The sequence below is a fragment of the Oryza brachyantha genome, chromosome 1, assembly GCF_000231095.2.
Source record: "Oryza brachyantha chromosome 1, ObraRS2, whole genome shotgun sequence".
Taxonomy (NCBI): domain Eukaryota; kingdom Viridiplantae; phylum Streptophyta; class Magnoliopsida; order Poales; family Poaceae; genus Oryza; species Oryza brachyantha.
In genome coordinates this window covers 4,487,630-4,556,739 of record NC_023163.2, presented here as the reverse complement: position 1 = coordinate 4,556,739, position 69,110 = coordinate 4,487,630, and the positions used below count along the sequence as shown (strand labels likewise).

Below are 69,110 nucleotides of genomic sequence, written 5' to 3'. Positions count from 1 at the left end.
TCTAAGCACTAACAAGCTGGCCCATTCTTATTTCTGGCATGGGCAAGTTGCACGGAACTTGGACTCTCAGAGAACACATGCAAACTAACACGGGAAACTCTTTTAAGCACACATGTGGATGTCTATCTGTATACTTGCATATTATCTAAATAGTCATCAAAAAATATAATTTTTTATAAGATAAAGTAATATAAGTTATATCACTCTACAAATATGTAGGTTTAAATTCAACTTCTATAAGTTGTAGCAAAAAAGATAAAAATAAACTGAAACTAGTATACACATATTCATAATTATTTTTGTTACCACATGCATAAATCTAATTCGAACTTGCATGTTTATGAAGTGATATAACTCATATTAATTTATCTTATTAATTTTTTTATATTTTTTTATGACTATTTAGATGACATACAGGCAACGAGTGGACCTCCACCCGTGTGCTAAAAAACTGTCTAAACTAACATCCCCTCTAAATTAACAAAGTGTTTGATTCCGTAGCTTCTCTGTATATTATGGGAGAGACTCCACAGAGCTTGAGGCTGCAGCGCCCTACGCATTATGGTAATCAGCACAAGCTCGGCCGGCGCAATGGAGTCGCTGCACGGGCTCGTAGACCTCCGCACGGCGGCGCAGTTGCTGGCTGCAGCGGCGGCGTTGTACATCCTCATTGAGCACCTGTCCTACCACCGCAAGAAGGGCGCCTTGCCTGGGCCGCCGCTCGTCGTGCCGTTCCTCGGCAGCGCCGCGCACATGGTGCGCGACCCAGCCAGGTTCTGGGAAGTGCAGGCGGCGCGCGCTAGCAAGTCCGGCGCCGGGCTCGCCGCTGACTTTCTGATCGGCCGTTTCATGGTCTTCATCCGCGACTCGGAGCTGTCCCACCGCGTGTTCGCGAACGTCCGGTCCGACGCCTTCGTCCTCATCGGCCACCCGTTCGGCAAGAAGCTCTTCGGCGACCACAACTTCATCTACCTGTCCGGCGACGACCACAAGGACCTGCGCCGCCGGATGGCACCCAACTTCACGCCGCGCGCGTTCGCCACCTACGCCGCCATCCAGCAGCGCGTGATACTCTCCCACCTCCGGCGGTGGCTCGACCGGAGCGCCGCCAACGGCGGCAAGGCCATGCCGATACGGGTGCCCTGCCGCCAAATGAACCTCGACACCTCGCAGACCGTATTTGCGGGGCCGTACCTCACCAAGGAGGCGAGGGAGAGGTTTGAGGAGGACTACAATCTCTTTAACGTCGGTCTCACGGCCCTCCCCGTTGACCTGCCGGGGTTCGCGTTCCGGCGTGCGAGACAAAGCGTGCCGAGGCTGGTGCGCGTGCTCGACAGGTGCGCGCGGGACAGCAAGGCGCGGATGCGCGCCGGCGGCGAGCCGGAGTGCCTCGTGGACTACTGGATGCAGGAGACGGTGCGGGAGATCGACGAGGCCAAGGAGGCAGGCCTGCTGCCGCCGGCGCACACCGACGACGGGGAGCTGGGGAGCTTCCTGTTCGACATGCTCTTCGCGGCGCAGGACGCCTCCACCTCCTCCCTCTGCTGGGCCGTGTCGGCGCTGGACTCCCACCCGGACGTGCTCGCCCGCGTGCGCGCCGAGGTGGCCTCCCTCTGGTCCCCCGAATCTGGCGAGCCCATCACCGCCGAGAAGATCGCCGAAATGAAGTACACCAAGGCCGTAGCTCTCGAGGTGGTCCGGCACCGGCCGCCGGCGACGCTGGTGCCGCACATCGCCACGAAGGAGTTCCAGCTGACGGAGTGGTACACGATCCCCAAGGGCGCCATCGTGCTCCCGTCGGTGTACGAGTCGTCGTTCCAGGGGTTCCCTGACCCCGACGCGTTCGACCCGGAGCGGTTCTTCTCGGAGGCGCGCAGGGAGGACGTGGTGTACAAGCGCAACTTCCTCGCCTTCGGCGCCGGCCCGCACCAGTGCGTCGGGCAACGCTACGCCCTCAACCACCTCGTCCTGTTCATGGCGCTCTTCGTCTCCGTCGTCGACTTCCGGCGGGACAGGACGGAGGGCTGCGACGAGCCCCTCTACGTGCCGACCATCGTGCCGAGGGACGGCTGCGCCGTTTACCTCAAGCAGCGGTGTGCCAGGTTTCCATCGTTCTGACGGTTCTGATCGAGCTGGTATCCGCCATGCTCGCTCTCGGTGTTCCGCCGTGTTTCCTTTCCTGCAGCCTGCTCTGCATGGGGCGTTCCACGTCCCTGCATGGGCATGCCCTCTATCTTGTTCATTATTTGGATTGTCCTTTCGCAATCATCGCCCATACCATACCATTTCTATCGTATCCTTTGTTTAGTATATCAAGATCGCACGCGGTGCGTATGTGTTTGCTATGTGTCTTGCTTGTACGCGTAACATTCTAACGTGCCGTTTGTGTGATTGTAATCTACATCTACTCCACATTATATTGTTTTTATCTCGAATTGGGATCTATCTATTATCTTATAAACATGGCTATAAATGAAGCTACTACGTGCATTGGTCAACATATTTAGAAATTATAATATATTATCTTCCAGTGTATAGATTAACGATAGAAGATGAAAGATTATCTAATTTTATGAAAGTTATTTAGTGGTATAAACGATGGAATTAACTACTATAAAGTTAAAATCTACTTTAGAAATGTTATATCATGAACTTCTCCATAATTTTTTTTAAAAAAAATGTTTAGCTATTGAAGAAATATGTGCGCAAAAACGATGAAAAAAACCTGATAATTGTCGTGACCCAAAGTTACAAACTAGAAGAATATGAATTAATAGGCGACGAATGAAGATTCCCCTCACATATCTAAAGTGAAACCATACGTAGAAATACTCAAATACTCTAATAGTGTATTACCTGATTAATCTTCCCTTTACGTGGAGGGCTACGAGGCTTATATAACCCTGGAATCCCTCCACGAGGCTTATATAACCCTGGAATCCCATAGTAAAGTTACAAGGATACTCATGTACCGTTATATGATTTACATGGTTATTTTGGTAATCTACATGGTATGTTGGGACCATCTCGTGAGAGCAAGTCTAATAATTTAGCCTGATGATGGATGAAGCCCACGCCATGTCATATACAACCTACTATATAGCTAACTCATATAACAAGCTAGCTATTTGCTAGGCTGCAGCACAAATTCGAACCATTTAATGTTCACATGCACGGGATCGGGAAGAAGAGATACAGGAGACAGAAACGCAGGCTTCACGCTCAGTGCGGGCTGAAAGAAGGTGTTTTCTGCTCGTACGATGTGCTACAGCTGAACAAAGAGAATAGCTCTTGCTCCATAATCTCTCTCCTTACATTGTTGTGTTCAGATGATGTGGACTCCCTCTCCACCGACTTACGGTTGATTATAATACTTGCTATGAGTTGTCACCAACATTTGAGTGTTGATCCCTAGGCATCTTGAGAATATAACCACGGAGTCGTTACCAGCAAGTTTCGTCTCATTCCTTCTTAAGTTGTACTTCAAGTGCTCCTATTCCTTTTGCATAAGGGTGTTTACGTAGAATATACCTCATAGTGCATATACACCACAACCTGCTTATGAAGCATATACACCATAACATATGCGTGGAGGGTTAAGATGACCTTGTATCAACAATAATAATCAGTTAAAAGAAAACAGCCATAGATTTGTTTGATTTTTTTTTGGCAATCATATTATCACTGACGATCCGAACCTAAAACTATTGCTTGAAATATCACGATGATTTAACGTGATATACCACAGTACCACACAGAGCACTCTGCGAGCCAAAATGTATGACCAAGGCATTAATTCGTCGCGAAATTTCGGAGAACGTCCTTGGCGCGTGGATTAACCCACACCACGATGGTTGCTATTATTCTCAAAACAAACGCCCAGTAGCTGGACTGGTACAATCCTATATTTATTTCCCGATATATTTTTTAAGTAAATTGCATCAACGGTACATCAACTTGTAAGATGGGTGCAAATTAATATAACAACTTGAAAAATGAATATTTTAATACAATAATTTTTATGATGCGTGCATACAAAGGCAAAAACAGCCCATACAACTAAGAAATTAAGCAATGTGTACCTAAATAAATATATTTCTACATGTAACTTGATTGATCGGTAAGCTATAAGTAGCACTCTTATTAAAATTTACAGCATTATTATGTTAAATTTGGGAAAAAGGTAAATTTCAAGCTCTTAGTAACCTTGATAAGTAAATAATACAAGAACATTATGATCTCAGGAGATTAATAGTTTTGCACCATTTGTCCTTGGTCCCTATCATCATCACCAATTCTTGCACAACCGATTTAAGAAATCAGTAATCATGTTGCGTTGGTGAACACCAATTCCAAACCGCAAGAAACTCTCATCTTGATGGTAATACAGTTCTAGATTAATCATCTTGTGTCATTTCATTACTACAACGACAAACACATACACATTTAGTCATGGTTTACACACACCATACAAGTTGTTGTGTTGAAATGAGCATTTTACAATTTGTTGCACTAGATTACACTCACCTCACAAGTTTGTGTACTGTGGGTGTGGTTTACTCTATTTTTTAACAGATGGGTATCTTATTAATTTCCTCCGGTTTTTGATATGACTAAAACCAAACTTTTATAACTATGGATATAAATTATTTTAAAAATAGTTATTTTAAATACACAGAGAATATATGTATAGATTAATTTTGAAAGAAAATATAACACAAAATGGTTGTCAAAGTTATTTTCTAGAAAGTGTGTTGCTATCTAAAATGACAAATATTATGAAATCAACGCGAGTATTTGAATGTGGGTGGTTGGATCTGTACATATTTTATTATTGTTGACAACTTTTTTTCTCCTTTTGTTTTATCATGTGGAAATTTGTAGGTCATCCTAGCATTAATGTAGATGCTTCAAGCAGCACCTACATATTTAAAATGATATCTCAGTTATAAATACAAGTATTTTAAGCATTGAAGATGTTTACTTATAATGTATAGGGATCCATATATATATTTTTAGCCAATCAGTTATTTAGGAAGAGAATCTAAACAATTCAAAATTTATAATTTGGCCATTAATATGACCAAATTGTTTTACTTTAACATTAGTATTTACTAAATGAACTAGAATTGATTTTATTTTGGACTCTAGAGGAGTAGATGAAAAGCACACACAACACCGATCCTTTCATGCAGGGAGGAATGAAGTGACTGAGAGCTGGTACGATAGGGCCACTTGCTCCAAAAATTGCCAACTCATCCTTTTTCCTACGTGGAGGAGCAATGATTAAGGAAATGATTAAGAAAAGAGAGAAGAGCGAACGATAAATTTATCACCCGGCTATAACGCATCTTTTCTACCGATAGCGCCCGCTTGCAGTCAAGATGAGCAGTAAAAAACATGGCTTGCGGGCCCCACGGGGAAGCAAATCGATCCCGTGCGCCTGTGCTCCGGAAGCCTGTCGCCTCCAGCCAGATCGCATTCCCCTCTCTCACGTTGCACCCCTCCCTCTCTCACGTCGCACCTTTCCCCTTTCTCTCCCTCTCGCTCTCAATCTCTCTGTTGAAGAGTTAGACACTTTGACTTTGTTAAGCTCAACTGAGTTGAGTGAAGCTGTTGCTGACATACTTATGCTTTTTTTTCTCCACTATAGGTTGCTGGCAACTAATCAAGATGGCTTGTATGGAGATTAACGATTATCTCATTTCATAATCAGACCAAGAACTCTATCTAGTTATACTTATCCTTTTGTTCAATGGCATGTTGCCAGGAGATTTATGAATTATTGTACTGCTTTGGTTTATTATATGTCTTCTTAGCGTCTAATTAGACCAAGAACTTTATCTAGTTTCAGTTATCCTTTTGTTCAATGGCATGCTGTCAAGAGATTATGAATCACTGTTTTGGTTTATTGACTCTCTATTTATCTAGCTCTGATGTGATAATGTATGTGTGGTGCAACAAAATGGCCATAGATATATATGCTAGTGTTGATCCCAACAACTACTATATATTAGCATGCATGCATTAAATAGTACTCCTGCTCAAAACTCTGACATCTTTACAGTCAGCTTGTTGTATCTTGTTAGCTACAAGCTATCTCTTGCTAAGCTAGAGAGAAATTGGAGTAGGCTGGCGGGCGTCCTATTGACCTTGCTCTGATACGCATCCACTCACTTCAAAGTTCAAACTAGGAACAGAACTACTATGAACATAACTACGAGAGTGACAGGATAAGAATATGCCACGTGCCTATATGAGTTAGGGGTCATCTTTATGGTTTTTAAAAGAAAAGATGAAACGACATATTTACAAATAAAAAATAATTTACGAATAAAACTTTTATATATGTGTTCATAGCGATCTAAAAGTTAAAGCTAGAAAATAATTTTGGTGAAAAACCTAAAAATTAACCCAAATTTAATATTGAAAATTCAAATTTTTGGTTATAAGCACAACCCTAAGCTAAAAAATATGGTAGCGTTAGTTAACTTAATCACATTATTAAGAAAATAATTATCACTACGCAGACATGCAACAGATGCTAATTTGAAAGAAGTGATTGCATTTGTATAGTCTGCTTATAAAAATTAACATGCTTTGACTACTCAGGTTCGAAGAGGCCGTTATTTTTACTTTTTCACGGATCGAGCGAGCAGCTAGGAACTTTAAACCAGCAACGAAAACAAAAGCTCAACGCAGTGCTACATATGGAAGTCCTAGTGACTTGTGGTACGAACTATGCAAACCACTCATACGAGTGGTCTTGACATACCAGGTAGCATAGAATTTTTTTTAATCAGCTAGTCTTGCAGTGCAAATCACCTATTTGGCTTTTTGCTTGCACCCCTTACATATTAGTCCCATAATATTTTATATTAACCTAATCATTTAAATATTTTGTATTTTAGAACCTATGACTGAAAAACCTACTTAATTACATGCCCTTACATGCATGTCCATATGTTAGCCTCTCACCACCTTTTTCCTTTCCTCCTCTCACCCCATGCCCCAAAGACGATGTCGAAATATATCCAACGATGTGTCTACTTTCTCTTCTAGTGGATAGACATGACCTCTCATCTCCTCCTCCCCCTACCCTTGTCGGCACGCCTCCTACTCTTCTCTCCCAGGTGACGTGTTTCCTCCCCTCCTCCCTCAGCCGGTGTACCTCCTCTTCCTTCCTCCGCCACCCACAAAGTGGAGCTGACCATGGGTTCCCAGCAAGCTCAAGGTCAACTCTAGTCGGCAAGCAAGGAGCCAGCAAGCTCAATAACGAAGGAGAGCTAACTTGGCATTGGTCGTTAATCTCGCAACTGGAAGGATTGAGGCATCTCTCTAGAGATTGGCAACGTTGACAACAGCCTCATCCTCATAGCCTCTTCCCCATATCATAGTTGGCGTCTTCCTCACCTCCCCCCCTCACTTCCTAGCTCGCATGGATCTCACTATGGCAAGACCACTCGTGCCCTTTGCAGGACACATGCGCCTCTGCAAGAGCATGATCCACGTCAATCTGGCACAACTGCTCCAACATGGTGGCCGATACCATATTTTCTCCTAAGGAAATGACCGGTCAGGAATTTCCGAGCTGATGATGTAGAGCCACGTAAGGCCACCCACAGTGCGTCTGCACTAGTGAAGGGGCTCTAGCACGCCACTTAGATGAAACTACTCATAAAAAAAGTGCAAGTAGTTTCAGGGGTGGCTTAAACTTTGCATGTCAGCCCCAAGTATTTTATATTTCATCCCTTGTGTATTAGTAATTGACACTAAGGACCTTTAAAATCCATAAGATAATATAAAATTCCATCCTAAATCCCCCGGCACTTTCCCCTTTCTCTTCAACTTTCCCCTCACCTCAAGGTTGTGGACCGTTGACATAGAGGAGCTCTCATAGGCAAGGTCGGCGAGCTCCCATAGGCGTGTGCTCATTGGCATGGTGAGGACGAGTGGCACAAGGAGCTCGATGGCGCCTCTCCCCAAGCTCCACTCGATTGAGGCAACAAGGAAGCCGAGGCAAGCTCATTAGGGATGGGCTCGTCGACACGAGGATCAGGGGGATGAGTGGCGTAGAGGAGCTACCGGCTTCCTGAGCTCGGCAAGGAGACGACAACGCATGGAGCTTCCTAAGCTCGGTGAGGAGGCAACAATGCATGCAGACAAGACCGTTAGATCTAACCTTGAGCTCTAGGCGGCGACGCGGCCGACGAACTTCCCATGACGGACGTAGATCGGGGTGAGATAATGCAGCGCGACTCCATGGTCACCGCCTCTCTCCTCCGTCCCTCCCTCCTTGTGGTGCTGGTGCTCAACATCAGCAATTCCTCTAGATCTAGCTCCCCTGCCACTCTCTCCTCCTAGCTTTTGGTATTTTGTGCGTACTTTGCAGAGGTATGTGCACCCTGGTGGAGTGACTGGTCCCATATCTTCTCTCCACATGAGTAGTTTGCCTAAGTAGCTGGTTAAGACAACTCTCCACGTAGGTGCAATGTGAATATCGTACCAAATCATCATTCTATGAATGAACTTAAAGGACGCTAACACAGGCAACAAATGGATATATCTACAAATATAAAACTAATTGATTGGCCTATGTGGCGTAATAATTTACTGTAGGGAAATTGTGGAATACATTCTCACGTTCTCGCTGCCATGTTTAGCTCGTGTTGCTTCTAAGAGAGTTTTGGTATGGTAAAAAAATGATCCGAGCGGTTGTAGGAATGAGATGACTTGTTGTCTTAGGGTGGGTGCAACTCCAAATTTACCGTCAATTTAAATTTTGTTATTAAAAGAATTATCACTCCATCAAAATTATCTTTGTAATGCCGTACAATAGAAAAAATTGCAAATGTCCGCTTTTGTTTTCTTTGGGAGCGATTTATAGGGAAAGTACGTGAGTACGTGGCTACATGTCGTGAGGGTGTTCAACGACATGGTCACATGGGCATCTTAAAAAAGGCAAAGTATATAGGATGGGCTTATTAAAATGTGTTCTAGATGTGTGATTTACTGACTAGCTTGGTTTTCGCCATTAGTTCCAATGCCCTAACCCAAATATTACATGACTACAAATACAGGACTACAGTACAAAATGATTTGTGGTTCACTAAAGCTCCAGCAGAATGTACAAATAAACTCGTGTTTTCTTAAGTTGCAATGAAGGCTCTCGGTCAATGAGAGGTGAAAATTAAAGGTGGAAAGGGAGGAGAGAGGATGTTGAAGACAATAGGATGTTCAAAAAAGGCATTGCAACTATTTTGTCAAAACTATTAATTTATTGCATTTTTGGCAATGCATTTTAGAAAACTGTAACCATAGCCCCGTGCGAACAAGTGGGCCTGACTTGTGAACAAACAGCTGAATACGAATCCGATCTAACTGTGACACATACACTGAATCATCGATACACCGTTTAGATATTCACCTTTGAAGAAAGCTTTGCGCCTGTTCCCTCTTTCCACGAGATAATTGTAGCCCTTTGGCCAATCATATCTTAAAGAACTAATTCCAAGCGAAGCATACCAGTCCATTCAGACTTGCATATATACCAGGGAGAGAACAGATGAAGAATCATAAGCTATTTTCCTCGATTTTTAATACATTTTGTAACCACAATAATTTCGTTCACAAAAATATACTATGCAAGGAGGAAAACACCACAGCTCCACAGCTCATGGCCTCGTATCATGCTATAATTCCCAATTCCCACATTTGTTAGGAATTCTACAAGGTCCATCTCTATATTTTCTATGTTTGTTGTATGAACCATACACTTGGCAATTATGAAGCAACTAACATTATGAAAGAATGTTCTAGGTTTGTTAAAAGAGAGAGAATAATACAGGTACAACAAAAAGAACTAAAGAATAGTAAGTTGCTAACCTAAGCTTCCAGTTACGCTGAAACAAGACCAAGATATCCTGCAAATGCTGTCAATAAGCATGATATAACGTATGCGCCAGCCACAATATAAGGTTCCTTTATACCCCAAGATTTAAGAAAGTAATACGAAGGGAGAACTCGGAGAGGATATCTATTTCTCCCAAAGAAGTGCTTCATAGCCATCTGAAAAGGGACCTGAGAGAGAAAAGGTATAAATTGTTGTACATCAAAAACGTAATTCTGTTATCAAATGCACTCTACTTCAAAGAATTGTTATACTTGAGTCTGAATAGACCAAGAAATTTAGACTGAATAGCACCATATTATGATCATGTTCCTTGCAAGATAGGATGGTGAAATAACTGAACTGTTCAGCGAATAGATATAAACAATGCTTAATAAAATTAATAAGTTACCTAAAGTTATTTTTCAGTATAGATGGATAAACAAATTTCATATTATGGCCAGATGATGGGAGCAAATTCAGTTAATTCTACTTCCAAATGAATATGATTGCTCATGAACAGTAAAAGAGCCTTCTAGGGGGTCCCAGACACAAAGTTTTGGGCTCCAGAGTCCAGAAATATGATGATAAAAAAAACTAGTGGCTTACAACAAAGATCACTAGATCATCAAATATTTTTAATATAAAAAAAAGGTGTGTAGCCGCTAGAACCAAAGTAAGATCACCTTGCTATTTGACAGAAAGAGAACAATCAAATAATTAACTCCAATACATTCAATCATTCTTCACTGGAAAGATATAAATACCACAACTTGATTCATACAGCTCAAAGCAGAAGCAATCGCTATATAACAGTTATAGAACTGCTAACCAAGTGTAACAACCAGGGGATATAAAAAAAATTGAGGCAAAAAGGAAGGAATGCAACTTTTATGCAAGCAATAATATACCTGCAATATTACCATAAGCAGCTCAAGAAGGAAAATACTGCATGCAATGAACATCGGAATGAACATTCCACTGCAGGCTGCAATGGTAGCAATTGCTCCTCCGAGTGCAAAAGAACCAACACAGCCCATAACAATTGAGGCTCTATATCTGTTATGGAAGAGAAAACCAGCGCAAGCGCCTGACATTGATGCTCCAAAAACACTCATTTCTGTAGTCAAAAGATGAATAGCTTAACCCATAACCTCAGTACAATCATTACAGATATTAAACTTACAACCAATAATGCATTAGTAGCAGTAGAAAATCAATTAGACAGTGAACAGTAGCGCCCATCTGGAAGATCGCTTTGAAGTACATTAGGGACAAGGTAAATTTCGCTATGCCAGCTTCTGATCCCTTATTAGTGACTGCACAACTTTTTCTTGTTCTCCCTATGAATGACATGCATGTCTGCAAGGAGACTGCACCTGGCTTTTTCAGCCAATTGAACACATAAACTTGGAAAGATGCAGATGAAACTGAATGGGTGAAGCGTAAGCAACAGTAAAAGCCAATATGTTATAAGGGATAATTCATGGTTTAGGATAAGTAAATATGAGACAATGGGTTAACATGCAAAAATGGCAAAGTACCTGAACAAATTGGGAGAGAAGCAACAGACAATCCAGAAAGTGCTAAAGCTGCGACACCGCCAGCCAAGCCATCAAGGCGATCAACCAATGTAACTCCAGTACCCATGGAAAGAGAACATATTGCAGCCAGAACGAGATAAATTTTTCCTATGAATGCAAGGCCCAGAGGAGGAGGAAGAGGAACAAGGAATTTCCTTCATGAACAAATTGAAATCAGTAAAGAAAACAAGGAGAAAAGATCAAAGGCATCCTAAAGTATTAATCAACATAAAAAAAAACTATAGAACTGTGAAAACAGTAGTATCGTGCATCTTTTTGTTAGAGTAGCTGGTTATGGAATTTAAGGCCACATGACTAGCTTGGTGCACTAAAATAAAAATAGAAACCAGAATTGATTAGCAAAGCACCCTTGACTTTAAAATTAGCATGTGGCAATGATTATACTGACTAGCTGCCAACATGAGTTGAAAATAGAAATGAAATCAGTAAATTTGGAGGTACTATAAGGCATGAAGTATCTATTCTGTTATTCGAGTACAGGGCAGCAGAGACAATGCTGTGTAGCCTTATTAGCTGCATCGTGATAATACTTTTATATAGGTCATAAAAGAAAGATTATTCCTCATCCAAGAATCAGAATCCTACCATATTTTCCACATAGCCTAACTGATCAAGAAGTAATTCAAACTGCAGTTAGTTTTCAGTATATATAAGATGAAAAATGCTTACATGTTATATGGTGTTGAAATATTTGTAGAACTTAACCAGAGAGAGAAGTAAATCCCAGCAACAATCTGAAAAAGAACACAAGATCGACTATAAGTTGCATTCAACAAAATAAGGGAAGGGCACCCTATCACCTGTCCTGAAAAAGCAACATTCACCTGAACAAAGAATCTCATCCATTCTGGTACTTTACGATTGCGATCCATGAAAAGATTTGAAATATCATCAAGCAATCCAACCATTGCAAATACGAGGGTTATAATAGCTGCTCCATTTACTCCAGTTGAGTTGGAACCAACATGTCTTCTTGCAACCAAAATGCCGATAGGAACAAAGAATAATCCTCCCATTGCTGGTGTTGGCTTTCTATAGGATGGAGACATAAGCTTCTCTCTCCTCCGGAAATGATGAATCTTCATGTTATCAGCAACTGGTGCAAAAATAAATCCAGCTAATGCTGATAGAACTGATGATATTAAAAAAGGACGTGTCAAGTAAAACGAGTCCAGAGGTAGTCTAACAATCCGCCAAGAACACCAGTCGACAAATAAAAGTAATATTGCTAAGAAAGCAATCAGTCCAACATTATTCATCAGCCCTTGTTGAGTTCTGGGAATTGATGTAAAGAGTTTCAGTTAGAACCTAGCTAAAACAGTCATAAAAGCATGCGTTTCTTACTAGCTTTTAGGAGCCATTTACCAGGACGAACATGAATAGGAAATCCTGGAAGATCATACTGCATGCTATTAATGTAATGCTACTTCCTAGAATTACCTAATAAATGCTTTGCAATCCATATTCTTTTGCAAAATAACCATAACAACCAGGCATATCCCTTAAAGGTATACGAATTATGTCCATGGAATCATCTGAGTTAACTAGGCTAGATGCCTAGATGTATCACACATGCCAAGCAAAAGTTGCAAGGTTATGACTCTTTCTAACTTTAAAATAGAACAAAAAAAGACCTACACACTGAACCTCTGATTTTGAAGTAATTTCAGAAAAGTTTATTATCTTGCCTGCTCTTCCTATGCCCTTTCTCAATCATGGCAAACCTATGGGCAGCAACTGTTATTGCACCCTCTGCACCCTCGAAGCGGCTCTTGCTCATCGCTGGTAACTCAAGATCACTGGTTGGATTTAACATGAACTCCTCATCACTCCATTCACTCTCACTTGAATATACAGCAACCCCTAAATGGCCTTCCCCATCATCATGAGCCAGCGAGAAATCACCCAGGTCCTACATAAAGATCAAAGCTACTGGGAGTAATTAAGCTACTTCATAGAAAGCACTGTTATATAAAGAAAAATATAAATGATAGTACCTCATCAATCGCGCGCCTACTTGCGGGTCTTGTGGTAATATTTCTGAATAAGGAATCCTGAAAGGGTGATGAGAATGCGATTGCCTTAGCTTAATCACTTCCCACACACATTGGTTCAGAAGTAAATCATTCTTGTTCGAATTAGCTATAGACAAACATCAGTCACCACCCAAAAATCCAAGGTGATACTGTTGATGATCTTTTTTCTCCAACAGACAATATACTAGTCAAATCTCAATCAAATAAGCATTGCAAGTTTGGTCCATTGAAAGGTGATACTGGGTGAGAAAATGATCCTTATCTTACTAAGCCACGAGTCATCATACAGGCAGCCTACCAACTCCCCAACACATGGATTATCACACCAAAAAAAGGAAGACAGGCGGTAATCATATGAGAGTATCAGAAAGGCGGTAATCACGATGAGAAATCCTAGCAGCAGCAAGAGAAAGGAAGGAAACGCGGCCGCGAGATCTGAGAACTCACCGGGAGAGCGGACGGTCGGGCCGGTCGGCAGGAGGAAGACGGAAGCACCCGCCGCTGCGGCGGCGGCCGGAGAGATGGCCGTGAGCGCAAGCGCGGGCGATGGGGCGCGGGACACGCGGCGGCGGCGGCGGCCGAGGAGGATGAGGAGGAGGGGGCGGACGGAGGCGAAGCCATCGGCGAGGCGCGTGGTGGCTCGTCGGAGGGGAGGGGGACGGGGACGGGGACAGCACGCGGTCCGAGGTCGCGGCGGCTTTTTCTAGACGGCGACGGCGATTCGGCGATGCGTGGGTGGGTGGGTTGGTTGGTGGGGTGCTACGGCTTGTGGACCGTCGAGAGAGGTGGGTCCACGGGTTCCGACCAGCGGTGCGAATGTATCGTGACAGGTACTCCGCTACTGCTACACTCGTATGTATACAGCCAGGTGGTCGACGGTTTGTTCCTTCCCACGTGTCCAGGTGCACTTTTCTCTTGTGGGCTTCAAATGGGCCAAAAGGCCAGCTTATTGGGCTCCAAGGTCAGGGCACTCTGACCTGCTCGAACATTGTTTTCGTCAAAAATTTCAGCTGAATTTATGATGCCTTCGTTCCGATAAATTAGGTCATATATAAAGGTATTTATTATTCAACACTCTTCCTTGTCACACAAACAAATATTATGATGTGGAGAAAAGAGAAAAATTATTATTATTCATGATAACGGCTATTCGACTTTTACTATTTATCGAAGGAAATTTTGTTGCAGTGAGTAGATAAAATGAAAAGGATGGTAATAATAAAACCAATTTGATATTGATCAGAGAAAAGTCAAACTTAGTCTCTACATTTTGAACATGTCTTTATAGTAGATTTTAGTTTGGTAAAGTAGGAAACAAATATATAGGGATTTGAAAAACCAGAGAACACGTGCATTAGGTTTGAAAAATGTGAAGGGTATTATAATCTTTATAGTTTCGTATAGGCACATGTGAGGTAGGCTACTTAGATTTCCATATTCCATAAGCTGACACGCCATGACTGGACTGAATATGTACTAGGACGGTCACTGCTACGTGGTTACAAAAATCAAGATCGTGTGTGAAGTGATTATGAATAATCAATTTGGACAGGATAATTCAGCTTCCCATTTCGGAACCAGACGTCAGACATATTAGATCGTGTGTGAAGTGATTATAAATAATCATAGCTGTTCATCAGCATGGGCATGGATGAGACACAATCTCGCATCGGTGCCCTGAGTACAGAATCATCTGCAAGCTACACGACTGCTTATCCATTCCTGAAACTAAAGTAGACCTCAAAAATCATTTTCCAGGTGCTTGCCTCTAGAACTTGGGATCACAAGTTTAGCCGAGCTGAAGGCGACACACGAAACGAAGACGACCAAGTAGCTGCATGTGAAGAAGTTAAAAGGGTATTGGACACGAGGGTCTGCCAGCAAGATGTAAGCTCCCAAGAAATCCGTGATAGACTGTGAACTGAAGCCAAGAGATCTGAACATCTGTTCACACCCTCCTGACTAGCAAAGCTGTTTCTTTTTCAGTAATTTTCACATCCAGTTCTTCCGTAGATATAAAGTGTATGGAGAATTCATGATCGCAGGCTTCGCTCTCTGGGACCTTGCAAAGTCAGAACAACAAGGCATGTAAAAAATGATCCCAAGTTAGCCGAGAGTTCTTCATTTACAGGCCAACATTGAAAAAAAACAAATCTCTTTTAATGTCTAGGGCATGTTTAGATGGCTCTCGAGGATCATAAATAATGATACTAGTGGTAAGCTCTCACTATTCTCAAAAATGGGCAGAGAGACAATTGAACAGACTTATCCACTTATCAAAGATGTACAACTAAATGGCAAAATGCAGTCCATGAAAGTAGGTGCTGAGAGTTCCAGCTCGCAAAAACTGCTCATGCTGTAATATCGACCGCTGTCTTACAATACAAATTTAGGAATAAATCACAAGAGCTCAGTTTTCTTTTCTGTTAATACCGAACCTTTGATTGGTATAGTTCACAAAATTAATCCAGCGGTGCTTAGGTAGCATGCAGCATGCATGGTGTGTCAACATTTTTATCTCCTCAAGGATATTGAAGAAATAAAGGCGTTATTTTCAGGGGTGTTGATTGGTAAGATGACCGAGTGCCTGGGAGGAATAAAGCATGAGCAGTAGTTCGAGTTAAAAGAAAAATGATCCTTGTCCAACTGGGATGAATCTTCATATGTTATCAGGAGGGAGTAAAATTCAAACATAATTGATAGCATCTCATAAATCATCATACAGCAAAGAATATGTATTGTGTTATCGGGAGAAAAACTGACATTTAGACGGTTGTATATAAATAAATGGCTTTCTAGTTTCTACCAATTCGAGCACGAAGTTTACCTCATGGAAGAAGAGCTCATGACATCATGTAGAGTTGTAGACAGCACAACATGACGGATTATCTGTCGTACGAGAAAATTTGCATGTTTTAGTTCCTGGAAACAGCATGCACGAACATGAATTTAACTTAACATACTCCCTTTGTTCTATACCGTAACACTTTTCAATCTTGTCTAGATTAATTCATGGACTAATATATATGTTTTGTATATAGAAAATTTTAAGGTCCTTAAAAATATTTAGAAGTATCAAAATTTTACTCTAGAAAATATGGTGCATCAAATTAGTAAAAGAGTTTATATATGCCTAGATTCGTTAACATAAATATAAATCATAGCCTGGGCTAGAAAATCTTACGACGTGGAACCAAGAAAGCAGTGATATTTCATCCTATATAAAGTGATGTTTCAAATTTACTGAACTCCCGATAGCCACAAGTATAACTCTGCAAAGGCCATCATATCTAAAAACTGATATTGGCGTGCATCGTCTCCAAATATCTGACCACTTTGTACTCCAAAACATTTACAAGTCATCCATAGCTAACCTACCAAAATCACGAGCAATAAGCCAATACCACTTGTTCTTTTTTCCTTTACTTGTAAACTCCTGCTCTTAATGAAAATCTGGGTAGTCTGTCTTCGGCTACCCCAGCCCTTCTTTTTCCTTTTATTTAATGAAATACTTGGTTTATTTTTAAAGAGAAACAACACACCCAAATAAAATAGGATTATTTAGATCTATGCCATCGTAACTTTCACGGATTAGAAAAATATCATTATAATTCGCTTATTTGAATTGATGCGAAATTGGATCATGCCACTCCGTCGTCAGGTCCGTCACTCCTCCAACGTTTTCCATCCATCCATTCCGTCCTCCCCGTCAAAGCCGCCGGCACCACCACGGAGGCGGGGGCGGCGGCAGCTCCCACGGCGGCGTCAGCCACCGCTCTGGCCGGGACTCCTCGCAGTCCTTGCCCCACACCGCCTCCATCCTGCCCGAGGAGTAGAGCAACACGATCACCCGCCGCGTCGGCCCCACGGCCACGCCGCTCGGCAGCGTGTCCGGCCGCACCGCCGCCTTGTGCTCGAACGGCACCGGCGGGTAGAGGCGGAGTCGCTCCGACAGCGCCGCGGCAACGCCGAATATTCCATTCCCGCTTCCTCCCTTCCTCGCTCCCCCCAACGACCCATCCCCGCCGTGTTACTACTATAAATTATGGTCCAGCTTCGTCGCGCCTCGTCTCTGTTGTCGCGACAGCTCAACCGATCTATCCATCGATCGATCTCCATTCCATCCTACACGCACAGCTACAATCAATTCAAGCTAGCTAGCTAGCTACCACATCGGCCGAGTTTTTCATGGCACAGATCAAGGCCGCGCGCGTCGCCGACGTCCCCATGGCCCTCGACGTCGTCGTCGCTGCCTTCGCCCCAGCCATCCTCGGTACGTGTGTGCCGCAGCGGCGGCGGAGTGTTTTAAAATTAATTGATTACGTGACTTCAAAATTATTGATTTGTTTGTTTCTTTCTGCAGCGGAGGTGGACACGGCGGCAGGTGTTCCGTGCGGGGCGGCGGCGGCGGGAGGTGGCGTGGAGCGATTCGTGGTGAACGCGCTGGCGTCGCCCGACCGGCGGCTGCAGGAGGTGAAGGAGAACTCGCTCAGGTCCTTCAACGAGGCCGCCCGCTTCACCGTTGACTACGTCGAGTTCGACGTCCAGGTCCGGTCCAGTGCCCTTCCATTTTCGGCGTTGAAGATCCCGTCGCTGAGCACGTCGAACATGGCGGCGAACTCCTCCCCCTTCGGGTAGTTACTGAAGGTGGCCGCTCGGCGTCGCGCTCGGGTTCGGATGCGTGTGCGCCCTCGCCTCCGTGGTGGTGCCGGCGCCTTCGACGGGGAGGACGGGATTGGATGGATGGAAAACGTGTGGAGTGACGGACTGATGACGGAGTGGCTTGGAAGTAGTTTTAGCCTATTTGTAATGGCATATTTATAAATAGTGGAATTATAATGGTATTTTTTTAAACCTACAAATTTGTAATGGCATGGATGCAATTAACCCAATAAAAATCACTTTGTTTTAAGTCCACATCAAAGATTGTACTTCATTGTTTCCTCCACCTCTTCTTTCTTGAAGCCACACTAAACCCTTATTTATGCTGCATTCACAGGTATCACTTGACAACAGACAATGTGACATCAAACTTGACGATTGGAAAAACCTTTTTCAGTGGCTTAATATTTTGCTCTACCCCAGGGGATACAATATTTTTTTTTAATTTTTGTTTCTCCATCACCTCCTTTGTAATGCCACTCCTAAGGTTTATTTAATATAATTCAGGTGGGGCTTCTCGCTCCCTGGTGATGACTTAAAGAAAAACTAAGACACTCGGAGATGTACCACCAGCCTCTTCAGCCTCTAGGAACTACGATCTCCAGTTAGGCATCTCCAACTTCTAAGTAGACACTCCAATGGAAACTATTAGCAATATCTTTCACAATGACCCTCTCCCACCTCTAGGAGCAAGAGCAAACCAATCTATCAAGCTGAGGAAATTCATCATCTCACCATATGATAGCCGTTACAGGTAAGATCATGTTTACTCATATATGAATATGAATACAAATTGTATAATTAATTTCTTGTTCTTTTATACCTGCATAGGACCTGGGAGACGTTCTTGCTCGTGCTTGTTGTTTATTCAGCATGGATCTGCCCCTTTGAACTAGCATATCTAAGGAATCTCTCCTGGAAGATTTTTCTGGTCGACAATATTGTTGACAGCTTCTTTGCAATGGATATTATTCTCACATTTTTCCTAGCGTATCTGGATCGGAAGTCTTACATTCTAGTGGATGATCCAAAAAGGATAGCTGCTAGGTCAGTACTTTCAAGAATGTAATTTTGAATGGTACAGCACACGTTCAAAGATAACTGTTCAAGGAAACTGACAATAGCATCTATACAGATATCTCTCTTCCTGGTTCCTATTTGACGTCTGTTCAACAATTCCATATCAATTGCTTGGGAGAATATTTAAAAAGCATGAAAATGGTCTTGCTTATAGGCTACTTAGCATGCTTCGACTATGGCGTCTCCGGCGCCTCAGTGAATTATTTGCCAGGTAAAGTTTTTTTTTTCCGTTTTGACTTGAAACTTGCAAATAGTGATATGCAAATTGATATGGTAAAAACATTCCCTCTAGGCTCGAAAAAGATATCCGATTGAATTACTACTGGATAAGGTGCACAAAACTAATTTCTGTAAGTTTGCATGCTCTCACGTCCCTCTTCATATTGGGGGAAAAATGAAGTATACTACCCTGATGAAGAAAACTTAGTGTTGTATGTTTTTTTTGTAAAAAACTTCAGGTTACACTTTTTGCAGTACATTGTTCAGGATGCTTCAATTACTTAATAGCTGATAGATACCCGGATCCAGCAAGAACATGGATTGGAGCAGCAATACCAAACTACAGATCAGAAAGTCTGTGGATTCGATATGTTACGGCAATTTATTGGTCCATAACAACACTCACAACAACTGGTTATGGGGATTTGCATGCAGAGAATCCAAGAGAGATGTTATTTAGCATATGTTACATGCTATTTAACCTGGGATTGACAGCATACCTCATAGGTAACATGACAAATCTGGTCGTCCAAGGAAGTTGCCGGACCAGGAATTTTGTACGTACTCTTCCAAATAAATTCAAGACATCCTATAGTAGTTTTGATGATGTTATTATTCCTGCTTTGTGTGTCTTTCCAAAAGGACTGGAACGGAAAAAAAAAATAGAGAAATAAATAGAACCTTCTAATGGGCAATGGCTTTTTACACTGTTCACTGGCATGTCTGGAATTCGAAGGCCATGAGCGTAGGAGATACACATGAAAATTCTAGCAAATTGAATGTGCACCTGTGTGTGCATACACCCATAGACATTTGTTAAAAGTAATATGAGCAATGGTATACAGTTCTCTTTTTTTCCTTTACATAAACTGTATTAACAGTAAAGTTGCATGCGGAATCATGAATGGGAGTTTGGATAAGATTAGTTGTTGGAAAAACGATATTGTAAGAATACTCTACCATTCACAAGCAGGGCATACCTACTATTTTGGGAATGTCAGGTGTAGTTAAACCTCTTAATCATTCTCATCTTCCATGCTGCAGAGGGACACAATCCATGCCGCCTCTCAATTTGCTGCAAGAAATCAGTTACCTGAACACATTAAGGATGAGATGCTATCTCATATCTGCCTAAGATACAAAACAGAAGGGCTGAAACAGAAGGAAACATTGGATAGTCTCCCCAAGGGAATCCGTTCGAGCATAGCGGTCAACTTATTCTTACCTGTTATAAAAAAAGTCTATCTTTTCCATGGTGTTTCATTTACTTGCATGCTCCAACTGGTATGAACAGAGAGAAATTATTTTGCTATGCTAGAGCAACTATAAAAAAAAGTTTACAATACATCAACAGCTCGGAGCTAATATATTGTCCCTACATAATAGGTAACTGAAATGGAAGCAGAGTACTACCCACCAAGAGAAGCTGTCATACTCCAAAATGAAGCACCAAGAGATATTTACATATTAGTTTCAGGAGCGGTGGTTAGTGCAACTGTAATTTGTAATGCTATGATGATTTTGCAGTTTATACAACCATGGATACTAATGCAAGTGTTGATATTTTGTTTGGCAGGAAGAACGGATGGAAATTGATGGAACAGAAAAGGTGACTTAATAAAAGTTCATATGTTCTAAAGAACAAAGGTTAAAGGGTAATGCAGAATTTGACATGTATTGTATAACTACGAATTCTAGGTCCAGGAAGTACTGTGCGGTGGTGAAATCTTTGGAGAAATTGGAGGTCTCTGCAGCATTCCCCAGCCATGTACCTTCCATACAATTAAAGTTTCACAACTATTAAGGCTGAATACAACAGTGCTAAAAACCATATTCAAGGGAAACAGTGATGACAGACGAGTTATACTGAACAATCTTTGCCAGGTGAGTTCATGATTTGGTATCATCATGGTGCCTTGTTTTATAATCTACCATATTATGCAGAATGATGACAATAATTCTTTCGTGTTCGGCAGAAGATGAATCAGGATCACAGGTTCTCTACCGAGGTGAAGGAAAAATCTTTGCAGATGCTACATCAACACTTTGGAGAGTACAGTAGATGTTCTTCATTCAATCAAGACAATGAGAAGAATGAATTAAAAGCTAACAATGGTCATTCTATGGCTTTAGAATGGAAAAGAGTAACAATACATATGTATTCACAGAGGAACAAAAGAGCAGAGGCACCTCGTGCGAAAGTTATAAATCTACCAGGATCTCTTGATGAACTTTTCACCACAGCTTGTAAGTATTTTTTTTACTTTAAATACATGAGGGGGGGCTATTTAGGCCCTGTTTAGTAGGGTTTAGTTCATTCCAAGAACTGACCTCTCAGTTATGTAGGCAAACGGGACCTCATCTTCTTAGTTCAAAGGAGGAAAACTCCTCACAGAAGTGAGAAAAATCCTTCTAGCTGCAGCATGTTTTGGAAAACTTAAGTTTCTCACGGTTACAGGAAGATTATTTATTTATTTCCCCACGCAAAAATCAAACAGGGTTCTATAAGTCTAGCCTACAACTACAACAGAACTTTCTTAAACGAACTTTTCTCAAAAAAGGTGAAAATTAGTGATAGTATAGATAAGAAAGACCTGTTCTAGCTATAACTGTTTTACGACAGTATGCTACTCTATTTGCCTGGTAGACCAGCAAACCGAAGATTAAGCTGTACAACGTTTACTTATAGAGATTTGCTCCAATCTAACAAAAAGTACCTCGAAATATGCTATACCCAAAGCACCAGTTCCTAACCCTACCAAACAATATATTTATTCTTTCACTAATTGAGTTGATGGTTTAATGGCCCATGAGATTGAATTAGCCCCCGAAGGCCCAAACAATTTCCACAATTCGTTCATAGTTGGCACCGTACTAATTCATTTCTAGATTGAATTATTCCTTCACATTTTAATACTTATTAATCTGGTTACCATTTCAGGGGATGTGTTACCTAATACAGACAATCCCTCGTACCAGTTCAAGTCATAATTAATCCCAGACACAAGTATGAGGGACTGTCTGTACAAGGTAATGCAACATTGATCTAGTGCAAGTGTTCTTATCCTATCCTATATTTTTGATTTGTAGGTCAGAAGTTTAACAATTATTGTCTTACAAAACTCGTCAATCCAGAATTTGCTGAAATCGATGATATTACAGTAATCCGAGATGGTGACCATCTGTTTTTTGTGGAACTTTGAATAAGGATGCTTGAAATCAGCAAACGATGCAAAGAACTGCAGATGAGGTATGTAGTACGAGTATATACATAACCTACCTTTGAGAAGGTGCTAGATTAAGATACCAGTGATCACTAATCAGCCATGAGGCAACTTGGTATAATAATCAAAAAAATTCCACCTTAGGGTCTTGGGATGGTTCGAGTTGCAGTAGTGTAGTTACATATAATTTTATTTTAGAATATTATAGATTTTTGAAGCGATGTAGTGTCTATTCCTGTTGACCAAATGTTGGATCATGGCAGAGGGCAGCCCTCTGTGGTCTGTGAAGTTTGTAATTATAGTGTAATGAAGATGCTACATTTTCTTGGAACAGATATTAGAGTCACTTAAGTCTTTCTCCCAGGATCTTTTTTTTTTTGTCAAAAATGATGATGTAAACATGACATGAGCGTGCATTTTAGAAAAGTTGCCATTAGATACCATAATTGATAGAAGTCATCTTTTTTGTCTCCCATGGGGTGGAAACCCCAGTTACTATTACACTTGAATCAAAATCAGATGCAAAACAATTTGGTTGAATTAAAAAAAAGGTGAACTTAGGTTAGTTAGCACCTACACTAAAATCATAACAATGATATCAAAACGGAACAAAAGTATATCACAATCTGACACCTGGAGTCCGAGCTATCAATGCAACTGACCTTCAACCCGTGAAAGTAGCCATTTGAAGCTGTAAAGCCTACATGAGTACAACTCCAGCCTGAGATGGAAGGAGACCAAATGCGATGTAACGAAATAAAATCGAATTCCGCTAGTTTGGGGGTAGGAACGCGGCGCACCTTGCGGAGAAAACGGCCCGTCCGGAGCACTGCCACCGCGGTGTACAGTTCGGCGTCGGCATCGCGCGGTGGACGTGGGAGAGGGAGAGGGAGAGGGAGGGAGCGCGGCGGCCAGAGCCAGGAGGAGAGGTCTCACCTTCCTAGTAGCCTCGTGGCGTTGGGAGATCTACGGGTGAGCTGCTGCGGCGAGTGCGAAACTGCGAACCGCCGCGCGAGCGGATCCGCTCGACCACTCCACTCCACGCCTGGGGAATTTAACTTTTCGCCACACTTGTTGTACCGTGATAATAAATTTCTCACTCTTCTCATAAACCTTACGAAGACGAAGGATTAAACTCTTATCGTAAAGAGTGATAAAAGTTAAAAGTGGTAAAAGTTAAAAGACTGTACGTCGCTTATCGTAAAGAGTGGTAAAAAATTAAAAGCCCACACATCGAGAGTTTTCGGACGTTTTTTTTTGATAAATTGATCATTTTCACAAACTTATTACGAAAATAGGCCAAGAAAAAAACTTTTATCAAATCTAGGCCGTTAGCTCCACGTCCAGTGTTCTGACGCTGAAGTAATTAAGGACAGCGTTAAAGGTCATTGGCGCTTACTGCCTGCCTACCAGCATGGATGACGAGCAAGCCGGTCTGCCGAAGTGGCACGGGATTTCGCGCCAGGAGCTCAATGCATTGAATTGAGTTTAGGTTGGAGCTCATTGCATTGGGCGCAAGATTTATGTGGTTAGAAGCAAATCATGGAATGGAAACATCGACAAGAGGCATACCGTTTAGTGACCTGTTTCTGGGCATTTGTTTCGTGAGAAACAGTGACATTTGGTCATTTGGACATGTTGATGAATTTTACTGCCTAAATAGATTCTTAAGTTGTATATAGTTGACTGGCCCATATGATATAACGTCCATGCATAAAAGACTCCTCGTTTAGATTTGTATTGGAGTCATTTTTCCTTACCGATATTTTAGCGGTGCCAAAACCTTAATAAGTTTTAGCACTATTAAGCCATGTTTGTTTTAGTTCGGGATTATTGTAATCTAGATTATTAAGTCAGATTAATATAAGGTAGATTATTATAAGCTAAACTATAAACTAATGAAAAACAACAAAGGTAGATAATTATTTTAAAGTATCCCAGGGCAGTGAGTATAAAGTCACACAATAAACTAAAAAAAATATTTTTGGATGTGCTTATCAGATTATAGTAATATGAGCTCAAGATTATAATAATTTGTTACAATAATTCATCTGTCTTACTTTTAATAGGTCAGATTGTAATAATCTCAAACTAAATTAAACAGGGCCTAAATTTAGTAGTGTGGAGTGTGTCAGTATGGACAAAAGTCAGCATCATACTAAACATCAACCATCCATGTTTAAATTCGGTACTATAACTATTGAAGTTGCAAAAAAAAACTTTGTAGGGAAAAAAATGCTTCGTTCTAAACTAATCCAAATTGACATTTGATTTTGAATTTTAGAGCCTAATTGTAGTGTTAATTTAAGGGGTTTTTCCAGGCCCTTTAATTTTATCCTTGATTTTAAGCCGTTAACAGTTAAAAAATATTATCCTAAAATTATTTTTGTCAGTTAATCTTATAAGCGACACCAAAGAAATAGGCTCCCACCATTTCGATTTTTAACTAATTATAAGCCAAAATTTAATTTGTAAAACTTAAAATTTTGTGTTATAGATTATTTTATAATATTTATTTTTTAATCACGGTAAGCACCTATATAAAATATTATTTTATAAATTATTTTATTTGTAAATAAAGTGTTTTGTTTTTTTAAGCGAAACAACGGTGGCTTGCCCTCCAACCACTTGGGAAGAGATCAAGTGGTTCCATTCATGAATGACAGGAAGTGCACGACACATCTGTTGTGGATGTGCGGGGGTTGATCATGGGTCTAAAAGCAGGGGCTCTTGGGCGCTGACCACAATGAATGCTCTTAAGATAGTATCGGTCTAATATTTTATGGATTTTTTTTAAGGTTTAATCATTTATTTTATTTAAAAATTTCTAAAAAAATTAAATAAAATAATAGTCATATTATTCATATTTTATCATCTAATAGTAATAAAAATAGTAATCATAGAATATTTTTAAATAAGATAGACGATCAAACGTTGAACATAAATATTGCAAAAATACACTTATGTCTGAACTGAGGGAGTATCATCTTCAATGTGGTGACGTGCGTGTTCGCTTTTTTTATTTGTTAAAAGATGAAAGTTAAAATATTTTATTCTTTATAACTATTTAATATTATAAACAGTAAAATTATCAACCATGAATAAAAACTATTTTGGAAAGATAAGATTATAACTTTATACATCAAACACATCGATAATAGTTTCTGCTGGTGCGGTAATGTAAAGGCGGGTGGTCGTTGGGTGTTGCAGGAATTTAGACTTCATTAATGAAACAATCTTCAACCACACAGTTTTGTAGCCACGAAAGAAGGTTCAATGAGCTTAGATTTATGTAAGACGATGAGAGGCGACTTTTGAAACGGCTTCCTTCATTCCTTCCTTGTGGTAAAGGATGCTAAGCTGTTCTTCTCAAGATATTATTAGGTCAATTTCGCTTGCGATTTTGCAGGATTCTGATAGAAACCAGATTAACTTCCCTGTCAGAATGAGAGAGAAAAAATGATGTGTTACAAAGGAGGAATAAGGTGGCCTTTTTCCAACAAAAAATACTTGAGTTCCACCTGGACTTAGAATTTTGCATGAATTGAGCGTGATCAGTAGTAATCTTACTGATCTGATCCTTCAGAATTCATTTTCTTTCACTTGCAAACAAATATTCATTTTCCTTGGTTGGTACAAAAGCCATGTAGTCCAAATTCTTAAAGGGATCCCGCCTATTTTAGGAGCTTCCAAGTGGACTCAGTATCTATATTTCCATAATTCATGGCCAATGAGCGCATGTGATTGAAGCATGCTCATCAGCTCATGCCGACATATTATAATTGAGGTACAACTAGTAGGGTACACTTTCTTTGAACTACTAACCAAAAGTCCCATTACTCGAGCTGAGCAACGACCAGCCAAACGCATAGTGCCTAGAACGCAGAATGCATACATGCTGCGCGTCAAGAACTGCACTAGGGCTATGCTGTTGCAAGATTTGCACATTAAATCAGGTAGTTGTACCTGGGGACCCAACTCGATCGCAACGTTGGAGACGCATGACGAATTGACCACGCCACATGCAGCAGGCAGCAAACTACTCCCTCCATCCCACGAAAATCGAGTGTTTGATCATCCGTCTTATTTAAAAAAAATTTAAGAATTTTTAAAAAATTAGTCACACATAAAGTGCTATTCATGTTTTATCATCTAATAAAAATAAAATTATTAATTGTAATTTTTTTAAATAAAACGAAGAGTCAAATATTGTATCTAATAAAACTGAAGAGTATACAATTGAGAGAGGTCAGAACAGAACTCCTATTCGCTCGCTCACCTTGAACATGTACTCCATTGAATGGTGCCGTTGTATCTTGTATACTGTATGTCACCCTTCAATCTAAAGAGTCTAGCAACGCGTTTCCGGCGCGTCCTGCTTGCCATAACAAAGTTGCGTTACCAGCTCGACTGTGATTGTGAATGGGTGAATGCCGGCTGATGAAGCTTTCGTTTTCGGAGGCAAGAACTCGAGATTTTGTTTATGTTTTCTGTCAACTGCTCGTCTTTTTCGCGACAAGACATTGACAAGTTACTGTAATTTTTTTTAAAAAAATCGAGCATGCAACTGGTTGTATCAGTGACCAAACGTAGCCTAACTAATCCGGCAAGTCCACGGTTTGACGATATAAAACAGCGATCACTGTGGCTGGGTTCACCTGATTGTGGCATTTATAATGTGAGCCGTGCCCGTGACCACCATCTAACTCAAAATATCATACGGTTGGTTTTCTACAACAGTCAGCACAGGCAAGTTTAATGCCGACTCTTTGGGTCCCATCTCAAACACAAGAACATATTTTACACAAATTTCATGACGATTTCACAAGAAAACAGTCAGCTAGAGAAATAGAACCAAAGTCTCTTTCTTTTTCCATATACTAGAAACAGTTTAGGCACAGCACGCCATGCCCCCTGCATGAACACGAAAGCCAAAGATATCCCGAACCATGTCCAACCACGCAGCGAAACTCGCGAAAGGCCGGCCCCATCAATCCGTCGTCGCACGCGGGCACGCGGCCGCGAACGAGAGGGGCAAGCCGGCAAGCGATGCTCGCTCGCGGCCGGCGCCAACAGTGCGCGCGCCCAACCCCCACCTGCGCGCCACCGGCCGAACCATCGCGTGGCATCCCGTGCGGTGGGTGTCGCGCGGCGCAACGGCTCGCTCGCGGGGGCAGGCCGGGCGCACCGCCCCTGCCCCCACCCTCCGCAGCGCTGCGCCCGCGTGGGCCGCGTCCCCATCGACTCGCGAGGGCCCGTCAGGTCTAGCTGTGACAGTAATAAAACCCCGCGCCTTAACTCCCCCACCCCAACCGTCCCCTCCTCTCCTCTCCGACACTCGAGAGTCCAATAGAGTACTACCCAAGAACACCGATCCGATCTCCTCCCTCCCCTATAAATCCCTCTCCCCTCCTCCTCCTCCTCAACATCAATCGATCCCACGCACCGCCGCATTGCGTCGTACCCAAGGCAGCCCAGGTGAGGAAGTAAAGAGAGTTCAGCTCGATGGGGTCGCAGGCGATCGAGGCCCACCGCGAGGGCGCAGAGGTGTACCGCGGGGCGGCGCTGTGCGCGGAGAAGGCGGTGGAGCTGCTCGCGGAGACCCACATGCCGCTGGGCCTGCTCCCGCTGGCGGAGATGGAGGAGGTCGGCTACAACCGCGCCACCGGCTTCGTGTGGCTGCGCCAGAAGAAGTCCATCACCCACACCTTCAAGCAGATCAGCAGGCAGGTCTCCTACGCCGCCGAGGTCACCGCCTTCGTCGAGGACCGCCGGATGAAGCGCATGACCGGCGTCAAGACCAAGGAGCTCCTCATCTGGGTCTCCCTCTCCGACATGTACATCGACAAGGACGACCCCTCCAAGATCAACTTCAAGACCCCCACCGGCCTCGGGAGGACCTACCCCGTCGAGGCCTTCGCCAAGGAGGACGACGGCAAGGCCAAGCTCCCCGCCGCCGCCGCCGCAGCGGCCAACGGCAAGGAGACCGCCGTGAACGCCAAGGCCGGCAAGTGAGGTGGCGCGGCTAGTCTTGCGGGGTTTAAGGTTAACGGCCTCCTCTTAATTGCTATACTAGTGCTCTAAATAAAATCAAGGCTGCTGTATTACTACTCTGCTCCGGTTTTTTTTAACCGAGAGCATTATACTCGTGTGTCACCAATTTTATTTTTCGTGTGTTTTATGAAACGGGGATTAATCGTGTGAGCCTTACAGTACCATCACGAGGAGTAGATGAGTCCCTGAAAGATGTTCATGAGCTTGGACTTGAAAATCTTCTCATTGCCGTAATTCTAATTCTTGTTTGCAATTCCACAGTCCTATACTGCAGAGAAGCGTAGCTATCAAATTTAAACATGTTGCTGGTGAGAAATTTATGACGAAGTAGGCAGGGGTACGGTAGAATTATATATGTCCCTTTTCAGCCGCAAGAACTTCATATATTGCGTAGGGAACATGATTGATGATTCGCTTGTGATCTTCACATAATTTGATGATTCTTCGTGGACCACGCATGCCATGTCCTTTTCCTACATGCTACCAGGTCCGAGTACGGTGCTATTTGTTATTAACAACCGAAATAATCAAGTAAATTAATAATAGAGTGGTAATAAACTGAATTGTCTGCGATACAGCGAATGTTCGGTGTTCTTATTTACAATCAATCCCAAATACACTGAAGTATCTGATACTCGGTCTGCACGTGGATGAAAGCTACTCCAAAAATTTTCGTCGGTCATTTGTTTTAAGGAATGTTTATTTTCTCCCAGCCTTTCGTTGCAGAATTGATCCTTCTGCCAAGTCGGCTGACACGGTTGCGCGCGGAATTTATCCCAGATTTTTTCCTGCAATTTGATACATGAAACTTTGTTCAGGAACAATGAATTCAGAAAGATTTTTATGTGCACCCTTTTTATTTTTAGAAGAGACGACGGGCTTATTTGGTTTGCAGTCATGCCAACATATTAATTTTTGATAATATAAATATTTTGACGACATATGTGAGTTATAAACAAATATTGATAAAAACACAAACAATAACCAAATTACTATTTAAAGTTTTAATATTTTGGTAGGGCGAAGTTTCGGCTTGAACAACATGTCTGACTATTCAGACCAGCCTATTCAACAACAGAGAGGCCTCGTTTGGATATGTCTCGATTCAGACCAGCCTATTCACCTGCATGGGTGGTAATTGAGGCCCATCCAAATGAGGCCTGAAGAATCTGTCTAACTACTACTATTCGATTGGATAGGCCCATCCAAATGAGGCCGGAAGAATCTGTCTGAACGAGGCAGGAAGAATCTGTCTTTTTAAGTGTATAGTATGGATGCTTTAAGAACATGTTTTTCTCTACTACTCCGTCCCAAAAAAAAATACATTTCTGAGTTTTTTTAGGTTTAGTGTTTAACTATCCGTCTTATTTAAAAAATTTATAAAAAAGTTGAAAAAAATAGTCACGCGTAAAATACTAGTTATGTTTTATCATGTGATAACAATAAAAATATTAATCTTAAAAAATTCAAATAAGACGAAGAGTTAAAAATTCTATAAAAAACTTAAAAATTTGTTTATTTTAGGACGGATGTTGTATACGTCATACATGAGAATTTAACGCTTTTTGCTGGAAACAGATGATGAGCGATGACGTCGGATGAGCCGATCCTATCACCAATGGAGCCTGTCCTACCAATGCTAGAGCAAAACGGATATGACACCTCAGTTCTCAGAGTTGCCGATCGAGAAGAGGTCCCAAATCTGAACCAGCGAGCTTAATTCTTTCAGACATAAAAGGGGTGATCGAGAGAAAAGGCCAATCAATATATTTATAGAGAAAAAAATAATTTATAAAAATAATTTTTATATATGTGTTTATAGTAATCTAAAAGCAAACGCTAGAAAATAAAGTACGATAAAAACTTTAAAATTAACTCAAAATTTAAGATTAAAAATTCAAACCCTAAAATTAATCTTTTAAGTTAAAAAATTAAATTTTAGCTTACCAGTATAAACAATAGTAAAAAGAATGACGGTAAAAAGAGAGCAAATACAAATACAGTATACACGCAGATATATCATACTCTCTGTTTTCTAATGTAACATGTTTGATTTTTTTACAATGTTTGATCATTTGTCTTATTCAAAAATTTATAAAAATATATTTTGCTTGTGACTTACTTTATTATCAAAAGAACTTTAAACACAACTTATCATTTTTTATATTTATACTAAATTTTTAAATAAGACGAATGGTCAAAAGTTGTAACAAAAACACTCAAACATCTTAGGTTATGAAACGGTAATATAACTTTTAAGGATTCACAATTTTTTTACCATTATATCGTTATATAGATCCTGACGTATGGATCACAGATTCACGGTGGCACTGGCACGAGACCTAGCTCAAACGTCACATATACAGATTTTTAACAATGAAAATCTCGGAAACCACCAAAACGGCGCTTCTACTCTCTACGTGTGCGCCGCCTGCTTCATTCTTCCCTTCGAGCTCCAACGTACGAACGAACAGCGGCGACGTGGATGCACCTGCGCCGAGCATAACGCAAAGCACGGCCGTATTTATCCAACCTGATCGATCCCCAACCGCACGCACCCGAGTCCACCAAAAAATCCCCCCATCCATCCCCGCACCGCCGCACGCACGCATCCCCGCACCGCGACCATGGCTCGTCGGAGCGGCCTGATACTGCTACTCGCCGCCGCCGCCGTCGCCTCCGCGGCCGTGCCGCCGTCGTGCGAGCGCATCGAGTGCCCGGCGTACGAGGTGGTGGACAGCGCCAACGGGTTCGAGATCCGGCGGTACAGCGACGCCATGTGGGCGTCCACCGCCCCCATCGAGGACATCTCCTTCGTCGCCGCCACCCGCACCGGCTTCCTCCAGTAAGCTCTCAATTCCTCCTCCCCCCTCTTCTCGACGTTCTCGCCATGAAGCTAACTACCGCTGGTAGCACTAGTGGCCAAGCTTTCGTCTTGGGCTTCACATGGGCCGGAATATTTTCCTGAGCTGATGGAAATGCCGTTGATGGGCCAGGCTGTTCAACTACATCCAGGGGAAGAACGCGCGCAACGAGACGATCGAGATGACGGCGCCGGTGCTGACGCAGGTGGCGCCGAGCGACGGGCCGTTCTGCGTCTCCTCCTTCGTGGTCAGCTTCTACGTGCCGAAGAAGAACCAGCCGGACCCGCCGGCGGCGGAGGGGCTGCACGTGCAGAGGTGGGCTGGCGCCAGGTACGCCGCCGTGCGCCGCTTCGGTGGCTTCGTGGCCGACGTCGGCGAGCAGGCCGCGCTGCTCGACGCCAGCCTGCAGGGGACCAGGTGGGCCGCCGCCGTCTCCGACGGGCGCAGGGCCGACCCGACGTCATCGTACACGGTGGCGCAGTACAACTCGCCGTTCGAGTTCAGCGGCAGAGTCAACGAGATATGGATGCTCTTCGACGCCAAGGACGCATCCGACATGTAATTGAGGTGCCGGCAGTTCGAAGCTGAAGTAGTAGACTCGATCGTATAGCAAGTGCTTCTCCATTATCTTGAAACCCTGATCAGACGAATAATGGCATCTTAAAGCCTTAAACTAATCTCATGAGTATCGAGATTAACAATGAGTTATGTTATTCAACGGTGAATAGCCCCCGCTTCAGACGAATCTTTTTTTTTTGTTCTCAAATCCTGCAGAAAATAAACTAATTTCCGTGATACTTAAAACGAAATTTTGGAAAACCTGATTATTTATGCAGGAGGTGCCATTGGGTACTTTCACAAGTGTCTTTTTGCATATGGCTAATTAGCGCACGTAAAATAGGAAATCTATTAATATATGCTTAATTGAATATTAACTATTGTAAGCTTGAAAATAGATCGATTTGATTTTTAAGCAACTTTCACATAATTTTTTTTCTTTTTGCAAAAAAACTATTGTTTAACAAATTGAAAACGTCCGCAGAAAAAAAAAGTTAGCCTTCTTGGTCATTTGCGAACGCCTCATTGATAATTTCTACAGCTATGGTACTTTCCAATTACAAACTCCATCAGGTATGGTTGACAGTCCACCCGGCAAGTATTCCCTTCATTCTAAAATCTAAAATATAAATATTTATAAATTCAAAATATGTTGTACTAAGAATGATATTTTTAATTCAAATTATGTGTACAATTGTACATGCATGGGAATCGAACGCGCAATCGGACTGGGGATTGGGCCTTTTAACTCTTCCTTTTTTTTTCCTTTATTATTCTTTTTTTATCTTTCACTGATTTGTGATGATGATATAAAAGTACGATGTATATGTCTTAGTATTTTATTAACCTATCATTCTTTTACTCACTTAATAATATACTGGTGTTACATACGGTGAACTTTTTTTTACTAACATGTACTAGGTTAAATCTAACTCAACATCTAGTTAGGAAAGCGTATGTGCGTTTTCTGATGTAGAGCACAAACTATAATGTGTATTAAAAATATCTTTACTGTAGCATCACTCGAATAATTTTTTTAGTCTTACCTAAATCATCTAAAAGCATTTATATTTCAGGTGGGATGGAGTAATTTTGAATAGAAAAGACCTCACCCGCGTTGTCAACCATTGATGACTATTTATGGTTTCAGTCCCGCTATACATACGACCCAATTATACTACCTACGTATGATTGAAACACTACAACAATTGATTAGATAAAGAAAGTCAAGTGAGTGACACCGTAGCCGTCGATCAATAAGGTCGTACGTATATCGATTTCCCTTTATGCCCTCTAATCTGAATGACAATTTATTCTCATATATCGGTCTTAGTTTATTCCATCTTGGAATCCACGCTAGCTTCCTTCGGATGAATAGATGATTAATCAAGTCTTAACTGAACCTGAACCAGTTTTACCTACAACTGAAGTCGCCGGGCGGGCCGGGTGAGCAAGCTGGCCCAGTTCCAACCTATATTTGGATCGAGCAACGGCCGCTTCGCCGCAAACTGACGCTGACATGTGGGGCGCTCACCCAGTCAGTCTACCTCCCGCGCGCTCAGCTCGGTCCACGTCGTCCTCGGCCGAAACCGCCACGCGAGCGCGACGCCGCGCGCCGGGGAGAGAGAGGAGGAGGAGGCTGACGAATCGATCAAAGCCGAGTCGAAGAAAAACACAACCGCGACGTGCGGGAGGCGGCCGGAGCTGGGGGTGGTGGAGGTGGCGAGACCGCGAGATGGGCGGGTGGGTGCGGGTGCGGGTGCGGAGCCCGTCGGTGATGCAGTCGAAGCTGCTCTGCCTCTCCCTGCTCTACCTCCTCACCACCCTCCCGCTCGCGCTCTACGTCTCCTTCTCCGGCCCGGGCTCCGCCTCGCGCTGCCTCCTCTTCCTCCCCTTCCGTTCCTCCGCCCCGTCGGCGTCGGCGGCGCTCTTCAAGTACCCGCGCGAGTACGGCGAGCACAAGCACGCGATCCCGGCCACGCGCGCGCTCTGCTCCGACCCCGCCGTCTTCTCAGGTGGATCCGCGGCTCCTAACGAATGGCTCTGCTTCTCTCTCATCCATGGCAGCATGCAAATGCAGCCAATCCGGCTTGTTCTTTTCAGTGCCTCTGATCAGTTCCTGCATGCCTGGGAATTCAGATTTCGCATGTGATTCAGAAGTATTTTTTTTGTTTTGCTGTTGGAACAGACTACAAGGCTGTACTGGAAGAGATTAACAGCCTCTGTCTCAACCTCTCGGCGTCTCCTTCTTCAACACCTGCGCTGCGGTACCAGAGTGGGAGGAGGGACTCGTTCGCGGGAAATCTGTCCACCGATCAGAGGAGATTCTTCTTCAACCACACTGACAGTGCAGCGGAGATTCCATGTGGGTTCTTCAAGGAATTTCCCCTCAGAGAAGCTGGTGATTTCTTCGGCCTAATTCACATTTTTCATGGAGGAGAAATTTCTTGTGGCACGTGAACAGAAAGACACATTGAGTTGGAAATATTTACCGAGTCATTATAATCCCTTGAGTTGCAAGCCAGATGCTTTGATGTGTTCTTTTGCTTGTATGCAACTCAAGTCTTTTGCGGCTCAATCATCAAGAATCACTATTACGTACTTTACTGTTAATCGTTGTGAATTTTGTAGATGTGCTTCTTTAAAACTGCTGTTGATTTCTCAGACAGATTGGCCATGGAGAAATGCCATGGTGTGGTGGTGGCGTCGGCGATCCTCAACGACCACGACAAGATCCGGCAGCCCAAGGGGCTCGGCTCCGAGACGCTCAGGACGGCATGCTTCTTCATGTTCATTGACGACGCCACCCACAGGATCCTCGCGCGCCACAACATCCTGACCGGCCAGCGCGGAGAGCCCGGCAGCACGGTGGGCGCGTGGCGCGTGGCGAGGCTTGGCGGCGGCGGCGAGCACCGGCTCCCCTACGAGAACCCGGCCATGAACGGCGTCGTCGTGAAGCACCTCCTGCACAGGCTGTTCCCGAACGCGAGGTTCAGCGTCTGGGTGGACGCCAAGATGCAGCTCACCGTCGACCCGCTGCTGCTGGTGCACTCGCTGCTCGTCGGGAAGGGAGCGGACATGGCGGTCTCCAAGCACCCGTTCAACCTCCACACCATGGAGGAGGCGATCGCGACGGCGCGGTGGCGCAAGTGGGACGACGTTGAGGCCATCAGGGCGCAGATGGAGACGTACTGCCGGAACGGCCTGCAGCCATGGTCCCCCAGCAAGCTTCCATATCCGTCAGGTATCGTAATGCAGACACAGAAAGAATTTGCTTTCTTGCATTCGATTTTTGGTTTACTGATTGATCAATCAAAGAAACAGCTATTGCACGAAGCTACTGACACTGACATCTCAACAATGCCAAAACGATGAGCAAATTCGATTAGCCAACATGTCAGCATTGCTGACACATGCTAGCGTGTCACGACGGCTCACGAACAGAGCAATGCATGGGATCCGAATTTTAACTGAAATTATATTCGGATTAGTTTCCTAGTAGGTTTCTCCCCGTTATTTGTTACTATGAGTCAGATTAGTTTCTTAATAGGATTCTTTCGTCTAATCCTACTAGGACTCTTAGATTTTACCCTTATATATACTCTTGTAGTCTGCAAGGGAAGAGGCGAGTTCTCATTGTTTCCCTGTTGTAACCATATCCTCATAGTGGTTATTACCGGTTGGCGCTCGTGGTATTTCCCGCAAGGGTTTTCCACATTAAATTCGTGTCTCGTTTGTGCCTTTATTTCTAACAAGTGGTATCAGAGCCACGAAGATTAATCTATGCTACGTTGCTGTCGCCGACCGGGTTTTCTCAGCGATCTACTGAGTCGTCGTTCCGTCAAATTGCATTATTCGGCGAGAGCAAATCGGAGTCGGCACCCTCACCCAGCAGGCGTGCACACGCACGGAGGAAGCAAATCTCTACGGCTCTCATGCACGCAGAGGAGAAGCAAACAGATCGTTCCATCCAATCCATCTAAGTTACTGTAGCAGCAACAGTAAATTATTTTTTTGGTTCAATTGCTAGGTTTACCCGATCTTGTGTACCCCGAAAGCTATCAGATCATCTATTGTGCATCGTTTTGAGCACTGGAGTTTCACGTATCTACTAGGGTTCAATAAATTAATACCAGCAGATTCAGGATTTATTCCCAATGGCGAGTTTGAAGTATGATCTACCTCTTTGGATTGAGACACAAGATTCTCATTGTGGCAAGTGAAGATGCGTGCAACTCTTACACAGCAAGATCTGGATGATGCGCTTGATGGATTCAACAATAAAAGGACAAGCGATTGGTCCGACGATGAGAAGAAAAGAGACCGTAAGGCTATGGCATATATCCATTTTCATCTATCCAATAATATTTTGCAGGAGGTGCTTAAGGAGAAGACAGCCGCCGCGTTGTGGTTGAAGCTGGAACAAATATGCATGACAAAGGATCTGACCAGCAAGATGCACCTGACTTCAGAAGCTATTTTTGCACAAGTTGCAAGATGATGAGTCTATGATGGATCATCTCTTCACTTTTAAGGAAATTGTTGTTGACCTTGAGTCCATGGAGATAAAGTATGATGAAGAGGATTTATGCCTTATTCTGTTGTGCTCGCTGCCTAGCTCATATGCAAATTTCAGAGATACTATCTTGTATAATCGTGATACTCTAACTTTGCAAGAAGTTTATGATGCTTTGAATGCCAAAGAAAAGATGAAGAAGATGGTACCTTCTGAAGTTTCTAATTTACAAGAAGAAAGCTTGGTTGTTCGGGGTAGACAATAAGAGAAGAACACAAACAACAAATCAAGAGATAAAAGTTCTAGTAGCTACCGTGGGAGATCAAAGTCCAGAGGCAGGTATAAGTCGTGCAAATACTGCAAGAAAGGTGGACATAATATTTCTGATTGTTGGAAGCTACAGAACAAAGAAAAGCAAAAGGGAAATTACAGACTGAAAGGTAAGCAAGAAGAGCAAGGTAAAGCCGCAGTTGCTACTGATGATAAACCAGATGCAGAATTACTGGTTGCTTATGCTGGTTGTGTACAAACCAGTGATCAGTGGCTTCTTGATACTGGATGCACCTATCATATGTGCCCTAATAGGGATTGGTTTGCTACATATGAACCTGTACAAGGTGGTAATGTTTTGATGTGTGATAATACGCCCTGCAAAGTTGCGGGCATTGGTACGATATAGATCAATATGTTTGATGGCTGTGTTAGAACATTGTCAGATGTGTGGCATATTCCTAGTTTGAAGAGAAATCTCATCTCTTTGTCTACTCTTGATCGCAAAGGATACAGATATTCCGGTGGAGACGGAATTTTGAAGGTAACAAAAGGCTCTCTTGTTGTGATGAAAGCTGACATTAAAACTGCCGATTTGTACCATTTACGAGGTACTACGATAGTAGGTAATGTTGCTGCAATTACCGATCCAATATCGAATTCCGGTGTTACTGATCTTTGGCATAAGCGTCTTGGGCATATGAGTGAAATTGGTTTGGTAGAATTAAGCAAGAGAAGATTACTAGATGGACAAGACATCAGAAAGTTGAAATTCTGTGAGCATTGTATTTTTGGCAAACACAAGAGGGTAAAGTTTACCACATCTACACATACTACAGAAGGTATTCTTGATTATGTGCATTCTGACTTATGGGGTCCTGCTCGTAAGAGGTCATTTGGAGGTGTTCGTTATATGATGACTATCGTTGATGATTATTCGAGAAAAGTTTGGCCCTATTTTCTAAAGCACAAATTTGAAGCTTTTTCAGTATTTAAGGAGTGGAAGACTATGGTCGAATGACAGACTGAAAGGAAGGTGAAAGTCCATTGTACTGATAATAGGATGGAGTTCTGTTCTAGGCAATTTAAATCATATTGCAGGTTAGAAGGTATTGTGCGCCACTACACCGTTTCTCATACACCTCAACAGAACGTCGTTGTTGAGCGTATGAACAAGACAATTATTTCAAAGGCTCGTTGTATGTTGTCAAATGCAGGTTTACCTAGACGGTTTTGGGCGGAAGCTGCTTCCACTGCTTGTTATCTCATTAATCGCTCACCCAGTTATGCCATCGATAAGAAGACTCCAATTGAGATGTGGTCTGGTTCCCCAGCTAATTATTCAGACCTGAAAGTATTTGGTTGTACTGCTTATGCTCATGTTGATAATGGTAAATTGGAGCCAAGAGCTATTAAGTGCATCTTTCTTAGTTATCCTTCTAGTGTGAAAGCCTACAAGTTATGGTGTCCTGAAACCAAACAGGTTGTGATTAGTAGAAATGTCATCTTCAATGAATTAGTTATGTTGAATGATAAGTCTTCTACTAATGTTCCTGTTGAGAGTCAACAGAAAGCAAGCGTGCGAGTGGAGCGCTTGATCAGTTCAGGACATGTACCAGAAAAAGAGAATATTGATATTAACCAAGATGCACCGGTTATTGAAGAGTCAGATTCTCCTGTTATTTAGCAGTCACCAAAATACTCTATTGCATAAGACAGAGCGAGATGAAATATTAAAGCCCCTCAAAGATTGATCGAAGAAACGAACATAGTTGCTTATGCTATGAGTGTGGCGGAAGAAATCGAAGGTAGTGCAGAACCTTCTTCATATTCTAAGGTTATTGTTTCTGCCGATAGCAATAGATGGATAGCTGCCATGCATGATGAGATGGAGTCACTTGAAAAGAATCAAACTTGGAAATTGGTGGAATTGCCAAAGGAGAAGAAACATATCCGTTGCAAATGGATTTTCAAAAGAAAGGAAGGTATATCTCGAACTGATGAGGTAAGATACAAAGCAAAGTTAGTTGCTAAAAGATATAGCCAGATTCTAGGTATTGATTTCAATGATGAGTTTTCCCCAGTTGTGAAGCATAGTTCAATTCGCACTTTACTTGGTATTGTTGCAATGCATGATTATGAACTAGAGCAATTAGATGTGAAAACTGTATTTTTACATGGGGAGTTAGAAGAAGACACCTATATGGAGCAACCTGAGGGTTTTATTGTTCCTGGAAAAGAAAACCTTGTCTGTAGGTTGGATAAGTCCCTTTATGGGTTGAAACAATCACCTCGGCAATGGTACAAGAGATTTGACTCTTTCATGTTTTCTCAGAATTTCAAAAGATCATAATTTAATGGTTCAACTATATATCTGCTTCTTTATGTTGATGATATGTTGATTGCTGCAAAAGACAAATCAGAGATAGCAAAGTTGAAGGCACAATTGAATAGTGAGTTTGAGATGAAGGATTTAGGTGCAACGAAGAAAATTCTCGGTATGGAAATTACTAGAGAAAGACAGTCTGGCAAGTTGTGTATTAGCCAGAAAGGTTATATTGAAAGCGTCATTCGTCGCTTCAATATGCATGATGCAAAACCAGTGAGCACTCCTTTAGCTGCACATTTGAGATTATCTTCAGATTCCTGTCCATAATCAGAAGTTGATATTGAGTACATGTCTGGAGTTTTATATTCAAGTGCAGTTGGTTCACTTATGTACGCCATGGTATGTTCGCGTCCTGACTTATCACATGCTTTGAGTGTTGTTAGTAAATACATGGTTAATCCTGGCAAAGAGCATTGGAAAGCAGTTCAGTAGATTTTCAGATATATCCGTGGTACTTCTAATGCTTGTTTGCAGTTTGGGACGTCTAGAGATGGACTTGTTTGTTGTGGATTCAGATTTTACTGGAGATTTGGATAAGAGAAGATCGCTTACAGATTATGTTTTCACTATTGGAGGTTGTGCTGTTAGTTGGAAGGCAAGTTTGCAAGCAACTGTTGCCTTATCTACTACTGAAGCAGAGTACATGGCTATTTCTGAAGCTGGCAAAGAAGCTACTTGGCTCAGAGGCTTGTATACTGAGCTTTGGAGTAACATCTTGCATAAATATATTTTGTGACAGTCAAAGTGCAATTTGCCTTACAAAGGATTAGATATTTCATGAGAGAACTAAGCACATTGATGTCAGATATCACTTTATTTAAGGTGTTATTGCTGATGGTGATGTTAAGGTATGCAAGATAAGTACTCATGATAATCCAGCTGACATGATGACAAAGTTAGTTCCTGCCACTAAATTTGAGCTTTGCTCAAGCTTATTTGGTGTTACGGTATAGTCCAAGAGACTATTTGACGCGCAATCAATTTAACCTATGAGGTGTTTATTTGTGATTGATGATTTTGATGCTACAAGAGGAAATTCGTCTCAAGGTGAAGATTGTTAAATATGCGATTCGAATTTTAACTGGAATTATATTCGGATTAGTTTTCTAGTAGGTTTCTCCTAGTTATTTCCTACTAGGAGTCAGATTAGTTTTCTAATAGGATTCTTTCGCCTAATCCTACTAGGACTCTTAGATTTTCCCCTTATATATACTCTTGTAGTCTGCATGGGAAGAAGAGAGTTCTCATTGTTTCCCTGCATTGTAATCATATCCTCATAGTGGTTATTGCCGGTTGGCGCCCGTGTTTTTTTCCGCAAGGGTTTTCCACGGTAAATCTGTTTCTCCGTTATGCGTCTATTTTCCTAACACATGCAAAGATCAGGACATGAGATCATGAGATTTTGCCATGCTGCAGATGTGCCGGACACGGCGATCATCATCAGGAGGCACGGCCTGGCCAGTGACCTCTTCTCCTGCCTCCTTTTCAACGAGCTGGAGGCGTTCAACCCACGAGACCAGCTCGCCTTCGCCTATGTCCGGGACCAGATGAACCCCAAGGTGAGCATGAACATGTTCGACGTCGAGGTGTTCGATCACATCGCCGTCGAGTACCGGCACAACCTAAAGCGTGGCGATGGCGGGGCAGGAGGGAAGCAGGGTGTCACAACGATGGCATCGTCAGGAGACATCACCAGGAGCAGCTGCGAGAGATATCTTCTGAAGATGTGGGGTGAGCCTACTGAATAGTCTTTGGAGAATTTCCCATTTCATTGTTTCCTTTTCTTCTGAAGATCGCATTGGTGTAAATATACTCAAGGGATAAACACCACTAGGAATTTTGCTGAATAATTGTAGATTGTAAAATAGATATACATAATGAGAATTGAGAACATTTAGGTTACAAGCATTGGGACAAGAGCAATTTCAGTGTAAGTTTTGATTCCTCCTAGTGCCTTTTTAGGGACTGTAAAATTGCTCTTGGGACAAACTTCACAGGCAGCCCAAGCGTGCAATACTCAAAGATCCATCATAAGAGTTGTTAGCGCTCAAAAGAAAACTTTGTCTGAAGGCAAACATAAATGATAAATCAGTTCAGGTGCTGGAATCAGTTGATCCCTTGGCAAGCTCATACTTGGTCTTGAATTCCTTCCAAGAGTCGATGGCATTCTTGGACATCTTCTCGATGTCATCAGTAGTGGCTGTTTCCGGAGAAAGCATGGTCTCCACAGCCATCATCATGTTGATGATAGCCTGAAGAAAGCAAGCATCATTAAGCATGACCTTTGTGCAGATAATCAAAACAAAACTTGATTAGTAAGTTAGACCATTACCAAGTGCAGGTAAGGTCTCGAGTCACGTTGGTAGCGTCCGGTCAGTTGCTGGCAAACTTCTTTTGCCCTCTGCCATTCTCTCTACAGGATTAAACAGAGTATCACTATTAAACTAGGTGATTCAGAGATCACTTGCAGAGCATTGCAGCTGAGAATTGAGACAGGAAAGTTTTAAGAGTGAAACTTTCGTTAAACTGAGCAGACAACATTGGATCACAGAAATGTACCTGGTTGATCAGTACGTCAGTGAGCAGCAAACCCAGGTCAAGCTTCCTCTCAGAATCGCGCGACGCCGACCACTCCTTCTGCAGCAGGCTCGTCAGCTTTCCCCTGTCGCCGATATGCTGCGCAAGACAAGAGACGCGCGATTGGTAGAAGCACATTTCCTTGATCTGGCTAAGCTTGAGATGAGAAATGAAGAATCGAGAAATGGATCGGGATGAGAGAGGAAGACCTCCTTGGTGAATTGCTCAAAGACGAGGTCCATCAGCGTGGCGCGGTCCCTGGGCGCGTCGTCGCGCCGGAACAGCGAGTCCGAGAGCGCGTCCACGCTCGTCCTCATGGTGGCCGCGGTGGCGGCGCCGGCGCTCCGTTCGGCGGTGGCGGCGCGTGACGCGCCGTCGGCGACGGCGTTGAGGGAGCACACCGCGGCCGGCTGCACGAGGACCGGGCCGGCGCTCCCGCCGCGCGCCCTCCACGACGCGCCGCCTAGAGCCAGCGCCAGCGCCACGCCGGCGCCCACCTTCAGCGCGGTCGTGGGCCACGCCGACAGGCCCCCGTTCACCGGCGCCTCGCGTTCCGGCTCCGGCTGCGTTGCCGCCGCCTGTGCGCGGGGAACGTGAGCCCTCCACTGGCGCCGTGGCGCCTGTCGAACACGGCCGCCACGGCGGCGCGTGGCGACCGGAGCTGGAGCACCACCGCGTGCTCCACCCGTAACCGTGCAATCCAATGCGCAGATCAACGAGGATGCCATTGCCACCCGCTGGTCTGATACTCTGATCGATCAACTCGGAGGAGACTGGAGTCAGCCGTGTCTCTCCGGTGAAACCAGATTAGTGCAATCATTCCATTACTCTCTCTTTTGCCTTTTATTATTGGGAGCGTGTCTTGTGCGTATTTGGTGCGGTGCTTGACATCTTTTGCTATCGCAAGCAACGCATCCGGTTCCAATGCGCCCCACTTTTGGTTTAGGGTTTAGGCTTTAAGCTTGGTTACTCTCATGGATTCATGGCGACATAGCCAAACAATAGTATTGAACCATATGAGTTGCTCGGATTTGGATCTTGGAGGTAATGGTAGACAAGCACAGTAAAAAGCAAGAAGAAAAATGGCATATTCCTGTAGCAAATTCACGGTACTGTACTGTCGCAAACTACTGTAGACATAAGAACTAATAAATTTATTGTATTGTTGTACTGTAGCAGAGGGATCTATGGCCATCCACCTCGAAATAGATGGCTCGGATTCTTCTCACGGCATCTTCATTCTCTACCATTTCTATGCAATGTTAGAGGATCCAGTTCCTGAGTTGCTCTTGCTCCCTCTACAAGCAAAGCGCTATTCCGAGTTGTACCACTGTGTACTGCTAGAGTGCTAGTATATTCACTCCTTAATCATATCACTTTTTTAGTGTATACTTCTTAATAGAAATTCGATGGTACTTATGTAGATGTTCTAAAATTTTACACCGGAAATTTTGATTACAACAGAAAATATGTTATATTTCGGAACTTTCTCAAGCATGTATGTTAAAATTACTATCACGATATGTCCATCTGACCATTTTAACTCACGACCTATGGTTCCCTTCGGGCTCTAAGACCCCATTCGGCTGGAGAAGGGGAGTGGGTTAGTTATCCGGCGTGAAAAACGTAGTAATAAATTAGCACATGATTTATTAATTATTAAAAATATAAAAATAGATTAATATGATTTTTAAAACAACTTTTCAATAGAACATTTTTGCAAAAAAAATACACCATTTGACAGTGCGGGAAGCGTGCGCGTGGAAAACAAGTAGGATAAGATAACTTGTATGGGCTGTCGAGCGCGGCCCAAGAACCATTGCATAAGAACAACCACAATGTAGTAGGATAACATGTAGTAAGCATTAAATATTACCTTGTTACCCGGTAATAGCTATTGTGGAGGGGTGAATAACTACTAATTTTGTCATCATGCACTTATTATATGTAAATACATAATAAACTTATTTAACAGAGTAATTTTATCATTCTTAGGGAGTTACCAAAAGATATCACTGTTTTTTTATGTAAAATTTGATATCTTAGATATTAGAATGTATCAAATTTTACATAGAAAATAGTGGTACCTCATGATACCTACTGAAGTATGGGAAAAATGCTCTATTTAATAACATGACATATGTTTAACTTTTTCTAATAAAAAAACTATCATGTATAACTCTATATAACAATCATCCCCAAATTCTAAATAAAAAAGTAGTGATATATATTTTGTATTAAACATGTGGTATAATAGTTACGTATTTTTGAAATATAAATTAGCAAAACTATAATACCCATCAAGAAAAAAAATAATAGTGTTTATGTTATTCCGATCCCTTCGTAATCAATATGACTGTATTATCCTATTATTGTTCATCTTCAAATGATAATGTACCAACATATATTCACAAACATGAACTACTCTAATCAGGCTTAGTATATTTGTATATAACATTAGTGAAGAAAACAAAATGGTTGTTGCAAACAACGCGCGCTGCTGTTACGGATAACGTCAGTATGTTATTAACCATGGAAGTGGCATTACACCAGGTGTATGCTGACACGGGGAAACAGTTTTTAGCACAGGTGTAGCTACACCCGTGTGTTTGTATGCAATCTAAATATTCATAAAAAATATGAAAAAAATTGATAAGATAGATTAATATGATTTATATCACTTCACAAACTTGCAAGTTTAAATTAAACTTCTATATGGTGTAGCAAAAAAAAACAAATAAAACTAAAACTAAGTATACACATATTCATAATTATTTTTGTTATTTTTGTTACAACTTGTAAGAGTTTAATTTAAGCTTGCATGTTGGTGGAGTGATATAACTCATATTAAACTATCTTGTTAAATTTTTTATGACTATTTAGATAGCATGCAATGATACGGGTGTATCTATATCAGTGTGCTAAAAAATTGCTTCCCGCTGATATGTACTACTACTGGGGACAACGCAAGTATGTTTTGTTAACAAGTGTTGTTGTGCTAGTCAACAATCGACGTGTCTTGCTGTTGCAGACGATACGAACAACACTAGTATAAGCCACCAGCGTCCGGTGATTTTTCGGAACAATTTGTCTTCTTTATAGAAACCGTCGTACTATAGAAATAGTATATTAAATCTTATTCATGATGAATTAGTATTAGTTAGATGAAATAAATCTTAAGTATAGAAGATTTAAAAGAAAAATGTTTTAATTAGTAATAATCCCATGGTAGAGTGGTGGTTTTCTGTATCAAAAGTTTCTGTTAAATGAAGGTTTATGTTAAATGAAAGGGATTTGATCCGGTCTAATAAAAAATAGGTACCAAATCATTTTCTATTATTGGATCGCTAAGTAGGATGTGCATTATTAGATCCAATAATCAAAAATAATTTGTTACCATGAAGTATGATATCTCGAAATACTTTTTGTTGGACTGAAACAAATCTCTGAAAATCTTTTCATCTTCCATGTAGTAAGAAACGAGGATCTATAGCGTTGAACCACGTATATTCTAGGTGGTTAGATGATTCACTGTAGGACATAGGATAGACAAAATGGATCTTTCGCATGCGCGGGCCTACTCCGAATCGGGAACCAGCGGCGCGCGCGAGCTTATTAGCCCGAGCACGAATTCTCCGACCTTGCACGCCTCATCGTCGCCGTCGGGATTTTCCCGAAAGAAATTTCGGATCTATCAGTCCTCTCGAAATTTAGCGCGGATGCTCGAGGAGGTGCAATTAATGGCGGCGGAGCGTCACCGACTCACCGGCGCGACGGCGGACCACTACTCGACGGAGCGTGGCGCGTCACGCATGGAAGATCTGCGACGAACGAAGCGAAACGATCCATACGCGATCGGGAAAGATCAACACCACGATTGGAGACCTATTTTTCCAATTTTTTATCGCGGTAATCGGAGTCGGCAATGGCGGGTGCGGTGGATTAGTTCGAGTTCTCTTTCTTCGTCGAGATCGACTTCGAATGGGAGAATATATCCATGCAGTCTACAAAAGTAGCAGCAGCGTGCTTACGCGCTCCCTGCAAAGGTTCTAACTTGAATTCTAACCTAGCTCGTCAGATTTGGAGATATTGTGAGCGCCTACTCGCTTGCGGACGGACGGCGTCGTCTTCGTCGCCGGCCGATCGTGGCGTCGCACGGCATGGACATGGAAACTTCTCCCCCTGCTTTCTCGTCTACAACGACGGAGGGGCCAGCGGCGACCCCGACGTCGAGCGGGAGGATCGTCGTACGGATCAGGGTCTCGCAGGCGTGGACGCCCGAGGAGGACGCGTGCCTGGAGCGCCTCGCCGGGGAGAACGGCTTCCGCCGCTGGCGCCGCGTCGCCAGCGCCATGTCGCGCCGCCGGACGCCCGGGCAGTGCCGCGACAGGTGGCGGGACCACCTCGCCCGCGACGTCTACCACCGCCCCTTCACCTCCGAGGACGACGCCGAGCTCGCCCGCATCCGCCTGCGCGACGGCCGCGGCCGGTGGAAGGACATCAGCAGGGCCGTCTACTGCCGCAGCTCGCGCGCCTTGAAGCGCCGGTGGAGGGAGCTCCGCAAGAGCGACGCGTTCCTCAGGGCGCTCTACTGGTACCCCCACCAGCCGGTGCAACCGCCAGCTGACTCCATCGTGCTCTCCTGCAGTGTCGGCTGCGACGCCGTCGCCGGCGGCGGCAAGACACCAGGGATCTCACCTGCCTGGTCGTATAATCTCCAAGAGAGCTACTAGAAGTAAACTTTAGCACGTCCCTTTTTGCCGCCGGAAAATTCCTTCAGTACACCTCAAAATTGAGACAACCCTTTACATGCACCTGAAAAATGTCTGTTCTTTTATGTGCCCTTAAAATTTCATTGCATACCTTTGTATACCCCTCCTGTGAAGTCTCTTTAGTTTTGGTGTTAGTATGTTTTGAAATGTCTATTATGCCCATTGAGAATAGAGGATATAAAATTTGAGTGTATAGTTTTCAGATTTAGAAATTGCTACAGATTGAATTGTTTTTACACGACGTGTATTCTATGACAGTAAAAAAGAATAACCCGTGAATACAATTTTAAAAAAACTAAAAAAATAATCACCGAATAGAAAATTTAAAATAAATTCTAAAAAAACAGTGAATATAGCTGCTAACATTATTGAGATTACTTTTACACAATGGATATGACAGACTAGTGTGAAAAATACATACATGACAATAACATGAGCATCCATTAAACATATGCAATTAGTTTCATGGTAATACGATATACACCAAATTACCGTTTCCCATATCAGCAAACCACAACACATTTAAACAAGTCATATATTTTTGTGTATGGACACATCACAATACCATTTAAACATATAGCAACCGGCTGACAAACTAATTTAATTAACAAGTACTAGTTACACCATAACCACCATTGTCATATGAGTACATCAGTAAAACAACAACCATACTCCCTTCGTCCCAAAATAAACCAATTTTTTATTTTTTACCTTTAATTTTTAACTATTCGTTTTATTAAAAAAATTTTGCGATTGATATTTTTGTTTTTATTAGATGATAAATCATAAATAATACTTTATGTATGACTAATTTTTTTTCTAATTTTCTAAAATATTTTAAATAAGACGGATGGTCGAACGTTGGACACGGAAAACCGGAGAATTCGTTTTTTAGGACAGAGAGAGTACGTAGTAGTACAGCACCAAAATATGACAGTAGCGTGCCACTTAAGTTCAACCAAAAAGTACAGTACTTAGCCATAGCCACTCCATAGGCTAATCTATCATTACCAAAATGAAACTAAATCAGCTAGCAATATACATAGATTAGTCCATAAGCTTTTTTCTGCTAATCTATCGTTACCACTCCATAGGCTAATCTGTCATTACCACTGCAGCCAGCCGTGCAAAATGGGAGCTGGAGCCGCCGCCGCTGCCTGCTTCGGTTAAGACGAGATGAGAGAGGGAGAGCTTGCTCGTTGCCGTGCTTTGGTGAAGACGAGAGGAGAGGCCGCCGCCGCCGGGCTAGGGAGCCGCAGCCGCAGCCGCCGGGCTGAGGAGCCGCCGCCAGGCTGGGGAAGCCGCAGCCACCGCCGCCGGCCTGTGGAGCAGCAGCCAACGCCGCCCCGGTTAGGGAGCCGCCACCGGGCTGAGGAGTCACCGCCGCTGTCAGGGAGCCGTAGACGCCGCCGTCGGGGAGCCGCAGCCGCCGCCGGGCTGGAGACACGCCGCCGCCACCCTTCCCTCGGTGAAGAGAGGAGAGATACTGAGAGAGGGAGAGCTGCAGATTGGGTTGTACTAGGGTTGGAGAGGGCAATTTTGTCTTTTTTAAATACTGACAAGGTATTGTAGCAGTACACCTGTTTATTTGGGGACGTCACGGCAGGGGTATACAAGGGTTTACCTTGAAATTTCAAGGATACATAAGAGATTAGGCATTTTTCAGGTGCATCTAAGGAATTGGCTCTGTTTTGAGATGTACAGAAGGAATTTTTCCTTTTGTTGTATTCGATGATCTCCTGATCGCAAGTACGGCAAAATATGGATGTATCTTTAATCTTGTTGATATTCTCTTTGAGGGTGTATGCTTGATCACGCTATTACCCGAGAATTTCCCGATAACCTAATACTGAGCGGGGCTGACTCCGGTGCATTTTTATCGAACGACTGATTAAATTATACTGTCAACAATGTTGGGTGTAATAGAAATTTAAAGGGTAATATCGTCCTTTTTATTGTGATCTTTTTTGGAAAAAAAACAAAATGACAAAATAATGCTAATCAATTAATTAACAAAGTAAAAATGCACTTTTTCTACTAGTAGTATAATACTACAAGTAAAATGCACGTAGAGTTGCCCAACACTAAGGGGTTTTTTCATTTCATTGTCAAAAAAAAACATTTTCGTGCTTTGGTAATTTTTAATTTTGGCATTTTCAAATATTGGCAAGTTAGGGTAAGGTTAGATAGTGTTTAGTTTGAGAGAAATTTTCTATCCTTAAGTAGGTAACAAGAGGTACTACTGTTTTCTATGTAAAATTTAGTACTAATTTTACATAGAAAACAGTAGTACCTCGTGATAACTCCTTAAAAATGGAAAAAAAACTCTTAGTTTGAAACATTTTCAAATTTTGGTGGGAATTTTGAGAGTGAAATATTTTAGAATGGCCAAAACTTGTTAGGTTGTGTTGACAGTGGTATTTTATATTGTCTCTATGCCAAATTTTAAAGAGTTGAAAATGGCACCAAAATGAAGAACCCTAATAAAAAACAGTAGGGACAGCGGCACCAGCAGTAGCTTACAACCCACATGCAACATGTAGATTCGAGGCATTTAAGCTAGTGATCTATTTGGTTCCATCAACATTACTTGTTAGAGCATCCCAACAACTTATCTAAATTTGGTCATCTATATCTTCATTTAGATGATCATCTAAACTAGTTTCATCTTTCATATCTCTTTACACTCCACTAGATTATCCATATATGATATTTTCTATATCTCTTTGGAAGATGGAGAGAGATCATCCAAATATGAAGGTTCTCTCCTAATATGGATGACATCTAAAAATAGATAATAGGATGACTGTCCTGTTGGAGCTTAATTTATAGTCTTCATCCTCTGTTTCCAGGATCCAGGATAGAGGATGAGATAGATGAGCTGTTGGGGATGCTCTTACCAATCCATGGCGGGGTGTAGCAAATTAAATAAAGGACATGGACAATATATATATATATATATATATATATATATATATATATATATATATATATATATATTATTGGAGCCTTTGATGTTAGCATTAATTTCATCTATTGAAGCCGTCAAATTGAATCTGTTGGGCCGTATGCAAAATTTATTGAACACTATCGACCTATTTGATGTTGAATATGTTGATCTACATGCTCTATTGTTGATTTCATCAATCGGTTGTTGGATCAATAAATATTGTACAGTTATTTTGAGCACAAAATGATCATCTCTCCCGGAATGTAACCAACAATGATAATCAATCATCACCGTTTGTTCAGAAATTGATAGACTGACACTAATTATCAACTTTGTGGGTAGGCATAAGCGAAACAACTGGTTAATGATTAAAAAATAATTTGTGGATAAAAAATTTTATATACGTGTTCATAACGATCTAAAAGCACACAGACAAGGTTGTTAAACTATAAACATAAGTAAAAGGATAAGGTCGTTAAACTATTTACATATTATTATTTGAACATTTTGGACTTGCTTGTTTAATTTGTCAATTTAATTTGTCAATTGTTAATGTTATAAAATAGTATCATTATATTTATATTGCCTTCTAACTAAATTTGCACTTGCATATGGGATTCACGGTGTTCTAAAATTTGGCATGTGACGTGAACTTCGGAAATAGGACTACCCAATAAAAAATTCATATCTACACCATTGCTCCGTGATTTTCGGTAAGCATCCGTCCTCTATCAAAACTCATCCCTAGCTTCACAAGTTCATCTAAGAAAAGACTGACTAGTATTTGTGGGATGGGTACGTAAGCGGTATTAAAGAGATTAAATTTCTTAATATTTAAAAATAAAAAATAGTTTATTTTAAGATGAAGTTCAAACAACTACTAATTCCAGTACACCCTTGAGTCGTCGTGTGCCGCCGCAAAGTCAAGCGACTGTGTGGCATGTGGTGGGGCTACACCCAGATGGACAGGAGTCACCGGACGCAGATCGTTTTGTCCGCGCCCGACCTGCGGTCAAAGTTCTCGAGCAGCTGGTTTCGTCGCGGACAAGAGGGGGCTCCCATCGACGGAGAGATGGGCCAATCTCAAGTACGCGAACGCGACCACCACACAGCACAGTGAAATCTCTTGGCGTCAAGCGTCGACTTGGACTCGCGCTCGCCAGTCGTGCCTCCAGCCGGCGTCTGGACTTCCGCGGCCCGATCGCAGACTACCACCACGATGATACGCAGGAAAAGAAGAAAAAAAAAATGCTACGCTAGTCCAAGATTCCACCGCCGTTTTAGCTGTCTGCAAAGACAAATTAAAGCGAGAGAATGTGATCCGCGTGAAATCAATTGACAAACGAGTGCTCCTCTGGAGATATTACAGAAGGTGCGCAAAAAGCGTTTGAATAGATTGTCACGCACGCCGCAACGTGCTTGCCGCTTGCCAGGCCAAGCGAAGTGATGCACGCGCAACGGCACGGCATGATCCATCGATTCCAAATTTCCCAATCAATCCACTGAGGCTTGGATTTTGCACGTATCGCGTGCCCACGCGTATTTGCGCCCACACCCACACTCGCATGCGCAAACCGGCCAGATCCAGAATCCGGAGATGCAGAGGCGGCCGGCCGGCTCGCAAGAACCCAATCAGCGGATCTCCAACGAGCTCGCTGCTCGCGCGCCTGCCGGCCACTGTCCCCGTCGTGTGTTGTTGCACTCGCATCGATCGGACCAGCCAGCGGGAGTGATCGTTTTTGTTTGCACGCACGCATGTGGAGCCGCCCGTAGTGCTGATGCCATCGAAAAAAATGGACGTTTTACATGTCAATTATTAAGTTAGAGGACTAAGTTAAATTATATGTTTCTTCCGTGTGTATATATATAGAGCATTTTTATAGTTCTTGAGTATATACTGAGTGGTACTAAAATTTTAGTATAAAATTTCATACCTTCTAATACCTAGGTATCAAGAAGTACCAAAATTTTATACTAAAATTTTAGTATCTCATGATACCTTCTCAAGAACCATAAAATTACTCATATAGACTATAGGAGATAGAGGCACCTACCAAATTAACTGTTACACATTTCCGGGGCCATGAAACCGCCGGTGCACAAACCAACATCAATTCAGTTTAGACTTCAGACTTTCGGAGCCATGAGAGAAACGTACACCAAGCTCATAATACTGGATAGGACTACAAACCACGACTTCTTTTATCCTTTCTAGAAGTAGTTCACGCTACTTCGAGTTTGAGGAGATGGAGAATTCAGCAAACAGGTAGTATTACACGTCATGTGAGCCCATGTGTACAATCATAAGCAAGTAAGCAACAGCGAGGCGCCGGTTTGCCGAAAATGCTCGGCATCACACAGAGAAATTCAGATAGCGCCATGCGACCCAATTCGAGACCTCTCCTTCGTCTCTCGGGGCGCAAAGCTACAAAGGAGAGCGTCTCACTCACTCGGTGCCTAATCCACACACCACACGCACATATCTCCAAGGTTGGAGCTGCAGCCTGCAGCTCACCACACTCCCTCTCCACAAAGCTCTGCTCGACCCCTCTCCCCAGACGAAGCCATGGCGCCCGTGGAGACGCCGAAAGAGCGGTATGACGGCAGGCCGGCGGCGGCGGCGGCGGCGGCGAAGAGCTACTGGCGGTGGCAGAAGGAGGATTTCTTCCCGGAGCCGTCCTTCGCGAGCTGGGGCGCGTACCGCGCGGCGCTGGCCGCGACGCCGGCGCGGTTCCTCGACCGCTTCGGCGGCCGCTCCACCGACGCCGACGAGCTCGGCGCGCTGCGGCGCCGCAGCGAGAACGAGATGCGCCGCTGCCTCACGTGGTGGGACCTCACGTGGTTCGGGTTCGGCTCCGTCATCGGTGCCGGGATCTTCGTGCTCACCGGCCAGGAGGCGCACGACCACGCCGGCCCCGCCATCGTGCTCTCCTACGTCGCCTCCGGTCTCTCCGCCATGCTGTCCGTGTTCTGCTACACGGAGTTTGCCGTCGAGATCCCCGTGGCCGGTGGCTCCTTCGCCTACCTCCGCGTCGAGCTCGGCGACGTGGCGGCCTTCATTGCCGCCGCGAACCTCATCCTTGAGAGCATCATCGGCACGGCCGCGGTGGCGCGCTCCTGGACGTCCTACCTCGCGTCGCTGATCAACAAGCCGGCGAGCGCGCTACGCATACATACGTCGCTCGCCGAGGGGTACAACGAGCTGGACCCCATCGCGGTGGTGGTGATCGCGGTCACGGCGACCCTGGCCATTCTGAGCGCCAAGGGAACCTCCCGCGTCAACTGGATCGCGTCCGCCGTGCACGTGGTCGTCATAGCCTTCGTCATCGTGGCCGGGTTCCTCCACGCGAAGACGAGCAACCTGACCCCGTTCATGCCTTACGGCGTGCCCGGCGTGTTCCGCGCGGCGGCGATCGTCTACTTCGCCTACGGCGGGTTCGACAACATCGCGACCATGGCGGAGGAGACAAAGAACCCGTCGCGGGACATCCCCCTCGGGCTGCTCGGCTCCATGTCGGTGATCACGGTCATCTACTGCCTGATGGCGCTGGTGCTGAGCATGATGCAGCCGTACACGGCGATCGACCGGAACGCGGCGTACTCGGTGGCGTTCAGCAACGTGGGGATGCGGTGGGCGCAGTACGTGGTTGCGCTGGGCGCGCTCAAGGGGATGACGACGGTGCTGCTGGTCGGGGCTCTCGGGCAGGCGCGGTACACCACGCACATCGCGCGCAGCCACATCATCCCGCCGGTGTTCGCGCTGGTGCACCCCAGGACCGGCACGCCGGTGCACGCCACCGTGCTTATCGCCGCCGCCGGCGCCTGCATCGGCTTATTCTCCAGCCTCGACGTGCTCTCCAGCCTCCTCTCCGTGAGCACGCTCTTCATCTTCATGATGATGGCCACCGCCCTCCTCGTCCGCCGGTACGTTTCTTTCCATCCTACGGTGCACAAGTTTGGCGCGAAGTTTCGTGATCGTAACCAAACAAACTTCTGTCCGGGCGGGACGCACGCAGGTACTACGTGCGGGGCGTGACGAGCAGGACGCACGCGACGCGGCTGGTGGTGCTGCTGGCGGTGGTGATCGGCTCGTCGGCGGGCATCGCGGCGTACTGGGGCTTGGCGCCGGAGCGGTGGGTGGGGTACACCGTGCTGGTGCCGGCGTGGGCGGCGGGGACGCTCGGCATCCAGCTGCTGGTGCCGGCGGCGCGCGCGCCCAAGGTGTGGGGCGTGCCGCTCGTGCCGTGGCTGCCGTCGCTGTCCATCGCCACCAACCTCTTCCTCATGGGCTCGCTCGGCGCGCAGGCCTTCATCCGCTTCGGCGTCTGCACCGCCGTGATGCTGCTGTACTACGTGCTCGTTGGGCTGCACGCCACCTACGACGTCGCGCACGGCGCGTGCAGCGACGACGCCGACGAGGAAGTCTACGCTGACCCCGCCGACGTGGACGACGGGAAGCAGGCGGCGGCCGCGGGCGCGGCCACCACCGACGTGGAGAGGGCTGGCGCGAAGATCTGATCACATGCCTGTAGCGTGCCAATGATTTGGAGCATGATACGAAAAGTATTCAAATACTGTAGCGTGCTACTGCAAATATCATTGTCTATTGTACAGTGAACAGCACACTGAAGTGACTGATCCTCTCGGACCTCGAAAGAAGGAAAAGGATTCACCCTACATTTCTGATACTTTTGTCTTCTAGTCTGACGGACACCAATTTTTCCGCCTCAACCACAGATCCGGATGTGAAGCCTACTGTATTTTCAACCGTTTATCTAAATTTAATCATATATTATTATTAGAGCAGATATAATAGCAGCTATAAACAACTATAAGTATATTTTAAAGAGATAAGAGGAGAGAGAGGAGAGGTGGACTACTAATTTGTAGCCAGCTGTATACGGGCTCTAAGACAACATATGTGTATGACATGTGAAACAATGTATTGATGTTTTCTAGATAACTATTATAGGAATTGGCTATTAGATTGACTATGGATAAATTAGAGCTAATAGTTGACTATACTATTGAACTTGCTCTTAGATAGGCAAACTATACTTATCTTCTAGTCTTACAGACGCTGATTTTTCCCTTTCAACCATAGATCCGGATATGAAGCCTCCTGAACTTATATAAGTATTTTCAGCGGCTTATCTAAATTTGATCGTTTATATTATTATTAGATGATCATTCAAAATAGATTCTTTATTTATATCAGTTATAACTCCACCAGAACATCCATATTACATCACATCATCTATATATATTTTATCAATATTTTGTAACAATCTATGCTCGTGTCGTTGATGCTCTTCTCTTGTGATTGGATGTTGAGATATGAAGAGAAAGTGCGAACATCCATATTTTGAGTTCTTTTTTTTAATATGGATGATACTTATTTTAGAGGATATGATAAAGTATCTACTGGAGCGTAATGCTTATACAACTACTGCTAGAGTTTGGAAAGAAAAGAGCGAAACAATAGGAAATGAATTTTAATCTCTCGAAAGAATGAATTTTAATACCTTCCTTCTCCTCCTTTTGCTAGGGAGGGTTGTGGTAGGAGGAGAAGGAGGTCGCACGCCTTCGCCAGGATCTCGTCACACACCGCACCACATCCATAGTGATCCCTCCTGGTCATCGCTGAAACTTGGCCATCACGTCGCGCTATTCCTCCCCGAGCTCGTTGCCTAGGTAGGTAAACTTGCTGCTTTGCACTAGCTCCTCATGGCCGCTGCCACTATTTCTTGCCCTCGAAAAAGCTATCGGCGATCCCATCCCCTAGGTTGAAGTTGTCGTCAATATCTTTCATATGGGATGTTGCCATCATTTCTTGCCCCCGAGCAACGCCATCGGTGATCCTGTCTCCTAGACCAAAGCTATCGTCAGTATCATCCCAAGGGTCACCACCACTAGACCTCCCCCAATCTAGCATCGATAAGAGCTGTGGGCATGACACACTATAGGACTGGCTTCACTGACACATTTAGTTCATCTACTCCAGCTCTAAATCAGTAGCAAACTTGTCCTCCTCCACCCTAGCTCCAAATCGGCCAACACCATGCATTCATCCACTTTGGCACGTCACACACTCACACTCCAATGTCGCCACCAACTTGAGCTCTAACTCAAGCGGTAGGGCAATAGGAAAAGGAAGGGGTCAATGTCGGTGTTGATCGTCGGAGGCATCCTCATGCGGTGCTTCACTATTGCCGATCACATTTTCAGCGATGTTCGCCTCCCTCAGCCTCCTCACTGCTAGACTAGGGTCACGTTCGGCAATCTCATTTCCAATTCTAGATTTCCTCGTTTTCCACACGTACACTTCCCGAACTGCTAAACGATGTATTTGTTACAAAAAATTTCTATGGGAAAGTTCTTTTAAAATATCATATTAATCTAATTTTTTTATTAATTAATTAATTAATTATGTATTAATCTATTACTATATTTTCCACGCCAAATAACTAACCCACCCTCCCCTTGACACCTAATGCGGCCTAGATTAAGAAAGAGAGCATGGAGGGGGAGGGTCTATAATATTTGTTTTATTGCTGGCTTTAATGCCCATGTAAACATACATAAAGACCACATTAGATAACGACTGAGTCAATAGACACCTAAGAGCATCCCAGCAGTACATTCATCCCATCCTCCATTCTAAAAATAGAGGATGAAGAGTAAAGTTTGAGCTCCAGTAGAACATTCATCTTATCATCTATTTTTGGATATCATCCATATTAGGAGAGAAACTCTATATTTAGATGTTGTCTCTCCATCCTCTAAATAGACATGGAGGATATCATATATGAATGATCTACTGGAGTACAAAGAGATATGAAGGAAAATTATTTTAGATGATCATCCAAATAAAGATATAGATTACTAAATTTAGATGGGCTATTGGGGATGCTCTAGGCACATAAAAACTACCATATAAACTGGTTTTAGGAGCTGAGATGCTCCATATGTGGCTTTGTGGTTGAGGGATTGGGAACCGGACTGAGGCTGTAGTTTGAGGGATTCCAAACAGACTTTTTTGCTCGAAAGGAACAAGAAATCTCACAATGATTTAGGCCCAGGTAATCATCAAGCCCACAAAATGTCAGGCCTTCCAGCCTTCCGGGGCTGGACCACGAAGTAGAGGAGTAGCCTTTGATGGCTCTTGTTTTTTGAATTTTTTGAATTTTATTTATTAAATAGTTTACAAATTTAATTTTTTTATTTCAAAAAATCATAAAACTAACCTCCTGCCGCCCTCTAGGAGGGTGGAAAGGTGACGTGGCAAACGGTCAGTCGATCGCGAGAGACGACTGGAAACGGCGCACGGCAAAATTTGCATTTAGGCCTAAATGCAATTTTGCTGTGCCCCGGGAATTTTATAATTGAACCGAGATTTTATTGATTGACCTACGGTTTGATACATATATGTATAACCGGTGTAATTTATTAGCCACAAGTCCTCCTTTGGCTAAGTGGTCATTGTGATTTTTTGAAATACAAAATTAAATTTATAAATTATTTAGTAAATAAAATTAAAAATTCAAAAAAATCCTTGTTTTTTCTTCGTACGCTCTGGTTATCTGGTAGTGGCATACTGGCGTATATATATATACGTTGAATCGTTGATGGGATGGCCGGCGGGAATTGAAACCCATCTGCACGAGGCCGTAAGCGGGTGAAACCCAATCGCTGGAGCCCGCCGCTCCTGGACGAGAAGGGTCGGGCGTTCGCGTGCTTCTTCCAATGTTGAATACATACGACTTTACGTGTATAGACTTTATACACGTAATGTTATAATATAAACTTCACACATAAAAAAATATACACATATTTTTTTTTGAATACAAACTTTATACAAAATCTGACATGACGCCCCATATTTTTATATTCTGACAAGTTTTTAATATCAATTAATTACATCATCTTGAAGTGGTAATATAATTGGCAGGAATTTTAGCTTCGGTGCCCTAACTGACATGGTAAAACCTTTGCCACTCTATTTTCACTGGTGTGGTAAAGACAATATTATCACGGCTGGCATAGCCGAACTATGCAGATTTTAGAATTAAGTATTAAACGATTTATTTTAAAATTAAATATTGAAAGCATAAAAGATAAAAAAAAACATGCAACATGGACATCGATGTGACATCAATTACCAATCCTACCCACCTAACAAGTGGGGTCCACAAACATTTTTCCTTTTTTTCTGAGATTTGCTCCGGTTTAACAAAAAAGTATCTCGAGGTATTAAATTATTTTTCACTATTGCATCTAGCTGAGTAGGATGTGCACTGTTAGATCTAACGATTAGAAACGATTTAGTACTACGAGGTACCAGTATCTTGACATATTTTTTATTGAGCTGAAACAAATCTCACCTCCTCTCCGTTTTTCACCCTACACCAAATCCAATGCCTTCTCAGCTTGGAAAAAAAAGCTGGATGCGATGTCACCGGGCAAGAGAGGATGAGGGAAACAATTGGAGACGAGGGATGAAGGAAAGGGTTCCATCGGATCCAAGCCACCCATTCCCTAGTCTGCCGTTGCCACCGTTCCCAGTTGAGGGTAATACTGATACCTCCGTTTTATATTATAAAAATTTTTAGATTTATCTAAATTCATTAATTGATGAATGTATATGACTAACTTATATATATGTTTAGATTTATTGGCATCCATATGAATCTAGACAAAGCAAAAAAATATTACATTGTGAAACGGAGAGAGCACATAATTTATATGATACACATGGAGACAGCTAAATGCAAGTGCTTTTTTGTAGATACAAGAAAATATATTCTATTATTTTTCCATAAAACATGTTACCCATTCTTTTCCTATAGAGAATATTTGGTGTCGATCTAGATACAAAAGGACCGGATCCAAGGGTTTCGCGAGCACTCGATTAATATCAGTGATGCGTATGAGGCACCACACATTTTTTGAATGCGATGTCATTGTGCTCAAGGTAGACTTGATGGGTAAAAACCTAGCTCTAGATGTCCGAAACTATGAAAACGACATCCTAGATGTCGTAACATTTTTGAAGACATCGTATTGAAGGTTCCCGATTGGTGCAACATCCCTGATATATCTACTAAAGGTGATTTAGTGTCAAGATCTAGTCAACATTGTTTTACAGCCAAATAACTCTCCAAAATTATCTTTTGGCTTAATTTGACGTTAGTCAACAACGGTGAGCGAAATTTGATCGACTCATACACTGATTTCAAAGACTCTATTTCTTAGCTCGAGTAAAATAATAACTACATACAAATGAACTTCGTCAGAAACAATAATTTCTCATCAATTATTATTGTTATAGATGAAAGTGTTATCTCTGCGTGGACTAATACAGTAAGTATATTTTATTCAATCAAGCTAGGATTTTTTTATATGTTGTCTTCGTCTTGCTCTTACACGCGGTCTAAATAATATTTGGTTGTAACTACTTTGAAGCAAACATCAAAATGAATATCAATTATCTAAAAATATGTGGTTTTCTGTTTATATTTGGTTGGTTTTTACCAATAAAAAGCTCAAGGGTTAATTTACGAGCATGCAGGTGCCAGACTCGTTATCACCGTTACTACTTTATTTTTAATTAACATATGTATATATTTTGCACACACAGTTACACTTATAAAGTTGCACTATCCACTGATGTGGTAGATGCGGGACGTTTCTTTCCTGACGCGCCACTGTCGCAGTCTTACGTGATCCCTAACGATCGACAGGACGGAGATGTATACGTGTTAACTAGCAGAGCATATGCTGTTTCTGAGAGCTGAGTACGTGTCGCTCCCAAGCCCGTCACGTCGTGCCCGCTGCATGCATGGACGGGTGCACTGAACCGCGCGGCGAGCCGTGATGTTTGAGACACACACGCACGTCGTCGTCTTTCTCGGTGATCTCCACTGGATCGACGCGCCGTGGCCACTGATCACCGGAGCGCTGCGCTGCGCTGCGCTGCGCTGCGTGCGTATATCTGTTCCGCCACCGCGCCACGCTAGTGCACCGATCGATGATTCGATGCACGCAACGGATCAACCTTTGTATGAGCTTGAGGGGGCGGACGCGGCGCGGGTGGAGTGACGCAGAGAGGGCAGGAATATAACAAAATGGTATTGTCCACATTTCTGATGTCATATTACTTTTTAGAGAACACGTACCGTACAGAAAATGCTGATGTTCACATCTCATAACACGCATATACCCAAGAATCGTAATTTTTAATCTAAATAGGCAGGTTAAAATAGTCTTCACTACATATCACATTATCCTTCTTTTTTTATGAAAGACAGCAAAGTACCGTGCTCCGCCACTTCTTTCTTTTATACATATGTAATTGTGAACTTTGACACAAGAGTATTTTTATGCTACTTTAAGTAGTTAGCGAGAGATACCAAAATTTTAATGTAAACTTTGTTATCTTAGTTACCAAGAGCTATCAAATTTTACACTAAAAGTTTAGTAACTCTCGGTACCTTCTTAAGTACGGCAAAAATTGCTCTTAACATAAACACAATGACTGGGTTAATTTAAGGGAAAATCTGCGTAGAGAAAAAATCATACCGTAGTACCAGAGTATATTCGTGGGATGAAAGCGCTGGAGAACCAAACAGAAGCTGGGTGAATCAAACATAGTAGAGCAATATACAGTACCTAAGAAGATAATACGAGCTACTAAAATTTTAGTATAAAATTTAGTATCTTTTGGTATCTTAGATAATAAAAGAGACAATTTTTACACTAAAATTTAATTTTGGTACCTTTCGGTATCTACTACTGCCTCCGTCTCGAAATAAAATCATTTTTTAGTCTTTATATAATGTTTTAACTCTTCATCTTATTTAAAATTTTTTTACGATTAATATTTTTATTCTTACTAGATGATAAAACATGAATAGTACTTTATGCTTGACTAATTTTAAGTTTTCGTACAAATATTTTAAATAAGACGAATGGTGAAACGTTGGATGCGAAAAAACGAAAAATAAAGTTATTACGAGACGAAGATAGATTATAAAATTAACATACTACTAGTATAAACAACGGGGTTAAAACCTCTGCCCCTGCAGTGCATCTTAATGTAGCGCGAGGATTCGTGCGTGCACACAATTACGAAGACATGATGAGAAGAGACGCGGGCCGACCCTACAAGATTGTGTTGCACAATGGATGGACGGCAATGCCACACGGTCACAGCCGGAAATCGAGGCGAATTAATATAGATCTCTGATGGATGGAGTGATATCGAGATCGATAGATCCACTCGAGGTTGGATAGATTCGGACGGGCGCCGGTCGGCCGGGGTTTACCGTTCACGGGGACTGCCATTTGGGGACCGGTTATCGAGTATCAACAGTACAACTGGCCGGCCGACGACCGGGCACAGCGGCTTCCCCCCTCATTTCAGCTCTCGCCGTCGATCGATCGTGACATGGTCATATCAAACGGGCCAATGCTAGAGCGCAGAGATCATATCTCTTCATGCCCAGCCGCGACTCGAGGCGCATATCTACGAGACATCGATCGTCTTGTCAGTTGTGTCCCCGGTCGGTCGGTCGATCGATCGATCACCACTTGGATATATATATACGTAGCTACGTCCGTGAATCCGTGATGGCTCGAACACGCTGGGTAGACTGTCGATCGTCGCTGGTGCCCGGCCGGCCGGTAGCTTCGATCAACACGTAGCCTCTCCGTCCAATCTCCGTGCGTCGATATCGGCGCGGTCAGTGTCGTCGCGATCGGCGAGGCGAGTCCCAGGCCGGGCCAACCGGCGCACGACGATCGAGAGCGACCGCCGCCCCACGCGCGTGTCGGGCCCGCGCCGATGGAGAAGGTTCGCGCTAGCTCCGGCCCTGGACCACCGGAGGGCCGGGCTCTCCGTAGTCTCTACCTCGGTTAGCTCGGGGCACGCCCGGCCGCGCGCGCTCGACCTGACCGTCGACCGGCCCGGCGGGGGAGATCGATCGACTGACTGACTGATCGAGACTAGCTAGAAAGCGTAGCCGCTGCCGTGCCCGCTCACCGGCCGGCCGGCCTGCGTGCGCGCGCGTGGCCGCCTCTACGGCTCTACCTCGCATTCGTGTGTGCGCGACTGCGCGGTGCAGCGATGATTAACCACGATGCGGTGTCTGGCCGGCCACGCGCGCGGAACTCGGTATGTCGATCGAACGGCGTGCGCCTGCATCTACGTGCAGTAGAGAAGACGAGGCGCTTGCTATCGAGTCAATCATCAATGATTGCTTTTGTTTCATACCTTGGAATTGAATCACAGTTCATAAGTCGATGGCCGAGGCGCCTATCGTCGCTGCATTGGGACCTGACAAACGGTAGCGTTCGGAGGGTTTGGGCTGCAGGCTAGGCCAGCATGAACCCACTGGCCAGTGCAGCGGATGGCCCATTTGTCCGGAAACTTTGCTTGATCGGTCATAATTTGCATCACGGTAATTGTTAATCCCCTGGCTGGCCGGGAGGTGAATCCGTCCCGATCAATAAACAATTTAAAATCAGTGAAAAACAATTTTTTGTAGGAAAAATCTCACCCATATATTATCTTAAATATTTTCTGCAGACACCCAGAACAAAATCATTGATAAAACGTCCAGAACTACCCCACAAGACTGAAAAACAATACATCGCCATCAGAGCGAAATACAACCATGCAAGAGAACCTCTGCTTTAATTTGTTTGGTGAAAGACACAATTATTATGTGAATGTTGGGAGGTTAAGATGTTATGGAGAAGGTTCAGTAAAATTGCCAAAATACCAAAATACATGTCTTATGAGATTAGATGAAAAAGTAGCTTTGGCTGAAGAAATATTACCATCATCTATACCTTGCTCTCATCGGCCAGAGATGTACGCAAATCGGACCATAAATTTATAGCTACCTCTAGTTTAAATAAGTAAAAACTTACCCGTAAACCGATCCATATCTATTCCTATCATCGCTCCCCGCCAACTTACGGAGTTGTTAATTAGCCTGTCGACGGTGATATGACCAAGTAATCTGCTGAAATAAATGAGTTTATGATTAACATTCCTTCTATAGTTCTTTCTATAATTTACCAAGTACGACGACTAACTAATCAAAACTAATCTTGTTCTTCAAACAGGTTGGCCCCAAAACATTAATCAATACCTGAATGAGCTGAATCCAGGTCCTAGCAAAAATGATCGCACAATTCAGATTCAACTGCATCAAAATCGGAGAGCCACACCAGCTGAATACCAGATGAGGTCGAACTCAAATGGCAGCCGTGGCGGTCGATCGGTCCTCTTGCGTGGAAGCATTATTCTGTCGCGCCAATTTAACTGGTATGACGGAACTCTCGTCACACCATTTGACGTGACAAGGTTGTTTGGCCATGTCAGACAAGTTTAGTTTTAAAACTAATCAACATACTCTATGCTCCTTTGTAATTTTTACTCTCTCTTTCTCAAAATAATTTTATCTTTGGTTACTTTTATTTTCCTAATATAAGTTTATTTTTAGCAATCATTGCTTTAAAGTTAGTGAAAGTAGGAAATAAATGCATTGAAGCTACTCCTTCCCTTCCAAAATATAATGAAATCTGTTATTTTAATCTTGTAACAAAGTAAATCATTTCTAGTAGTGTTTGTTGAAAATATAAGCAAATACAGATTTAATTTATTTCACAAACAAATCATGACATTGAACAGGAAAATTAACAGAACCATATGATATGATCTAGATGTGTAAATTAATGCACTACAATCGAATATAAGAAACATCACCAAAACGTATCAATGATTTGGAATGGGGTTATGAACTTGAGCATTCATATCAGTTGTAGTACGAACCATGCGCAACAGAACACATGATGATGTCACGTTGAAGCCGAAGAAGGAAGATGTACCATGGTGGACGAACGAGGAGAGGTCACATGTAGCGCTTGCAAAACCTTATTTGCCATTTCCCGACGTAGGACGTCAAAGGCAATGGTTTGGAGACCTGATCTTTCGATTTACTGAACATGTTAGCGAGTGGGATGGAGTAGACAACTTACGGTGGCCGCAGTACCAAGGAGGTGACAAACCCTAGATGTTTTTCACTTATGTGCGTGGTGACTCGGCTCGATATTTATAGGGAGATCAGGACACCTAGATTATCTCAAGTTCTCAACAACTTATAATTGAACCGGATAATTACGTGTAAGCTATTGGGACTCCACGGGAATTAGATAAGCAAGAGTCCCAAAATAAACTATAAATAAATCTGATAAGAATCTCCAGTTCTCTCTTATGCTATTGCTCAAATGACTAAGATACCACTCTACATTATAGTGAGGTCTCCATTTTCTAGAATAAGCAAGGTGAGAGTAAACCTCACATATATACCTTCTATGAGGTGGGATTGAGATTTTTTTTAGGAATTATTTCTATAGATCCCACAATCTAATTCCAACAGTATTTATGGTATCCCATCAATAACTTTTCATTCAAAATATTCCTCATTTTATCCCCACCTATCCTTCCATTCACATATATTTATCATTTATTTAAAGACGTCATATCTTTTATTATGAATCTTAATCTCTGCTAAATAACCTAGAAATATTTATAGTTTAGAATGGATATGGAGGATATTTAACTATTTGACACTCTTATGGCATTTAATCGATTCACATGTCATAGACATATATAGAGTGATAATAAGTAAATGTGATACTGTAGCAACAGCAAAATAATCGAATGCCCTGAATGTAGACTACGTTCATTCATCAGGTTAGTAACTCATATTTTCTCATTTTTCTTGCGCGCGTCTCCTAAACTACTGAGGGGTATTTTTCGTAAAAAAATCTTATAGAAAAGTTGTTTTGGGAAATCTTATGAATATATTTTTCAAGATTTTATAGTTAATAATTAATTAATAAAATGCTAATACACTGCTATTTTCTACGCCGGAACATGGCCTTGGTACATAAAGTAGTAGATAATTGCATTAAGATTTGATGAAGCAGAGGGTATTCTTGTTTTTTTATTGCTATGCATGTATGGATAAAAGATAAAAGAACTAAATTGATGGATGCATCCATTACCATAAAATGTTGATATGAACATGGGCGGTGCACGTAAATGGCCAAGGGAGAGCAGGCTAAAGTACAACGTGCTATCAATTCAGATACGGGTACCACTTGATTTAGGTTCATTTAACCACGAGGAAGTAATAATAATATAATCAACACTAGTACTAGATATCTTAGGGCCCCTACACGACACTACAGGCTAAAACAACAAACACGTATCCTCCTGTTCATGCACATATCCTCGACATATTTTTCAATCTTCATCACGGGTTCACGGGGAAGTTGTGCACGTTGTTGATAGTATTTGAGTGATTTATAGCATAGTGACAGGAGAAATAAAGAATCGACGGAGTACGTGGAGCTAGGATTCGTGATCGAGCTTTATACGACCAGATCTAATTAAGCGAGCCCGTTGCGAGGCAAATTAGTCAATGACAAAATTGACAATTGACAACCGACAAGCAGATTCAGCTGGATATCTCGGCTAGAAATTAAAGCTGCACGGGCCCCCTCTTCGAACAATTTTGTCAACTTAAATTCTTATTGAAATGGTGACACACGTCAGCATCGCTGACTCTCTCTCTCTCTCGATGTCGATACTGAGATGCGGGGGTGTTTAGCTGCTGAAATTCTTTTTACATGTAGCTGGTGCAATAAAAAATTTTATATGTCATATCAGACGTTTAACTGGATGTCGGAAGGGGTTTTTGGACACGATGAAAAAACAAATTTCACGGCTGGCGTGAAAACCGCGAGACGAATCTTTTAAGCGTAATTAGTCTGTCATTTGCGCATATGGGTTACTGTAGCACTTATGGCTAATCACGTACTAATTAGGCTCAAAAGATTCGTCTCACAATTTCTCACATAACTGTGTAATTAGTTTTTCATTTTATCTATGTTTAATACTCTATTTAGGTGTCCAAAGTTAGCCCCTTAGATTGAGAAATTTTTTAGGAGAAGTGTCACATCAAATGTTTGATCGGATGTCGGAAGGGGTTTTCGGACACGAATGAACGAATGAATTTCACAGCTAGCCGAAACCGCGAGACGAATCTTTTGAGCCTAATTAATCCGTTATTAGCACATGTTGGTTACTGTAGCACTTATGGCTAATTATAGACTAATTAGGCTCAAAAGATTCGTTTCAAGGTTTCTTTCATAACTATGCAATTAGTTTTTTTTATTCATCTATATTTAATGTTTTATTTATGTGTCTAAAAATTCGATGTGATGTTTTTGAAAAAAAATTTAGGAATTAGACAGGGCCGCAGTGTGCCAATCGATTGCCGCTAGTGAATTAGGGATCGGAGTGCACAACTTCACAAGAGTTAGCAGTTTTTACTGTTCAGGCACAGTCCTACATGTAGTTCTAAACTGGGAAGGTCTTTCTGGATACCTGTAACTATCCCAGGAGAGATCGTTTCTTGCACGCTATTTTAATTATCTGAAGAAGAGGCTACTCTGAATTTATTTAGGCATTTTTTTCTCCTGCCCTTAATTAAGTCAGCACACAGAATTCCTCCACCAGTTTGGCAGTTTCAACCTACTACTCGATCGGTGAGAGAGCCAGTTGATTGCAACCAGTAGCTAGGCCGAGTGAAATCGGTCGACGTCCATGTAGTTTTTGCTTAGAATCTTGGGTTTTTCCAAGTTGAGTATGAGCCTATGCTGTTACACACAGATGAAAACAGTATAATGCTCTAATAATAAACTAGCAGTCCACCATTAGTCCATTACTCTTGCATGTTGAACTCACTGTCGGCAGTAAGAAGCCTGTTCCTTCGTCAACGTGTAGGAAAAACAAGAAAACCAACAGTTACTACAAGTACTAGTAGCAAATTAGCTGAGATGGCGTCTAGCTAGTACATGTACATGTAATGTACCAGCTTGTACATGTGGTTCATTTTTCCATCGAACGCTCTGAATTTTGCATATTATATCTTAATTCAATCGAATCCCACGTCTCTTTTCGTATCACGTCAATTGGTCGATCGATCAATACTTTTCAATTATGTTGCTGTCAATGCATAATGCCATCGACAGCGAGTTCATGTGTGCAGGGAGCATGCCAGTTGTGTGAAATGCTAACCATTAGTACAAGTAAAAACATGGATGTGACTTGAAGTTTGAAAATTCCGACAGAAGATATAAGAGATAGCTAGCTATAGAACAGTGAAAAGATCTCTTGATATACTATTGTGCTTTTAGAAATTCACATCACAGCACAGTGATCCATATTATAGTAACTTTTCTGAGGTATAGATAACCGATAGTTCTTACTTCAAGATGACTTTGCAAGAGAATTTTAAGTACGTGCTGTAATTACTTTTGTAGTGGAACATTAAAGAAATCAAGACTAACTAAAATTCTGTAAAAAAATTGCCATTTAGGAAACTCCAACTAAAAGAATTCCTTTGAAATTTAACTGAAGTTATTGAGCTCTCTTGTATGCACAGAACTTAATTTGCAGAAAAAAAAACCTTGGCTTAATTATAGAGAAATTTTATAATCTTTGATGGATAACCATGAGGTATTATATTTGCAAGTATAAAATTCAATCCTCACGCCTTATGTAGAAGGTATGTCCTAAATATTGTAAAATTACTCGCTTTGTAATGGCATTTTATACTATTGCTAAGCAATTGGTAGAATTTATAATTGAATATCTGTTTTGATTTTGAACATCGATTGTCAAAACACCCATTAAAGTCACATATGGATAGGACATTAAAAAAGTTACTATTCCTTATAAATATTTTCCACTAAAGTGCTCACTAGTTTCATATGATAAGATTTTTTTATCATTATCTAAATTTATCTAAATCAAGACATAGTTTGTATATATACTCTCTAGATTTATTAGCATTTGTATAAATCTAGGTAAAACTATAAAGTCTTTTCCCGTAAACGGCGGGAATATTTTTTTTAGCTAAGTTGGGTGGAGAAAACTTACAAATCATGCTAATGCCCCTAGCTCACCCAAATGGTCCTACACATTCGCATCGCTGGAAACCCTTATAAACTCCAACACTGACGGCTTTACTCCTCGTCATGCCAGCATTAATTTTCTTCTATATAGTACCATACAGTGATAATTGGATATTACTCTAAGTTTAAACCTCGCCATGCATGCTATTGGCATGAGGCTTCAACCCATCAATGGTGGCTAATAAAAATTACTGTAACAAGGTACTAGGCTTGGGTGAGATGAGCCAGGCATTTCAGCCAAGGTTGAACATGATTTGATTGCAGTGTCGAACATTCTTTGCAGGCACCATCATAAAATCATTAGAGATCATTGTTAGGTTAAATGACTTTATTTTCACCATGGTGGTGAGCCGAGGTGAGCCCCGCGACAGGGCCGTTAATGACGTGCTGCTATCTTATACTCGATACCTAGCGCACCACTCCGGCCGAGCTCACTCTGAGCAAGCTGTATTAGACCCTGTTTGATCCCTATGACTTTTTTCTAAAGTGTCTGTCACATTATCACATCGAATGTTTGAAATATAGACTATTAATAAAACCTACTTCATATGCTGGATTATTTTGCGAGACGAATCTATTGAGCCTAATTAGTCCATGATTAGTGAATGTGATGCTACAGTAAACATTTACTAAATATAGATTAATTAGGCTTAATAAATTTGTCTAGTGAAATAGCCTTTATTTATGCAACTAGTTTTGTTATCAGTTTATATTTAATACTCCTAATTAACATCTAAATATTCGATGTGACAGGACACTATAAAAAAGTCCCTGAATACAAACAACCCCTTAGTGTTGGTGCCGTTTCTTATGCTACTTATACCTTTAATATATTCTTCCATGATCTCTCTCTATTATAAAAAAAATACTATGAAAATATCGTACAAGTAATTATACACATGTTTAGAGTGTTATTCAGCTGAATGTAACTTTTACTGTGTTTCTGCAAATCTAGATATATTACTATGGTCGCTGGCAAATTTCCCGGAGATAAATTTGGTAGGAGCGCACCGGCCAGTCGGCAGCAGCAAAACCCTTCGGACCGAAATGACGTCGTCTTCTCCAACCTTCCGCTCGGACCACCAACGGCGGAGATTAACACCTCCGGCCGGATAAAAAAAACTCGTTGCTCGGCCGCTCGGCTTGTTTCAACTTGATTATTTTTTAAATTTCTTAACTAGTCAGGTCATCGTGCTAGGTTGTTTGGGATAACGAGTCGGTCCGAGCTGCCTTTCTAGATTGCTTTATGCTTTGGTTCTTAAAATATATGCAATCTTTATTTTTGAAATTGTACCTGCATAGAATTGAATTTAGATTACGTTTTTATATTTAAATTAAATTTAGATTGTGTTTTTATATTTATTTTAAGGCAATTGTAGATTTGTA

General features: G+C 42.6%; 10 protein-coding genes and 1 long non-coding RNA gene across 17 annotated transcripts; 8 read left to right on the top strand and 3 right to left on the bottom strand.

Annotated features, from left to right (window-relative positions):
- The first annotated feature begins 588 nt into the window (after positions 1-588).
- Positions 589-2,118, top strand: LOC102711741 (cytochrome P450 710A1-like). Its single transcript, XM_006643836.3, has one exon. The coding sequence runs from the start codon at positions 592-594 to the stop codon at positions 2,116-2,118; it is 1,527 nt and encodes a 508-aa protein (XP_006643899.2). The 5' UTR covers positions 589-591.
- A 7,491-nt stretch (positions 2,119-9,609) lies between these two features.
- LOC102711471 (phospho-N-acetylmuramoyl-pentapeptide-transferase homolog) lies at positions 9,610-14,215 on the bottom strand. Its single transcript, XM_006643835.3, has 8 exons — positions 13,977-14,215; positions 13,491-13,547; positions 13,182-13,405; positions 12,318-12,768; positions 12,163-12,227; positions 11,434-11,627; positions 10,801-11,009; positions 9,610-10,080 (listed from the first exon to the last, which is right to left on the bottom strand). The coding sequence occupies exons 1-8, from the start codon at positions 14,148-14,150 to the stop codon at positions 9,898-9,900; spliced, it is 1,557 nt and encodes a 518-aa protein (XP_006643898.3). The 5' UTR covers positions 14,151-14,215; the 3' UTR covers positions 9,610-9,897.
- A 3,409-nt stretch (positions 14,216-17,624) lies between these two features.
- Positions 17,625-18,439, top strand: LOC107305082 (glycerophosphodiester phosphodiesterase GDPD2-like). The gene is made up of 2 exons (XM_015841583.2): positions 17,625-17,802; positions 17,893-18,439. Exons 1-2 carry the CDS (start codon positions 17,718-17,720, stop codon positions 18,165-18,167), a joined length of 360 nt encoding a protein of 119 aa, XP_015697069.1. The 5' UTR covers positions 17,625-17,717; the 3' UTR covers positions 18,168-18,439.
- Positions 18,440-18,665: 226 nt separating this feature from the next.
- LOC102711193 (potassium channel KAT2) lies at positions 18,666-23,147 on the top strand. 5 transcript variants are annotated; one of them, XM_015832654.2, is made up of 12 exons: positions 18,666-18,945; positions 19,023-19,238; positions 19,327-19,482; positions 19,564-19,621; positions 19,730-20,047; positions 20,535-20,774; positions 20,877-20,975; positions 21,067-21,099; positions 21,189-21,374; positions 21,467-21,737; positions 22,432-22,520; positions 22,653-23,147. In XM_015832654.2, exons 1-11 carry the CDS (start codon positions 18,830-18,832, stop codon positions 22,479-22,481), a joined length of 1,743 nt encoding a protein of 580 aa, XP_015688140.1. In that variant the 5' UTR covers positions 18,666-18,829; the 3' UTR covers positions 22,482-22,520; positions 22,653-23,147. The 5 variants fall into 5 exon arrangements, with proteins under 5 accessions (XP_015688140.1, XP_015688139.1, XP_015688141.1 ...); XM_015832653.2 differs by having other exon boundaries at positions 22,626-22,707; XM_015832655.2 differs by having other exon boundaries at positions 22,432-22,497; positions 22,581-22,667.
- LOC107303464 lies at positions 20,289-23,773 on the bottom strand. 3 transcript variants are annotated; one of them, XR_001549438.1, is made up of 4 exons: positions 23,515-23,773; positions 23,377-23,414; positions 20,716-20,771; positions 20,289-20,565 (listed from the first exon to the last, which is right to left on the bottom strand). It is a non-coding gene; the product is annotated as an uncharacterized LOC107303464 (long non-coding RNA). The 3 variants fall into 3 exon arrangements; XR_005812095.1 differs by lacking the exons at positions 23,377-23,414; positions 23,515-23,773 and adding an exon at positions 21,822-22,579 and having other exon boundaries at positions 20,289-20,583; positions 20,716-21,262; XR_005812094.1 differs by lacking the exons at positions 23,377-23,414; positions 23,515-23,773 and adding an exon at positions 21,822-22,579 and having other exon boundaries at positions 20,716-21,262.
- Positions 23,774-28,029: 4,256 nt separating this feature from the next.
- Positions 28,030-29,021, top strand: LOC102710914. The gene has a single exon (XM_006643833.3). It carries the CDS (start codon positions 28,220-28,222, stop codon positions 28,727-28,729), a length of 510 nt encoding a protein of 169 aa, XP_006643896.2. The 5' UTR covers positions 28,030-28,219; the 3' UTR covers positions 28,730-29,021.
- A 2,261-nt stretch (positions 29,022-31,282) lies between these two features.
- Positions 31,283-32,350, top strand: LOC102710629 (heme-binding protein 2-like). Its single transcript, XM_006643832.3, has 2 exons — positions 31,283-31,613; positions 31,765-32,350. The coding sequence occupies exons 1-2, from the start codon at positions 31,396-31,398 to the stop codon at positions 32,192-32,194; spliced, it is 648 nt and encodes a 215-aa protein (XP_006643895.1). The 5' UTR covers positions 31,283-31,395; the 3' UTR covers positions 32,195-32,350.
- A 1,429-nt stretch (positions 32,351-33,779) lies between these two features.
- On the top strand, positions 33,780-41,314 carry LOC102708948 (probable hexosyltransferase MUCI70). The gene is made up of 4 exons (XM_015832694.2): positions 33,780-34,205; positions 34,379-34,591; positions 34,856-35,434; positions 40,782-41,314. The coding sequence occupies exons 1-4, from the start codon at positions 33,926-33,928 to the stop codon at positions 41,111-41,113; spliced, it is 1,404 nt and encodes a 467-aa protein (XP_015688180.1). The 5' UTR covers positions 33,780-33,925; the 3' UTR covers positions 41,114-41,314.
- Positions 41,315-41,344: 30 nt separating this feature from the next.
- On the bottom strand, positions 41,345-42,683 carry LOC102708670. The gene is made up of 4 exons (XM_040519864.1): positions 42,152-42,683; positions 41,925-42,041; positions 41,698-41,778; positions 41,345-41,617 (listed from the first exon to the last, which is right to left on the bottom strand). The coding sequence occupies exons 1-4, from the start codon at positions 42,668-42,670 to the stop codon at positions 41,459-41,461; spliced, it is 876 nt and encodes a 291-aa protein (XP_040375798.1). The 5' UTR covers positions 42,671-42,683; the 3' UTR covers positions 41,345-41,458.
- A 3,419-nt stretch (positions 42,684-46,102) lies between these two features.
- Positions 46,103-46,675, top strand: LOC102708392 (transcription factor MYB73-like). Its single transcript, XM_006645562.2, has one exon. It carries the CDS (start codon positions 46,103-46,105, stop codon positions 46,673-46,675), a length of 573 nt encoding a protein of 190 aa, XP_006645625.2.
- A 5,439-nt stretch (positions 46,676-52,114) lies between these two features.
- On the top strand, positions 52,115-54,564 carry LOC102708110 (cationic amino acid transporter 5). Its single transcript, XM_040520191.1, has 2 exons — positions 52,115-53,588; positions 53,681-54,564. Exons 1-2 carry the CDS (start codon positions 52,231-52,233, stop codon positions 54,180-54,182), a joined length of 1,860 nt encoding a protein of 619 aa, XP_040376125.1. The 5' UTR covers positions 52,115-52,230; the 3' UTR covers positions 54,183-54,564.
- The last annotated feature ends 14,546 nt before the right edge of the window (positions 54,565-69,110 follow it).

Bases quoted from the DNA above. Each gene is read 5' to 3' on its own strand.
- LOC102711741 (XM_006643836.3), top strand. From the start codon at position 592: ATGGAGTCGCTGCACGGGCTCGTAGACCTCCGCACGGCGGCGCAGTTG.
- LOC102711471 (XM_006643835.3), bottom strand. From the start codon at position 14,150: ATGGCTTCGCCTCCGTCCGCCCCCTCCTCCTCATCCTCCTCGGCCGCC. The intron at 13,548-13,976 runs GTGAGTTCTCAG...TCACCCTTTCAG, and splicing joins CCCGACCGTCCGCTCTCCCG to GATTCCTTATTCAGAAATAT. The intron at 13,406-13,490 runs GTACTATCATTT...ATCTTTATGTAG, and splicing joins GTAGGCGCGCGATTGATGAG to GACCTGGGTGATTTCTCGCT.
- LOC107305082 (XM_015841583.2), top strand. From the start codon at position 17,718: ATGGCACAGATCAAGGCCGCGCGCGTCGCCGACGTCCCCATGGCCCTC. The intron at 17,803-17,892 runs GTACGTGTGTGC...TTCTTTCTGCAG, and splicing joins CTTCGCCCCAGCCATCCTCG to CGGAGGTGGACACGGCGGCA.
- LOC102711193 (XM_015832651.2), top strand. From the start codon at position 18,830: ATGGAAACTATTAGCAATATCTTTCACAATGACCCTCTCCCACCTCTA. The intron at 20,048-20,534 runs GTACGTACTCTT...TCCATGCTGCAG, and splicing joins GTTGCCGGACCAGGAATTTT to AGGGACACAATCCATGCCGC. The intron at 21,375-21,466 runs GTGAGTTCATGA...CGTGTTCGGCAG, and splicing joins TACTGAACAATCTTTGCCAG to AAGATGAATCAGGATCACAG.
- LOC102710914 (XM_006643833.3), top strand. From the start codon at position 28,220: ATGGGGTCGCAGGCGATCGAGGCCCACCGCGAGGGCGCAGAGGTGTAC.
- LOC102710629 (XM_006643832.3), top strand. From the start codon at position 31,396: ATGGCTCGTCGGAGCGGCCTGATACTGCTACTCGCCGCCGCCGCCGTC. The intron at 31,614-31,764 runs GTAAGCTCTCAA...TTGATGGGCCAG, and splicing joins ACCCGCACCGGCTTCCTCCA to GCTGTTCAACTACATCCAGG.
- LOC102708948 (XM_015832694.2), top strand. From the start codon at position 33,926: ATGGGCGGGTGGGTGCGGGTGCGGGTGCGGAGCCCGTCGGTGATGCAG. The intron at 34,592-34,855 runs GTGATTTCTTCG...TTGATTTCTCAG, and splicing joins ATTTCCCCTCAGAGAAGCTG to ACAGATTGGCCATGGAGAAA. The intron at 35,435-40,781 runs GTATCGTAATGC...GCCATGCTGCAG, and splicing joins CAAGCTTCCATATCCGTCAG to ATGTGCCGGACACGGCGATC.
- LOC102708670 (XM_040519864.1), bottom strand. From the start codon at position 42,670: ATGGCATCCTCGTTGATCTGCGCATTGGATTGCACGGTTACGGGTGGA. The intron at 42,042-42,151 runs GTCTTCCTCTCT...TGTCTTGCGCAG, and splicing joins TTGAGCAATTCACCAAGGAG to CATATCGGCGACAGGGGAAA. The intron at 41,779-41,924 runs GTACATTTCTGT...TTAATCCTGTAG, and splicing joins CTGACGTACTGATCAACCAG to AGAGAATGGCAGAGGGCAAA.
- LOC102708392 (XM_006645562.2), top strand. From the start codon at position 46,103: ATGGACATGGAAACTTCTCCCCCTGCTTTCTCGTCTACAACGACGGAG.
- LOC102708110 (XM_040520191.1), top strand. From the start codon at position 52,231: ATGGCGCCCGTGGAGACGCCGAAAGAGCGGTATGACGGCAGGCCGGCG. The intron at 53,589-53,680 runs GTACGTTTCTTT...GGACGCACGCAG, and splicing joins ACCGCCCTCCTCGTCCGCCG to GTACTACGTGCGGGGCGTGA.